The following is a 72,089-nucleotide window of genomic DNA, read 5'->3' on the forward strand; positions in this document are numbered from 1 at the left end:
TTTTAATTCAAAAGAACAAGAAGTACATAAATTTTGAAAATTGTCCTTGAATTTAATTTAATTATATTGATGTGATGACAATACTTTTTGTTTTCTGAATGAATGCTTGAATAGTGCATATTTTTGATCTTGTTGTTTATGAATGTTAAAACTGTTGGCTCTTGAAAGAATGATGAACAAAGGGAAATGTTATTGATGATCTGAAAAATCATGAAATTGATTCTTGAAGCAAGAAAAAGCAGTGAAAAAGCAAAAGCTTGTGAAAAAAAAAATAATTGGCGAAAAAAATAATAGAAAAAGAAAAAGCAAGCAGAAAAAGCCAATAGCCCTTAAAACCAAAAGGCAAGGGTAAAAAGGATCCAAGGCTTTGAGCATCAATGGATAGGAGGGCCCAAGGAAATAAAATCCAGGCCTAAGCGGCTAAATCAAGCTGTCCCTAACCATGTGCTTGTGTCATGAAGGTCCAAGTGAAAAGCTTGAGACTGAATGGTTAAAGTCGTGATCCAAAGAAAAAGAGTGTGCTTAAGAGCTCTGAACACCACTAACTGGGGACTCTAGCAAAGCTGAGTCACAATCTGAAAAGGTTCACCCAGTCATGTGTCTGTGGCATTTATGTATCCGGTGGTAATATTGGAAAACAAAGTGCTTAGGGCCACAGCCAAGACTCATAAGTAGTTGTGTTCAAGAATCAACATGCTTAACTAGGAAAGTCAATAACACTATCCAAAATTCTAAGTTCCTAGAGAAGCCAATCATTCTAAACTTCAAAGGTAAAAGTGAGATGCCAAAACTGTTCAGAAGCAAAAAGCTACAAGTCCAGCTCATCTAATTAGAATTAATATTTCATTGATATTTTAGAATTTACAGTATATTCTCTTCTTTTTATCCTATTTGATTTTCAGTTGCTTGGGGACAAGCAACAATTTAAGTTTGGTGTTGTGATGACCGGATAATTTATACGCTTTTTGGCATTGTTTTTAGGTAGTTTTTAGTAAGTTCAAGCTGCTTTTAGGGATGTTTTCATTAGTTTTTATGTTAAATTCATATTTCTGGACTTTACTATGAGTTTGTGTGTTTTTCTGTGATTTTAGGTAATTTCTGGCTGAAATTGAGGGACTTGAGCAAAACTCTGAAAAAGGCTGACAAAAGGACTGCTGATGCTGTTGGAATCTGACCTCCCTGCACTCGAAATGGATTTTATGGAGCTACAGAACTCCAAATGGCGCGCTCTCAACGGAGTTGGAAAGTAGACATCCAGAGCTTTCCGGCAATATATAATAGTCTATACTTTATTCGGAAATTGACGACGTAACATGGTGTTGAACGCCAAGTACATGCTGCTGTCTGGAGTTAAACGCCAGAAACACGTCATGATCCGGAGTTGAACGCCCAAAACACGTTATAACTTGGCGTTCAACTCCAAGAAAAGCCCCAGCTCGTGGATAGATCAAGCTCAGCCCAAACATACACCAAGTGGGCCCCGGAAGTGGATTTATGCATCAATTACTTACTCATATAAACCCTAGTAGCTAGTTTAGTATAAATAAGACTTTTTACTAGTGTATTAGTCATCTTTCGACCATTCGGTCTTTTGATCACCTTCATGGGGGCTGGCCATTCGGCCATGCTTGAACCTTTCACTTATGTATTTTCAACGGTGGATTTTCTGCACACCATAGATTAAGGGTGTGGAGATATGCTGTACCTCAAGTTTCAATACAATTACTATTACTTTCTATTCAATTCTCTTTTATTCTTATTCCAAGATATACGTTGCACAACACTTTGATGAATGTGATGATCCGTGACACTCATCATCATTCTCACCTATGAACGCGCGTGATTGACAACCACTTCCGTTCTACTCTATGCCGGCGCATATCTCTTAGATTCTCCAACAGAATCTTTGTGGTATAAGCTAGATAGATGGCGGCATTCATGGGGGTCCGGAAAGTCTAACCTTGTCTGTGGTATTCCAAGTAGGATCCTGGGAATCCGGAAAGTCTAACCTTGTCTGTGGTATTCCGAGTAGGATTCCGGTATTGAATGACTGTGACGAGCTTCAAACTCCTGAAGGCTGGGCGTGATGACAAATGCAAAAGAATCAATGGATTCTACTCCAACCTAATTGAGAACCGACAGATGATTAGCCGTGCTGTGACAGAGCATTTGGACCATTTTCACTGAGAGGATGGGATGTAGCTATCAACAAGGGTGATGCCTCCAGACGATTAGCCGTGCAGTGATAGCGCATAGGACCATTTTCCCGAGAGGATTAAAAGTAGCCATTGATGATGGTGATGCCCTACATACAGCTTGCCATGGAAAGGAGTAAGAAGGATTGGATGAGAGCAATAAGAAAGTAGAGATTCGAAATGATTCTAGCATCTCCAAACGCCTATCTGAAATTCCCACTATTGATTTACATAAGTATTTCTATCCCTTTTTATTTTATTTATCTTTTAAATTATCTAATCCAATTACATTTGACCCTATGAATCCACTTAACTGAGATTTACAAGGTGACCATAGCTTGCTTCATACCAACAATCTCTGTGGGATCGACCCTTACTCACGTAAGGTATTACTTGGACGACCCAGTACACTTGCTGGTTAGTTGAACGGAGTTGTGTCCACACATAAGTGCCATAATAATGATTACATACAACAACAAAGAATACTACATTGATGTGATCACAATTTCGTCCACCAATTTTGCATATCAAATCGAACGTTAGATCAAACATTTACAAAAAAAAAATTTACCTCGTAAAATAACAATATTTTAACAATGAAGCAGGCTCATATAATAAATACAAACTAAAATTAAGGAAAGCAAATTGGTAGCGCTTAGCTTCTAGTATGATCATGACATACCGAAAATTGGGTCGTTATAATCTGGTACCGGAGCAGTTCGTTCCCAGTAGAACCTGGTGAGTGGACTGACTATGCTTCATTGCATACTCTATTGTGGGTCTCATGCTTATAGGATATCTATGTGATATATGTTGCATGATCGTTATTGTGTTTTCATTCTGGGAATGTTCACACTTAACTTGAAGTGTTAAGACTGATCACCTTAATAATAATTGTTCGTTGTGAATAGGACCACGATGAGTTTACAAAGATGGAGCGCGAGGGAGGTAACCCCTAGTGATAACCAAGAGAGAGAACAGAAAACGTTTATGGTTATAATGAACGCTATAGCTGAAGCAGTGCGTGAAGCTGCGGTAGCTGCAACTAGGGATGTTGAGCATCTCAGAGTGAGAAACAAAAATAGAAACAGAAACGGAGAGGATAACGGGAATGATGAGAATGACTTGGGGCATCTTAAGAAACCTATGACCCTTGCAACCTTTCTGAAGGTGAATCTGCCTATGTTCAAAGGTTCACTCATTAAGACTGATGCTGACAACTGGTTTCGAGGTATCGAGCAATCACTGCGAGCGTAACATGTTTTAGAAGGTCAACATGTGGAGTTTGCTACTTACATGCTTAAAGGAGAGGTTGAGTACTGGTGGCAAGGAATACAGCAACTGCTACAATAGAATAAAGGTGACATTCCTTGGGACATTTTTAAGGATGAATTCTATAAGAAATACTTTCCGACAGCAGCACGTGATGCTAAGGGGATGGAGGTTATGCAGATGAGGCAAGAGGATACGACTATTACTGAGTATGCCCGTAACTTTGATAACCATTTCTCCAAGATCTATCAAGGGAATCCTGGTGACTTTTGTAACACCCTACCATACAGAGTCTTATGCTTAAGTCATAATTCAGAGATGGCAAGGTATTACGACCTCTAAAATAAAAATTTAGTACGTATAGTAGTATGAATGATTGATTATAACTAGGAGCCTTTGTAGAAAAAGAGGTAAACAAAAAAAATCGCAACTCAAAAGCGCAACACTCCGATCAATAGCGTAACGAACAAGGATAACCAACGCGTGATTATATATATACAAAGGAGTGTCAAAAACAGGAATATCAAGACTCAAAATCCGGCTGCAAAGATAACCGGTCCGAGCATAGCAATATATACATGTGATAAAATAAGGAAAACCCCAAAGGAAACACAAAGGGACACAAATACATAAAACCTATTCTCCAAAATCTCCCATAAGAGGAGTCATCACAGTTTATATTATTTAATGGAGATAAAAGTATCTAAGCAAAACATATAAACCAAAACATAGCCCCGAGAATAAAGGATCTTCGCAATTATAGAAGTCTCCAGCATGTCTTAGCGGGAAACCTCACGTCCTGCATCTGAAAACCACAAAATCCGCATGGGTGAGAACCAAAGGTCCCCAGCGTGGTAACAGCTTCCACATATATAATACATAATAATGGAGGAAAGCCAAAGGCAATCCTAGAACTTCCTCCAGATAATATCAAAGCTTATAAACAAGCTAAACCATAAAGGGCATCTGACTAAGGATACTTCAGTCTAACTAATACTTCCCTTTCCAATTCCTTCAAACCTCCCAACCACCAGCAGGAGTATAATGTAGCAAACACAGTTATATCAAGCAAGAAATATACAATTAGGAACAAGTAAGGTATTTAGACAATTAGCAAGTAATATGCAGTCAAATAGGCAATCTCAAACAATTCATATAGTATGCATATGATGAATGCCTGTCCCTAGTGGCTGATGATATCATCTGTCGGTTATAGAGCCAACCCGACAAGTCCTGGTAGCTAACCATTGTACTGTCCCTCTGTCACGCATCCCCAACTCGAGTTATACTCGTCATAAACTTGATCATAATCATGATCTATATCCATCACCTTCACTGGTGAATATTTACGGGGGCGAGCTCATCCGGGTCTTTCACAGTGCCCGGCCACACTTATGACATAGGGTCAAAAGAGTATCAAGTCTCAACCAGGAGCACGTGGTGGCTAGCCACTGTTACTACCCAGGGAAACTCGTATCTCCGATAGTGGAAGTGCAAATCACAATTATCAATAATTCAGCATAAACATGCATGAATTCTCATCCATGGATCAACATCCATATCAGCCATTCCGGCTCACGGTTCAGTCCAGAACCAGCCAATATTCATATCATACATAGCCATTCCGGCTCACGGTTAAATCCATAACCAGCCAATTCATAAACAATTACGGCCCTTCGGCCAATGGCATAACAAGCACTTCCACCACCATCCTCCACATCTCACATAATCATCAATGATCCTCATTGATTATTCATTTTCCCATGCTTCACTCGCAAGTTACCTCATTCACTAGCCCCTTTTTAATAGCTAGGCATGTCACAATGGTTTAAGACATAAATGGTGAGATCGGAGGCTTAGAAGTATGAAATTTGGCTTTTAAAACTCAAAAATCAACTTTGGGATGAAAACAGGTCCACGCGTACGCGCACTCCACGCGCACGCGTGGATGGCCTTAAAACTTCATCGACGCGCAAGCGTCATGCACGCTAACGCATGGATTAAAAATTTGCCCATCAACGCGTACGCGTCAACCGCGCGTACGCGTGGGTGTTCTCGTGCCCCAAGCACAACACTGGCACAGTTCTGGCATAACTCTCTGGAAAATGGCTGGGCATTGGGTGCAGCACCATTGACAAACCCCATTTCTACGGTTTATCTTGTATTGATTTTAGGGGATTTTATGACCTTTTACCCACATTTATTTAATGAAATAGCATAGTTTTGTGATTGTCTCCTAATTTGTGCTTAGATGTGAAAACATGCTTTCTAGACCTTAAATTAGCTAAATTCAATTCACCTTTGATTCCACTAGATGCCTTGATATGTCTGTTAGTGATTTCAGATTGAAAAGGCTAGGAATGGATCAAAGGAGTGAAGAGGAAAGCATGCAAAGTGGAGAAATCATGAAAAGTCAAAGAAGTTGAACTTGCCCATGGACGCGCGCGCGCACCTGGCGCTCGCGCGCACCTGCGAATCACCCCATGGACGCGTACGCGTGCTGTGCGCGTACGCGTCGGTGCCGTTTTATGATTTTTTAATGAAAACGTGGTCAACGAATTCTGAAGGGTTGTGGGGCCCAATTGCAACCAACTTTGGCGCCAAAGATGCTATTTAAAGCCAAGGATTGAAGAGCAAAGGGGATCCAATCATTACACACTCATTAGGATTAGTTAGAAGTAGTTTCTAGAGAGAGAAGCTCTCACTTCTCTCTAGAATTAGGATTAGGATTAGGTTTAGTTCTTAGATCTAGATTTTAATTCATCTTCTTCTACTTCTATCTTTTCAATTCCTTGTTGTTACATTCATCTTCCTCTATTCTTTTGTTGTAATTTCCTTTATGTTGTTCTTGTGTTTTGGTGTAGTTCTACCCTTTCTCTTTTAATTCAATTCAAGGTAAATCATAATAATTTTGTTCCTTTTGATTTGTGTGTTAATTTCTTTCAATAATTGTTGTTAGATTTTGTTCTTGTTGTTGATTTACTATGTTTTCCTTTTATGCCTTCCAAGTGTTTGAGGAAATGCTTGGTTGGATTTTAGAGTAGAATTTTATACTCTTGGCTTGGAAAGGTAACTTAGGACCTCTTGAGTTACTAATGTCCAAGAGATTGATGATTGGGAGCCATTGACTCTAGTTCTCACTAATTGAATTAGTGGAGAGTTAGGACTTATGGACTAGGATTGATATAGCTCATTTGACTTTCCTTTACTACTAGTTAGAGGATGATTTAGTGAGATTAATCCTTGCCAATTCTCATATTGTGGTTAGTGATTAGGATAGAGATCCTTGACCACCAACCCTTGCCAAGATCTTTTTAGCCATTAGTTTACTTTTTGCCATTTATCTTTCATGTTTCATATCAAAACCCCAAAATAACTCACAACCAATAACAAGACACTTTATTGTAATTCCTAGGGAGAACGACCCGAGGTTTGAATACTTCAGTTTATAAATTTTAGGGGTTTGTACTAGTGACAAACAACTTTTTGTATGAAAGGATTATTGTTGGTTTAGAGACTATACTTGCAACGAGATTTCATTAGTGAAATTCTAAACCGTCAAAAATCCAATCGTCAAAATGGCGCCGTTGCCGGGGAATTGCAACGGTGTTATGTTATTGGTTATTGTATATATGTGAATATTGTGAATAGCTTGATATTTTGGATTGCTTGTTAGTTTTTTTCTAGTCTTCGTATTTTGTTTCATTATTTCTTATTAGTTTTTGTTTCTTATTTGCTCTTGCTATCATGAATTCTCACCTTGGCTATGAGTTTGGTTATAAACATGTTGTAGGAAATGAGGACTATAATGAAGTTGTGTATCAAGGATGGGATAACCAAAGGTGGGAGGAGCCATATGCTTATGATCAATCCTCATGGCAACAACCCCCACCAATGCACTATGAAGAAGAGCCATTCTATGATGCATACCAATCAAATGGCTATGGTGAATCTCCTTGTGACTTTCAAGAACCACCACCATATGCCTATGATCCATACCCTCAACATAACTCTCAACCATACTCACAAGTCCCTTCTTACCAACCACCTTCGATATGACCCTAATCCATATCCATCACACCAACCAACTTTTGAACCATATGAGCAATATGAACCACACATAGAGCAACCACCACAACATCAACATTTTCAAGAGCTACCTCCCCCACATTATTACCAAGATGAACAACCTCCAATATATGAAAATTTTCAACCACAAGATGAATTCTACTTTCCACCACAACCTCCCATGGAAGAATACTCATATCCATTGAACCAAGAGCCACATGATCCTAATCATATTATCCAAGAGGAACAAGAGTTAAGGGATCGTCTCAAGGAAGCATTAGATCAATTTCAAGCCACCATGGAATGTGTTGTGCAACAAGTGGAAAGAATGGAAAACATTGAACCACCACAACTCTACCAAGAAGAACCACCTTCCTATTATAAACCCTTTCCCCAAAATGATGAACCCTTCCACCCACCCCAACCTCTAATGGATGAGACCCTTGGTGTTCTTGTTCAAGGGCAAGAAGAGATGAAAAGGGATGTGCAAAATTTCATGGCCGCCTTGGATGCGGTAACAAATCAATTAGCATCCCAATGCTTGAACACTCAAGAAACTCCCATGGCTACATGTGGAGAATTAAATGAAGAACATAGCATGAAGGAGAGATTGGAAATTCCGATGGGAAATGAAGGAAGTTGCTTTGTATTGGAACAATTGGAGGAAGCTTTAATTGTTGAAGACAAGGAAGAAGTGGTAGAAGACTTAGGAGATGCGGAGCCTCCATGGGAACATAGAGTTGAAGAGAACCCCTCCAAGATGATTGAAATTGATGCTATGGAGGAAAGTGCACACCTTCCAAGGCATATTCCATATGAAGACTTGGATGGGATAGAGAAAGAATTGAGTTCCCTTGGTGATGAAGATCAAGCATCAAGTCTTAGTGGTGAAGAATCCTTTGAGCATGAAGAACCTTCTCCGGTTGGATTTGAAAGCGTTAAGGAGGTAAATTTTTCTCATCCTCCCTATTATGATTTGAGTAAGGGAAACGGTTTAGATAAAATTGTTAAACAAAGGATTGAGATTAAGAGATCTTGTGAAGAGGTGGAAGTCCCTAGAAATGGAAGAACGAGGGTTGGTTATGCTTTGTCAAGACCTTTGGAAGCATCTTTCCCTAGGTTGCCATCTACACCTTCATTTGAGTGGGTGAAGTTCATTTCTCTTAGCTTTATTATCCCACTTGAATATGGTTTTCTTGAAACGGATGGTCAACTTAGGATGCTCTGTGGGATGAAGCGTAAGCGGAAAAGGTTTTGTGGTTGGCGTTGCAAATCAAGGCTCATTATGGTTGATGCATCAAACATGAGATATAAAGGATGGAGTGGTGCTCAAATAGATGGGTCTAGAAGGATTGTTGGGCACTTTATAGAGAATTCACCTTGTTCACCACCCGGATGGACTAATAAGGATGATCAACTTCAAGACGGGTGTGAAAATAAAGTGTGGGACCCCGGATCACAAGAAGAGGATCAACTTTGGGAGCCCCAAGCTTGTGAAGAACTCCATCAACACTTGGCTCAATCCATGAGAAATCTTGGGGCACAATGGAGAACCAAGCATTGGTGGGAGTTCCAAGATGAATACAAGCACAAGCCACCTTGATAAGAAGCTCCCCATAAGTCCAACTTAAGGACAATAAATAAAAGTGCTTGGTGGGAGACACCCCACCATGGTAAACTCTTTCCATACTCTTTTAGTTTGTTAATAAGTGAATTGAGTTGCCATTATAGGTAGATTCTCATTTTCATTTTTATCTTTTGTAAATATTGGTAGAATTAGTTTAATTTCTTGTTTTTATTGTTTTATCAAGTTTAGTTAGTAGTATAGTATGTTGAATAAGGTTCTAGGGTGTTTTGGTAGCTGTTTGGAGGATTGAAAGGCTAGGATTGGTGCAAAAACATAGCAAAAATTTTTGAAAAACAGAACACCATCCACGCGTTCGCGCACATGGCGCGTACGCGCACCTGAGCATTTTCGACCATCCACGCGGACGCGCACTGTACGCGTACGCGTGGATGCAAAAAAAATTTGACTCCAGCCAAAAACCCGAGAGTTAGGCCTGCACTGTGCGAACATTGGGCCTAAGGCACAAGTCTATGCACGCGTGAGCGCACCTGGCGCGTACGCGCACATGATCTTAAATTGGCATGCACGCGCACGCACACTGTGCGCGCGCGCGTCGATTGCACAATCTGCACCCCCGGTACTTTTACCCGAGAGTTGTGCCAGACTTGGGCTGACATTATGCCTCCGGCCTAACTCGATGCACGCGTGCGCGCACCTGGCGCGTACGCGTCCTTCGACCAATATACCCATCGACGCGTAAACGCGCATGACGCGCACGCGTCGGTAAAAAAAAAAAGAGTAAAAAAAAAGAGTTTTTTTTTTCCCCTTCCATTTTCTTTTGCTTATCACACTCGCATACTTCTACTCTTCCCATTTTCATTTAGTTTTTGTAGCATGTTTTCATTTTTTTTAAGTCATTTTAATAATGGTGTTGAACTTTCCTACTCAATTGTTGAGACTTTCATACATTATTTTGGTGCTTCTTGACGTGTTTGATATTGTTGGGTGATGAAACTTTTAAATCAATGCTTCATCTTGTATGACTCTTGTGTCTTTATGCATTGATATGACCTCATATTGTCTTTCATGACCTACTTCTTCTCATTTGAACTTGATGCTCAATACACTCTTCATGCTTTAACTTTACTCTTGCATCGAGCTTAATAATATGCCATTAGCTTATGTTGTTTTTTCACTTACATGTGTAGCTACCACGTAGTAGAGAACCATACCTTTATTGGCATTAGCCCCCGCCTATGCTCTAATTGCCATGATATCTTTGTTATAGGCTTAATTTTCTTTCCTTTTCTTCCCTTTTAGGTTGGCCACCAGGAAGGGAGAAAGGAAAAATTTCTAAACGGGGCAACAAACAAGTCATCCGCACAACCTTTTGAAGGAGCTCATCAATTGTAGTAAACCGTCTACCTTGCTCTTCTTTGCATGCACCGAGGACGGTGCAATCTTCAAGTGTGGGGAGGTCGTTCGACCGATCTCCATGGGTAACAATTTTCTTTTTCAACACCAATGTTAGTTAGTTATTGCATTTGCATGATAGGTTGCATGTTAGATAGAATTTGTGCATATTTTACTTCTTTCTTATTAGGACTACTTGGTTAGGGTGATGATTTCTTTCCCAAGAAACCGTTTTAGGGCAACCTACCAATTTGAAAATTTTTGTTGAACTTGCTTGAAAGAATGTATTTTGGAACATGGTTTTTGAGCTAAGAACACAAGCAAGTGAGTTTTGAGCCTAATGGTGTGGTTACATCTTATAACCACTTATTTTCCTTCTTGTGTGCATTATTCTCCCCCTATGATTGTAATCTTTGATTTGTTTGATTCTTTATTTCCATTATTTTATGTATTCATGCATTTATATGATTGAGGCCATCATTTTATTTAACTCACTTACCCAAAATAGCCTTACCTTTTATAGTCCTTTGTTAGCCAATTTGAGCCTACGATTAACCCACTTTGTTCTTAATTTAGCACATTACAAGCCTTAAAGCAAACAACAATAAAAGTCCTTAATTTGGACCTTTGATTAGCTTAGGCTAGTGTGTGTGAGTATCATTCAAGTGTGGGAACCTTGGGACATTGGGTGAATAAAAGGGTAGTTTTGTATTATTATTGAAAAATATTGGGAATTGGGTACATGCTCATGTATTGATCAAATGTATAGACCTTATGCATTGATGCTCTTGTATATAGAAAGAAAAAAATAAAAAAAAATAAGAAAAAAAAAGAAAAATAATATGAAAAAGAAAAAAGAAAAAAATAGAAAAAGAAAGAAAAAAGAAGAAAAAGAAAGTAATAAAAAGGGGACAAAATGCCCCAAAGCAAGGTCCAATAAAGATCAATGCATAAGTGTTGTGAAATGAAAAGGAAATGCATGAGTATGTGAAAAAGTGAGAAATGGGTAGTTAGGTTAGAACTTAATTGTATAGGATGTCATAGGTTAGGTGGGAAGTTTAACCTTATCAAAGATTCAAATTTCAAGCTCACTTAACCATATATGCATCATACCTTGACCCTAGCCCCATTACAACCAAAGAAAAGACCTCATGATACTTGTATGCATGCATGAAATATATGTTGATTGGTAGAAGATGACAAATCTTGGAAAGCATGATTAGGGGAGAATTGAGAGAATCAACCCTAAACACTTGAGTGAATAGAGTGCAAACACTACCGGTGAGGGTTTGATGCTCAATTACATGTTTTCATCTATGATCATAATTTTCATGCAAGTTTGTAAAAATATTTAATAACTCAATTCAATTGCGGATTAGACTTGCTAGTCCTTAGCCCTTGTGCATATATGCTTCTTGGGAATTGATTTATTTTGACCAAGCAATTGCATTCATGTAGATAGTTGCATATAGGTAGATTGCATTTAGCTAGTTTCCATTGAATAAATGACATGCCCTTTACTTCATTCTTGGTTTAAGCAAGAGGACATGCTAAGGTTTAAGTGTGGGGAGGTTGACAAACCCCATTTGTACGGTTTATCTTGTATTGATTTTAGGGGATTTTATGACCTTTTACCCACATTTATTTAATGAAATAGCATAGTTTTGTGATTGTCTCCTAATTTGTGCTTAGATGTGAAAACATGCTTTCTAGACCTTAAATTAGCTAAATTCAATTCACCTTTGATTCCACTAGATGCCTTGATATGTTTGTTAGTGATTTCAGATTGAAAAGGCTAGGAATGGATCAAAGGAGTGAAGAGGAAAGCATGCAAAGTGGAGAAATCATGAAAAGTCAAAGAAGTTGAACTTGCCCATGGACGCGTGCGCGCACCTGCGAATCACCCCATGGACGCGTACGCGTGCTGTGCGCGTACGCGTCGGTGCCGTTTTATGATTTTTTAATGAAAACGTGGCCAACGAATTCTGAAGGGTTGAGGGGCCCAATTGCAACCAACTTTGGCGCCAAAGATGCTATTTAAAGCCAAGGATTGAAGAGCAAAGGGGATCCAATCATTACACACTCATTAGGATTAGTTAGAAGTAGTTTCTAGAGAGAGAAGCTCTCACTTCTCTCTAGAATTAGGATTAGGATTAGGTTTAGTTCTTAGATCTAGATTTTAATTCATCTTCTTCTACTTCTATCTTTTCAATTCCTTGTTGTTACATTCATCTTCCTCTATTCTTTTGTTGTAATTTCCTTTATGTTGTTCTTGTGTTTTGGTGTAGTTCTACTTTTGTTCCTTCCTTTCTCTTTTAATTCAATTCAAGGTAAATCATAATAATTTTGTTCCTTTTGATTTGTGTGTTAATTTCTTTCAATAATTGTTGTTAGATTTTGTTCTTGTTGTTGATTTACTATGTTTTCCTTTTATGCCTTCCAAGTGTTTGATGAAATGCTTGGTTGGATTTTAGAGTAGAATTTTATACTCTTGGCTTGGAAAGGTAACTTAGGACCTCTTGAGTTACTAATGTCCAAGAGATTGATGATTGGGAGCCATTGACTCTAGTTCTCACTAATTGAATTAGTGGAGAGTTAGGACTTATGGACTAGGATTGATATAGCTCATTTGACTTTCCTTTACTACTAGTTAGAGGATGATTTAGTGAGATTAATCCTTGCCAATTCTCATATTGTGGTTAGTGATTAGGATAGAGATCCTTGACCACCAACCCTTGCCAAGATCTTTTTAGCCATTAGTTTACTTTTTGCCATTTATCTTTCATGTTTCATATCAAAACCCCAAAATAACTCACAACCAATAACAAGACACTTTATTGTAATTCCTAGGGAGAACGACCCGAGGTTTGAATACTTCGGTTTATAAATTTTAGGGGTTTGTACTAGTGACAAACAACTTTTTATATGAAAGAATTATTGTTGGTTTAGAGACTATACTTGCAACGAGATTTCATTAGTGAAATTCTAAACCGTCAAAAATCCAATCGTCAACCATCGGCGTGCCCGCGCACATCACGTGCACGCGTGGATGGCATTTTCGGGAAGAACGGCGCGCACGCGCCAAGTGCGCCCACGCGCAAGGGGTCATTCTGCTAAAAATTTTCTAAGTTTAAAGCTGCAGAATTCACCAATTTAAACCCCAATCTTCCAACGGACATAACTTCCTCATTTTAAATCATTTTTCACCCGTTCTTCGAACGGCATGGATATCCCGGATCCAATTTCATTTCTAAACAGATTTGGCACAAAACAGAGATCCGTAGTCCAAGTTATGTCCCGTCAAAGTATGCCCAAAAACCATGTTTTTCATAAAAACCACAAAGTGCCATTTTCAAACATGTCATTTTCAACTCTTTTCAAAACCAATCAAAACATGCCATTTTCATCCCTTTTCTTTGAAATCAATCAAAATATATCAATTTTAACATCAAGCCTCCTCAACTCACACATTGAGATTTTACCATAATATACAAAATCACTATCTCATCATTCTAACCCACTTCACCCAAGTGGCTCAAACTCAAATATATTGACATATCATATACTCTTACTCATGCCAATTCTCAACAACACCAATTCCAATAAATCATCATTGTACACAATCAATATCACACTCACCATCAACATGGTTCAACCCACAATTCAACCATAACCAATCATCAAGCATATATCACAACATGCATATTTCTCATACATCATACCATCAAGGCATCATTAATCATCATCATATATATGACCACATCATATATCTCAATCATTCAACAACATCAACCATTCAATGCCTATCTTAGGGCCTCTAGCCTAAGTATTTCCTACCACATTACATATTAGATACGGGAAACCGAAACCATACCTTAGCCGATTTCCCAAGCTCAACTGGAGCACTTCCAAATCACTTATCCACAAGCTCTCAAGGCCTCAAAACCTCCAAGAACAGATTTTTCACCACCAAACCCTTTCCAAGCTTTTCAAAATTACCAATCAAGCTCCAATATTCATATATACACAACCTAAGCCACAATCATCATACCCATACACAACATCTCAATACCCAAACATCATAGAACAACAAATTACACTAGGGTTGAGAATCTTACCGCACCCAAGGTCCAAGGAGACAAGATTAACCTTCTCCTTCAAGAGAGTTGGGTCCTATAACATCAAAGAACCCAAAATCTCAACATTTCACCCATGAAACTCGAAAATAAGGGCTGGAATTTCGAACAGCAACACGTGGCTTACTGGTGGACGAAATTGTGATTTATACTTTCACACAAATCGAATAATTACACTCCTTGTGCTCATATGGAATTTAGAAATTGGCACGAGTGGTCACAACTCCGTTCAACTAACCAGCAAGTGTACTGGGTCGTCCAAGTAATAAACCTTACGTGAGTAAGGGTCGATCCCACAGAGATTGTTGGTATGAAGCAAGCTATGGTCACCTTGCAAATCTCAGTTAGGCAGATCAAAATGGTTTATGGGTTTTCGAAAATAAAAATAAGAAAATAGATTATAAAAAGGATAGAGGACTTATGTAGATTCATTGGTGGGAATTTCAGATAAGCGAATGGATGTGCTGCATGGCTCAAGGACGCCTGCTCTCCTACTGCTTCTACTCAATCCTTCTTACTCCTTTCCATGGCAAGCTTTGTATAGGGGTTCACCATCAGCGGTGGCTACTTTCAATCCTCTCGGGAAAATGATCCTATGCGGCTGTCACTCGCACGGCTAATCGTCTGGAGGCATCACCCATGGTTGATGGCTACATCCCATCCTCGCAGTGAAAACTAATGCTCACGCACTCTGTCACAGTACGGCTAATCACTGGTTGGTTCCCGCTCCTACTAGAATAGAATCCCTTGATTCTTTTGCGTCTGTCACTAACGCCCAGCACTTGCAAGTTTGAAGCACGTCACAGTCATTCATTACCGGAATCCTACTCGGAATACCACAGACAAGGTTAGACTTTCCGGATTCCCAGGATCCTACTCGAAATACCACAGACAAGGTGAGACTTTCCGAATCCTCATAAATGCCACCATCTATCTAGCTTATACCACGAAGATTCTGTTGGGGAATCTAAGAGATACACATTCAAGTTCGGTTGCATGTAGAACGGAAGTGGTTGTCAATCACGCGCGTTCATAAGTGAGAATGATAATGAGGGTTACTTATCATCACATTCATCATGTTCTTGGGTACGAATGAATATCTTGGAATAAGAATAAGAGAGATTTGAATAAAAGAAAATAGAATTGCATTAATACTTGAGGTACAGCAGAGCTCCACACCCTTAATCTATAGTGTGCAGAAACTCCACCGTTGAAAGTACATAAGTGCAAGGTTCAGGCATGGCCGAATGGCCAGCCCCCCTAACGTGGTCAATGATCTCCTAAGATGAAGAATAAAACAAAACTGAGACCAAAGATCTCTAATACAATAGATAAATGTCCTATATATACTAGACTAGCTACTAGGGTTTACATGAGTAAGTATTTGATGCATAAATCCACTTCCGGGGCCCACTTGGTGTATGTTTGGGCTGAGCTTGATCAATCCACGAGCTAAGGCTTCTCTTGGAGTTGAACTTCGAGTTATGACGTGTTTTGGGCGTTTAACTCCAGATCATGACGTTTTTCTGGCGTTTAACTCCAGACAGCAGCATGTACTTGGAGTTCAACGCCAAGTTACGTCGTCATTCTTCGAATAAAGTATGGACTATTATATATTGTTGGAAAGCCCTGGATGTCTACTTTCCAACGCCGTTAAGAGTGCGCCAATTGGAGTTCTGTAGCTCCAGAAAATCCATTTCGAGTGTAGGGAGGTCAGATTCCAACAGCATCAGCAGTCCTTTTGTCAGCCTTCTTCAGAGTTTTGCTCAAATCCCTCAATTTCAGCCAGAATTTACCTGAAATCACAGAAAAACACACAATCTCATAGTAAAGTCCAGAAATGTGAATTTAACATAAAAACTAGTGAAAACATCCCTAAAAGTAGCTTAAACTTACTAAAAACTATATAAAAACAATGCCAAAAAGCGTATAAATTATCCGCTCATCACAACACCAAACTTAAATTGTTGCTTGTCCCTAAGCAACTGAAAATCAAATAGGATAAAAGAAGAGAATATACTATAAATTCCAGAATATCAATGAATATTAATTTAATTAGATGAGCGGGACTTGTAGCTTTTTGCTTCTGAATAGTTTTGGCATCTCACTTTTTCCTTTGAAGTTCAGAGTGATTGGCGTCTCTGGGAACTCCGAATTTCGGATAGTGTTATTGACTTTCCTAGTTAAGCATGTTGATTCTTGAACACAGCTACTTATGAGTCTTGGCCGTGGCCCTAAGCACTTTGTTTTCCAGTATTACCACCGGATACATAAATGCCACAGACACATGACTGGGTGAACCTTTTCAGATTGTGACTCAGCTTTGCTAGAGTCCCCAGTTAGTGGTGTCCAGAGCTCTTAAGCACACTCTTTTGCCTTGGATCACGACTTTAACCACTTAGTCTCAAGCTTTTCACTTGGACCTTCATGACACAAGCACATGGTTAGGGACAGCTTGATTTAGCCGCTTAGGCCTGGATTTTATTTCCTTGGGCCCTCCTATCCATTGATGCTCAAAGCCTTGGATCCTTTTTACCCTTGCCTTTTAGTTTTAAGGGCTATTGGCTTTTTCTACTGCTCCTTCTTTTTCTTTCTATTTTTTTTTTTCGCCACCCTTTTTTTTTTCGCAAGCTTCCTTTTTCACTGCTTTTTCTTGCTTCAAGAATCAATTTCATGATTTTTCAGATCATCAATAACATTTCTCTTTGTTCATCATTCTTTCAAGAGCCAACAATTTTAACACTCACAAACAACAAGATCAAAAATATGCACTGTTCAAGCATTCATTCAGAAAACAAAAAGTATTGCCACCACATCAATATAATTAAATTAAATTCAAGGATAAATTTGAAATTCATGTACTTCTTGTTCTTTTGAATTAAAACATTTTTCATTTAAGAGAGGTGAAGGATTAATGGATTTTATTCATAGCTTTAAGGCATGGTTACATACTAATGATCATGAAGTAGAGACACAAAACATAGATAAACACAACATTAAAAATCGAAAACAGAAAGAAATAAAGAACAAGGAATGAATCCACCTGAGTGAGGGTGGCGCCTTCTTGAAGGTTCAATGGTGCTTTTTGAGCTCCTCTATGTCTCTTCCTTGCTTCTGTTGAATGATTCCTAGTAATTTTGGTGTTTCTACCCTTAGTTGCTTCCAATATTTGTGTGGAGGATAACTTATTCCCTGAGGTATCTTAGGGATCTCTTGATTTGCAGCCACATGTTCTACCACTGAGCTATGATGGCTTATAGTCTTTCCATCTCCCAAGACTCAGAGGTGGAAGCTTTTGTCTTCCCTTTGAGGTTTCTCTGGCCTTAGGTGCCATTAATGGTAATGGAAAAGCAAAAAAGCTATGCTTTTACCACACCAAACTTAAAATATTGCTCGCCCTCGAGCAAGAGAAGAAAGAAGAGAAGAAGAAGAAGATGGAGGTGAGTGAGGGGAGATGGATTCGGCTATATGGGTGGGATTGGGTGGGAAAGAGAAGTTGAATTGTAAAGGTAGGTGGGGTGTATGGGGAAGAGTGGATAGATGTAGGTGGTGAATGAAAAATAGAAGGAATGACCATGAATGGAAAGAGAGAGGGCGAGGTAGGTGGGGATCCTGTGGGGTCCACAGATCCTGAGGTGAAAAGAAATACCATTCCTTCACCATACAGGCATGTAAATTGCCTCCATGCATCATTCTGGCGTTCAAACGCCCATTGGTGCATGTTCTGGGCGTTCAACACCCATGTAATGCATGTTTCTGGCGTTGAACGCCAGTTTCATGCTTGTTTCTGGCGTTCAGCGCCAGTTTGTCCTCTGTGTGCACATTCCTGGCGTTAAACGCCAGGATGTTGCTTGTTTCTGGCGTTCAGCGCCAGAATGGTGCTCTGTTCTGGCGTTGAACGCCAGCCAGATGCATCTTACTGGCGTTGAACGCCAGTCTGCGCTACCTCCAGGGTGAAAATTTTTTCTTCTATTTTTGACTCTGTTTTTAATTTTTTTGATTTTTTCGTGACTTCTCATGATCATGTACCTAATTAAACACAAAAATAACAAAGAAACAAAATAAAATAAAATTAGATAAATAAAATTGGGTTGCCTCCCAACAAGTGCTTCTTTAATGTCAATAGCTTGACAGTGGCTCTCATGGAGCCTCAAGGTGATCAGGTCAATGTTGTATAGTTGTCCACACCAAACTTAGAGTTTGGATATGGGATCTTAACACCAAACTTAGAGTTTGGTTGTGGCCTCACAACACCAAACTTAGAGTTTGACTGTGTGGGATCTTCTTGACTCTGAACTGAGAGAAGCTCTTCATGCTTACTCTCTTTTGTCACAGAGGGATGGCCATGTGCCTTAAACACAAGGTAGTCCCCATTCAATTGAAGGGCTAATTCTCCTCTGTTGACATCTATCACAGCTCCTGCTGTGGCTAGGAAAGGTCTTCCTAGGATGATGCATTCGTCATCTTCCTTCCTAGTGTCTAGGATTATGAAATCAGCAGGGATGTAAAGGCCTTCAACCTTTACTAACACGTCCTCTACTGTCCCATAAGCTTGTCTCATTGACTTGTCTGCTAATTGTAATGAGAACAAGGCAGGTTGTACCTCAATGATCCCTAGCTTCTCCATTACAGAGAGTGGCATAAGATCTATCCCTGACCCTAGATCATATAGAGCTTTTTCAAAGCTCATGGTGCCAATGGTACAAGGTATTAAGAACTTGCCAGGATCTTGTTTCTTTTGAGGTAGAGTTTTCTGAATCCAAGTATCTAGTTCACTAATAAGCAAGGGAGGTTCATTTTCCCAAGTCTCATTACCAAACAACTTGGCATTCAGCTTCATGATAGCTCCTAAATATTGAGCAACTTGCTCTCCAGTCACATCTTCATCCTCTTCAGAGGATGAATAGTCTTCAGAGCTCATGAATGGCAGAAGAAGATTTAATGGAATCTCTATGGTCTCTAGATGAGCCTCAGATTCCTTTGGATCCTTAATAGGAAACTCCTTCTTGCTTGAAGGACATCCCAGGAGGTCTTCCTCACTGGGATTTTCGTCCTCCTCCTCCCTAGTGCATTCGGCCACTTTGACTAAATCAATGGCCTTGCACTCTCCTTTTGGATTCTCTTCTGTATTACTTGGAAGAATACTAGGAGGAGTTTCAATGACTTTCTTACTCAGCTGGCCCACTTGTGCCTCCAAATTTCTAATGGAGGATCTTGTTTCATTCATGAAACTGAAAGTGACTTTTGACAGATCAGAGACAATATTGGCTAAATTAGAAGTGTTTTGTTCTGAATTCTCTGTCTGTTGCTGAGAAGGTGATGGATATGGCTTGCTATTGCCCAGCCTATTGCGTCCACCATTGTTAAAGCCTTTTTGAGGCTTTTGTTGATCTTTCCAGGAGAAATTTGGGTGATTTCTCCATGATGGGTTATAGGTGTTTCCATAAGGTTCACCCATGTAATTAACCTCTGCTATGGCAGGGTTTTCAGAATCATAAGCTTCTTCAGAAGCTACCTCTCTAGTACTGTTGGATGCATGTTGCAATCCATTCAGATTTTGAGAGATCATGTTGACCTGTTGAGTCAACACTTTGTTCTGAGCCAATATGGCATTCAGGGCATCAATTTCAAGAACTCCTTTCTTCTGAGGTATTCCATTATTTACAGAATTCCTCTCAAAGGTATACATGAATTGGTTGTTTGCAACCATGTCAATGAGTTCTTGAGCCTCTTCAGGCGTTTTCTTCAGGTAAATAGATCCACCTACAGAATGGTCCAATGACATTTTTGAAAATTCAGAGAGACCATAATAGAATATATCTAATAAGGTCCATTCTGAAAACATGTCAGATGGACATCTTTTGGTCAACTGCTTATATCTTTCCCAAGCTTCATAGAGGGATTCACCATCTTTTTGTTTGAAGGTTTGAACATTCACTCTCAGCTTGCTCAGCTTTTGAGGAGGAAAGAATTTATCCAAGAAGGCAGTGACCAGCTTATCCCATGAGTCCAGGCTATCCTTAGGTTGTGAATCCAACCATATTCTAGCTCTGTCTCTTACAGCAAAAGGGAAAAGCATGAGTCTGTAGACTTCAGGATCAACTCCATTCGTCTTTACAGTCTCACAGATCTGCAAGAACTCAGTTAAGAACTGATAAGGATCTTCAGATGGAAGTCCATAAAACTTGCAGTTTTGTTGCATTAATGCAACTAATTGAGGCTTAAGCTCAAAGTTATTGGCTCCAATGGCAAGAATGGAGATGCTTCTTCCATCAAACTTGGATATTGGCTTTGTGAAGTCACCAAGCATTCTCCTTGCATTATTATTATTATTATTTTCGGCTGCCATGTCCTTCTCTTGTTCGAAAATTTCTGAAAGGTTGTTTCTGGATTGTTGTAATTTAGCTTCTCTTAATTTTCTCTTCAGAGTCCTTTCAGGTTCTGGATCAACTTCAACAAGAGTGCCTTTTTCCCTGTTCCTGCTCATATGAAAGAGAAGAAAACAAGAAAAGGAAGAGGAATCCTCTATGTCACAGTATAGAGATTCCTTTATGTTAGTAGAAAAAGAAAGGGGTAGAAGAATCCAAATACAAGGGATATAAGAAGTTCGGATTCTTAGATGAAGAGAGGTGAAGAGAAGTGTTAGTAATTAATTAATTAAATAGAATAAGAGAAGAGAAGAGAATTTTCGAAAATAATTTTTTTGAAAAAGAGGTTAGTGATTTTCGAAAATCAAAGACAAAATATAATTAAAATTAAAATTTAAAACAAAAAGAATTTTTGAAAAAGAGAGGGAGGTATTTTCGAAAATTAGAGAGGGAAAAGTAGTTAGGTAGTTTTGAAAAAGATAAGAAACAAACAAAAAGTTAGTTAGTTGATTGAAAAAGATTTGAAATCAAATTTTGAAAAAGATAAGAAGATAAGAAGTTAGATAAGATATTTTGAAATCAAATTTTTGAAAAAGATAAAATTTTTGAAAAAGATAAGATAAAAGATAAAAAGATAAGATAAAAATTTTAATGAAAAGATATTTTGAAAAAGATTTAATTTTTAAAAAGACTTAACCAACAAGAAACTACAAGATAAGATTCTAGAATTTAAAGATTGAACCTTTCTTAACAAGAAAGTAACAAACTTCAAATTTTTGAACCAATCACATTAATTGTTAGCATATTTTCGAAAATTTGATATAAAGATAAAAAAAAGATTTTTGAAAGTATTTTGAAAAATAATTTTGAAATTTTCGAAAATGATAAGAAAATGAAAAAGATATGATTTTTTGAAAAAGATTTTGAAAAGATAAGATTTTTAAAATTGAAATTTTGTCTTGACTTGTAAGAAACAGCTAATTTTTGAAAATTTTTGACCAAGGCAATCCCAAAATTTCGAAATTTTGGAGGGAAATAAGGAAAAGATATTTTTTGATTTTTAAATTTTTTAAAGAAAAACACAAAAATGACCCAAAACATGAAAATTTTGGATCAAGACACAAGATGCATGCAAGAATGCTATGAATGTCAAGATGAACACCAAGAACACTTTGAAGATCATGATGAACATCAAGAACATAATTTTGAAAAATTTTTGATGCAAATAAAACATGCAAGACACCAAACTTAGAAATCTTTAATGCATGGAAAATATGAATGCAAAAGTGCACATGAAAAACAACAAACAACACAAAACAAGAAATCATCAAGATCAAACAAGAAGATTTGTTAAGAACAACTTGAAGATCATGAAGAACACTATGAATGCATGAGATTTTCGAAAAATGCAAGAAAAATTTTAAAAGCATGCAATTGACACCAAACTTAAAAATTAACACAAGACTCAAACAAGAACACAAAATATTTTTGATTTTTATGATTTTCTAATTTTTTTGTATTTTTATTATTTTTTTTCGAAAATATTTTTGGAAAAAAACGAAAAATAAAAGAAAAATTTTGAAAAAGATTTTTGAAAAGAAAATTACCTAATCTGAGCAACAAGATGAACCGTCAGTTGTCCATACTCGAACAATCCCCGGCAACGGCGCCAAAAACTTGGTGGACAAAATTGTGATTTATACTTTCACACAAATCGAATAATTACACTCCTTGTGCTCATATGGAATTTAGAAATTGGCACGAGTTGTCACAACTCCGTTCAACTAACCAGCAAGTGTACTGGGTCGTCCAAGTAATAAACCTTACGTGAGTAAGGGTCGATCCCACAGAGATTGTTGGTATGAAGCAAGCTATGGTCACCTTGCAAATCTCAGTTAGGCAGATCAAAATGGTTTATGGGTTTTCGAAAATAAAAATAAGAAAATAGATTATAAAAAGGATAGAGGACTTATGTAGATTCATTGGTGGGAATTTCAGATAAGCGAATGGATGTGCTGCATGGCTCAAGGACGCCTGCTCTCCTACTGCTTCTACTCAATCCTTCTTACTCCTTTCCATGGCAAGCTTTGTATAGGGGTTCACCATCAGCGGTGGCTACTTTCAATCCTCTCGGGAAAATGATCCTATGCGGCTGTCACTCGCACGGCTAATCGTCTGGAGGCATCACCCATGGTTGATGGCTACATCCCATCCTCGCAGTGAAAACTAATGCTCACGCACTCTGTCACAGTACGGCTAATCACTGGTTGGTTCCCGCTCCTACTGGAATAGAATCCCTTGATTCTTTTGCGTCTGTCACTAACGCCCAGCACTTGCAAGTTTGAAGCACGTCACAGTCATTCATTACCGGAATCCTACTCGGAATACCACAAACAAGGTTAGACTTTCCGGATTCCCAGGATCCTACTCGGAATACCACAGACAAGGTGAGACTTTCCGGATCCTCATAAATGCCGCCATCTATCTAGCTTATACCACGAAGATTCTGTTGAGGAATCTAAGAGATACGCATTCAAGCTCTGTTGCATGTAGAACGGAAGTGGTTGTCAATCACGTACATTCATAAGTGAGAATGATAATGAGGGTAATCTGACTCATCACATTCATCATGTTCTTGGGTACGAATGAATATCTTGGAATAAGAATAAGAGAGATTTGAATAAAAGAAAATAGAATTTCATTAATACTTGAGGTACAGCAGAGCTCCACACCCTTAATCTATGGTGTGCAGAAACTCCACCGTTGAAAATACATAAGCAAGGAGTTCAGGCATGGCCGAATGGCCAGCCCTCTCTAACGTGATCACAGGATTCAAAATACAATCCAGGATGTCTAATACAATAGATAAATGTCCTATATATACTAGACTAGCTACTAGGGTTTACATGAGTAAGTAATTGATGCATAAATCCACTTCCGGGGCCCACTTGGTGTATGCTTGGGCTGAGCTTGATTAATTCACGAGCTGAGGCATCTCTTGGAGTTGAACTCTGAGTTATGACGTGTTTTGGGCGTTCAACTCCGGATAATGACGTTTTTCTGGCGTTTAACTCCAGACAGCAGCGTGAACTTGGCGTTTAACACCAAGTTACGTCGTCTATCCTCGCGCAAAGTATGGACTATTATATATTGCTGGAAAGCCCTGGATGTCTACTTTCCAACGCCGTTGAGAGCGCGCCAAATGGAGTTCTGCAGCTCCAGAAAATCCATTTCGAGTGCAGGGAGGTCAGATTCCAACAGCATCAGCAGTCCTTTTGTCAGCCTTCTTCAGAGTTTTGCTCAAATCCCTCAATTTCAGTCAGAATTTACCTGAAATCACAGAAAAACACACAAACTCATAGTAAAGTCCAGAAATGTGAATTTTATCATAAAAACTAGTGAAAACATCCCTAAAAGTAGCTCAAACTTACTAAAAACTATATAAAAACAATGCCAAAAAGTGTATAAATTATCCGCTCATCAAAACTCAACCTCTCGGTTAGGTGGAAACTCATCAATATCATCGGGAAACACTTCCGGAAACTCACACACAATCGGAATCTGTTCCAACCTTTGATCATCACCCGAAACGCCCGCGGTTAACAACATGATACCCTGACATTCGGTTCCAGAACAGTCTACCATCATCGAATTCAAGTAATAATTATTCACCACGACCGGCCCTTCCGTATCTCCCGGCATAAAGTACACCGACTTTGTAGAACAATCTAGCAGAACATGGTTCTTAGATAACCAGTCCAATCCCAAGATAAGATCAAGACCAATCATCGGTAAGCAGATTAAATTATGAACAAAATCATGCTGCTTGAATCTAAAGGAAACTTCTGGGCATCCTAGCCTAGTTACCATGGCTTCATGGGTAGCATTATACACTCTTAGATCATAACCTAAAGTTACAACCTTCAGTCCTAACTCATGGGCTTTCTCAAATGCAATGAATGAATGTGATGCTCCCGAATCAAATAAAGCATTTAAAGTTTGACCAGCCATTTCACAGTTACCTCTAATGAGTGTCTCAGATCCCTCAGCTCCTACAGCTGAAGTGGTGAACACCAGACCAGTCTGTTGTGCTTTCCCAGCACCTTGTTTCTGCCTCTCAGGACAATTTGCGGCTTTATGCCCCGCCTTTCCACAAGTGTAGCATAAACCCCATCCGGCCTTGCATGGTGCTCCCGGATGGTGACTCGCACATCTAGTACAAGCTTGATCATTCTGAGGCTGCTTCCCAAACTTCTTCCCTTGGGAGTTGTTGTTGTTGTTGGGCCTCCTAAAAGAGCTTCCCCTCTTGAAAGACGGACCTCTAGGTGCAAAGCTCTTCCCTCGATTCTGTGGGAATGATCCCTTTTGACTCCCTTTCTCAGCGGTTGCCCTCTTCACACACTCTTCAGCAACCCTACACTTGTTTACCAACTCGGAGAAAGTCCTAATCTCCATTGGTCCCACTGAACTAAAAATATCACTCCGGAGTCCTCCTTCATACTTAACACACTTCCATTCCTCATATTCCACCGGAGTACCTTGGCACATACGAGAGAACCTGAACAGCTCCTCAAACTTGTCAGTATACTCTGATATGGACATAGTACCCCTGTTTCAGCTGTAACAATTCAAGTTCCTTAGCCGTCCTAGCAGAAGTCGGAAAGTACTTCTTATAGAACTCCTCTTGGAAGACATTCCAAGTGATATAGTCATCACCCTGCTGCAGAAGACGTCGGATACCTTGCCACCAATGTGACGCTTCACCGACAAGTATATAGGTAGCAAATTCGACACGCCGTCCTTCAGGCACCACTTGCGCTTGCAGCGCTCGCTCTATAGCTTGAAACCATGTATCAGCCTCAGTCGGGCTAGCAGTTCCCTTGAACTTAGGTGGATTAACCTTCAAAAAGTTTGCCAGTGTCATCGGGCCCTGAACTCCACCTCCATCATTACCATGGTTGTTCATCTGTTGACCAAGAGCCTCAGCAGTGGCTTGCATAGCAGCAGCCATGTTCTCCAACGCAGTCATAAAGTTCACCGGGTCATTAGGGTTATTCTCCGACGCGCGAGCATTCGTACGACCTCTCGCACTACCTCGACCGCGTCCACGAGGCGCCATCTGGTTCCTATACACACCAAACAATCGATATTAAGTTGATCAGTCTCAATATCGGAAGTCTAGTGCTTCAAAGTCCCAAATGCATGCTCATGAACGTTTATGCCAATTATATCAAGCAGATATACTAATAGCACATAACACACACACAGAGAATGCACAGAAGCATAATCAGTCCATCCCTCAGGCTCTACAGGAACGAACTGCTCTGATACCATAATGTAACACCCTACCATACAGAGTCTTATGCTTAAGTCATAATTCAGAGATGGCAAGGTATTACGACCTCTAAAATAAAAATTTAGTACGTATAATAGTATGAATGATTGATTATAACTAGGATCCTTTGTAGAAAAAGGGGTAAACAAAAAAAATCGCAACTCAAAAGCGCAACACTCCGATCGATAGCGTAACGAACAAGGATAACCAACGCGTGATTATATATATACAAAGGAGTGTCAAAAACAGGAATATCAAGACTCAAAATCCGGCTGCGAAGATAACCGGTCCGAGCATAGCAATAAATACATGTGATAAAATAAGGAAAACCCCAAAGGAAACCCAAAGGGACACAAATACATAAAACCTATTCTCCAAAATCTCCCATAAGAGGAGTCATCACAGTTTATATTATTTAATGGAGATAAAAGTATCTAAGCAAAACATATAAACCAAAACATAGCCCCGAGAATAAAGGATCTTCGCAATTATAGAAGTCTCCAGCATGTCTCAGCGGGAAACCTCACGTCCTGCATCTGAAAACCACAAAATCCGCATGGGTGAGAACCAAAGGTCCCCAGCATGGTAACAGCTTCCACATATATAATACATAATAATGGAGGAAAGCCAAAGGCAATCCTAGAACTTCCTCCAGATAATATCAAAGCTTATAAACAAGCTAAACCATAAAGGGCATCTGACTAAGGATACTTCAGTCTAACTAATACTTCCCTTTCCAATTCCTTCAAACCTCCCAACCACCAGCAGAAGTATAATGTAGCAAACAATAGTTATATCAAGCAAGAAATATACAATTAGGAACAAGTAAGGCATTTAGACAATTAGCAAGTAATATGCAGTCAAATAGGCAATCTCAAACAATTCATATAGTATGCATATGATGAATGCCTGTCCCTAGTGGCTGATGATATCATCTGTTGGTTATAGAGCCAACCCGACAAGTCCTGGTAGCTAACCATTAGACTATCCCTCTGTCACGCATCCCCAACTCGAGTTATACTCGTCATAAACTTGATCATAATCATGATCTATATCCATCACCTTCACTGGTGAATATTTACGGGGGCGAGCTCATCCGGGTCTTTCACAGTGCCCGGCCACACTTATGACATAGGGTCAAAAGAGTATCAAGTCTCAACTTGGAGCACGTGGTGGCTAGCCACTGCTACTACCCAGGGAAACTCGTATCTCCGATAGTGGAAGTGCAAATCACAATTATCAATAATTCAGCATAAACATGCATGAATTCTCATCCATGGATCAACATCCATATCAGCCATCCGGCTCACGGTTCCGTCCAGAACCAGCCAATATTCATATCATACACAGCCATTCCGGCTCACGGTTAAATCCAAAACCAGCCAATTCATAAACAATTACGGCCCTTCGGCCAATGGCATAACAAGCACTTCCACCACCATCCTCCACATCTCACATAATCATCAATGATCCTCATTGATTATTCATTTTCCCTTGCTTCACTCGCAAGTTACCTCATTCACTAGCCCCTTTTTAATAGCTAGGCATGTCACAATGTTTTAAGACATAAATGGTGAGATCGGAGGCTTAGAAGTATGAAATTTGGCTTTTAAAACTCAAAAATCAACTTTGGGATGAAAACAGGTCCACGCGTACGCGCACTCCACGCGCACGCGTGGATGGCCTTAAAACTTCATCGACGCGCAAGCGTCATTGCACGCTAACGCGTGGATTAAAAATTTGCCCATCGACGCGTACGCATCAACCGCGCGTACGCGTGGGTGTTCTCGTGCCCCAAGCACAACACTGGCACAGTTTTGGCATAACTCTCTGGAAAATGGCTGGGCATTGGGTGCAGCACCATCGGCGCGCCCGCGCACATCACGCACACGCGTGGATGGCATTTTCGGGAAGAACGGCGTGCACGCGCCAAGTGCGCCCACGCGCAAGGGGTCATTCTGCTAAAAATTTTCTAAGTTTAAAGCTGCAGAATTCACCAATTTAAACCCGAATCTTCCAACGGACATAACTTCCTCATTTTAAATCATTTTTCACCCGTTCTTCGAACGGCATGGACATCCCGGATCCAATTTCATTTCTAAACAGATTTGGCACAAAACAGAGATTCGTAGTCCAAGTTATGTCCCGTCAAAGTATGCCCAAAAACCATGTTTTTCATAAAAACCACAAAGTGCCATTTTCAAACATGTCATTTTCAACTCTTTTCAAAACCAATCAAAACATGCCATTTTCATCCCTTTTCTTTGAAATCAATCAAAATATATCAATTTCAACATCAAGCCTCCTCAACTCACACATTGAGATTTTACCACAATATACAAAATCACTATCTCATCATTCTAACCCACTTCACCCAAGTGGCTCAAACTCAAATATATTGACATATCATATACTCTTACTCATGCCAATTCTCAACAACACCAATTCCAATAAATCATCATTGTACACAATCAATATCACACTCACCATCAACATGGTTCAACCCACAATTCAACCATAACCAATCATCAAACATATATCACAACATGCATATTTCTCATACATCATACCATCAAGGCATCATTAATCATCATCATATATATGACCACATCATATATCTCAATCATTCAACAACATCAACCATTCAATGCCTATCTTAGGGCCTCTAGCCTAAGTATTTCCTACCACATTACATATTAGATACGGGAAACCGAAACCATACCTTAGCCGATTTCCCAAGCTCAACTGGAGCACTTCCAAATCACTTATCCACAAGCTCTCAAGGCCTCAAAACCTCCAAGAACAGATTTTTCACCACCAAACCCTTTCCAAGCTTTTCAAAATTACCAATCAAGCTCCAATATTCACATATACACAACCTAAGCCACAATCATCATACCCATACACAACATCTCAATACCCAAACATCATAGAACAACAAATTACACTAGGGTTGAGAATCTTACCTCACCCAAGGTCCAAGGAGACAAGATTAACCTTCTCCTTCAAGAGAGTTGGGTCCTATAACATCAAAGAACCCAAAATCTCAACATTTCACCCATGAAACTCGAAAATAAGGGCTGGAATTTCAAACAGCAACACGTGGCTTACCTCAAGATTGATTGTATGGGTTTTGTAGAGCTCTCCGCGGTGAACACGTGGCCGCAAACGGAGCGGCAATCGGAGCTCTAGATCAAAAGTTATGGTGGTTTGAAGATCAAGTGAGAGATAGAAGGTTGAGAGAGTGTTCTTCCCCCATTTCCTCTCTTTTTCAGTGTGTGTGTGTGGCTAATGAGGAGAGAGAGTGCTGAAAACTAGGGTTTTGGTTTAGTTATTTTGGGTCAAGGGCCCACTTTGGGTCCGGTTGGCCCGGTTTGGCCCGTTCGGTCCAATCTTGGTCCGAATTCTATAAAATTGGTACCAAAATTCTCGTCTCAATCTCCTCTACCATATTTAGCCACAAAAATCACATTTTGGGCTTTCTAGAATAAATTCTCATTTATGGGTTAATTAGCCGTTAATTAACCGGGTTTTACAACTTTGAAGAATAGAAGTGCTTAAAGTTTGAATGAGGCCTTTGTGATGATCTGATGAGTTTGATAGTTCCACAGAAAATACGTAACTTTACAGAGTTGGTTAACAAGAGCAAATTAGTGGAAGACTGTGCTAAGAAGGTAGCAACAGTAAGAATAAGTTGCCGAGAATTTCCACCAAAGGAATTTAATCAGTATATGGCTCCACAAGAAAGGAATTTTAAGACGATTGGAGTACCTCTGCATAGGAATCTACAAGTTGGGAATTTTCCTACTCTTCCTAATGGTGAAAATAGTAGACTAATTTAGGACATGGGCAAGCGACCAGAGCCAGCACAGATAAGCCTTATTTGTAATCAATGTGGAAAGAATCATGGTAACCGGCCCTGCCGGATTGTAATAAACATCTGCTATTTTTGCGGTACACCTACGAATATTGCTAAGAACTGTTCAAGGAGGATTGCTCCAGACTCGTCTAGACTACAACAACAAGAACAAGCCGTTGCCATGACTACTGCTAATGTTACGCTTTTCGACTCCTTGACCCAAGGTTAGTACTATGTTAGGATTTAACTTCCAACCGTATTGTATGATTGGGATGCACTGCCTTCTTTTATTTTGTTAACTGTTGCGTGTAAGTTAGGATTAGATCTTTCTAAGTTAGACTAACTAATTCTCCTGTTGTATATGTGGGTTATATCACCTGTATTTTCCATCCATGTCTAAACCAGTTCGTGGTAGTTTTATAGATAGTAAATATTCAACTCTAAGGCACAGATTTTTGGGAGCTACAAGATGGGATGAGAGTGGCTTATCCATAGACAACTAAAATTTTGAGGACAAAACTTTTTTTAGAAGGGTAGAATCTAACAACCTAGTTTTCGGAGATACGAGACTTTTCTAAAGAAACGGAGTTTCTCAAAAATTCAGTAAAGGAAGCACCTCTGCTATATCATCAAGCACCTCAATCTATATCATCATTATGTCATCACTAAGCTAGCACCTCCACTGAGATAAGCTAGACGACACAGTCGCGAAGAACTTAGTTTTTTAGCCGCTTTGGTTAGAAATTTTAGATTCTGGTTTCCGTAGTTTGTCTCAATTTGACGAGCTGGACTTGATTCGTGAGAGAAGAAAAATAATAATAATAATATTATTATTATATTAATATTAGAGATGCTTGAGAAATATTATAATATTATTTGATCTGTTTTACTTAAAAATAGGAGATAAGTTTAACCAAGCTTACAGTCTACTAGTGTAGGTTAACACTAGCACTCTCTGATGACTTTAGCAATACTAATGCCTCATCATATATCTTCTATTCTCATGTTAATTATGCTACTAGTGTCATCTATACTAGTAGCTCAGATATTAACATCTAGATATGTTGTTAAGTGTATCCTCTAATACATCTAGTTTTAGTAATTATACACCTGAGATGTTTTTCAACCACTTCCCTAACTAGCCAATCATAATCAAGCACGTTTTTCGGTCACCCCCAAGACACTCCAAGATACTCATTTTCACCTTGAATTCCCAAAAATAAGAGAGAAAGAAAAGAGGAAAAACTTTGAACACAAAGAACTTCAAATCTTGATTTCTTCCAAACCAAAACTTAAATTAAAATTCCAAACCGATTAAAGTAATCCTCTCTTCTTCCTCTTCAAATTCATGTCACTTATCATGAATCAAAATCAGGGTAGGTGGCTACTCATCCCTCCTCTTTGGTTCGGTTACAAGGAAACCTTCTTAAACTTGTGTTTTTTTATGTTTCTCCATAGATCTCTTGCTTAACTTGACTTGTGAGCCAATAATCTTCCATTTTAACAAGTTTAAGGTGAAGAATCCCTTCCTAACATGTTGATTAAGCTTCGATCAATTGAGGTTTTAAGGATTTAAAGTTGTTGTTGATGTGATTTAGGAGAAAAAAGTGCTCTAGGAACACTATGAAGGATAGCCGAATTAGGAGCAGCAAATCAAGGTAGGATTTGGTGAAATTAATCTTGATTAATTGTGTTTGAGTTATGTGATTGTTGTATGGTTTTGTTATGCTTGAAATTGATTGCTTATATGAGTTATTCTTGGTGAAAGTTTGTTGATATTTTGATGAAATTTGATGATATTCAAGCTATGAAACATGTTCTTGAGTGCAGTTGGAAAAATGAATTCTAGGCCTCAAATTGGTGATGAATTAGTTTTGGAATCAACTGAAAATTACGGGATTTTAGTGGCTGCTAATTTAATTTGAATTATGGTAAAAATTGGTTACCGAAAATATTGGAAAACGGGTCAGATTTGAAGAAAGAATTTGAAGAATTTACGAAGAACACGAAGAGCACTTTGAATATACTCAAGAACACTCAAGAACAGCTCTTTGATTTTATTAGGGGTCAGAGTACAAATATTTTTATGTTTTGGGGAGGAAAGTATAAATGCTAAAGTTTAAGAGGTTAAAGTATAAATATCAAAAGTTAAGGGGTCAAAATATAGTTTAATGAAATTTTGGGTTAAAAATATAATTTTTAAAAATTCATAATAAAATATTACTAAAAATAATTTAATAATAAAATATTAATTATTATTATTATTTTATTAATAATATTATTTTATTTAAAATAATAAAATAATAAAAAAATGCAATTTTTCCTAAAAGGTTTAGGAAGACAACTTTAAACTCAAAATCTCATAATTACCTTCATAAAACACTTAAGGAGTGATAAGAATATGTTACTGAGGAGAAGATAAAAGAAAAAATGCTGAAGAAAAGATAGAAATCGAAGAAATTGTAGGTAAAGCTTTAACGGTAAACATAAATGTCGATTAGAAAAGCGATCTAGGAGCAATATAGTTAGCATTTGATTTGTGTTTAGGGTTAGGTATTATATAAAAAGTTAAACTGGTTCAGCATAGACTTAGTGAACGTATGCTTGGAACAGGTTGATTATTCATGCTGAAACTGAAACCGTTTGCAAAGTAAAAGTCAAAGAGACAAACAAAAAAAGAATAAAGAAGTAGTGAAGTTGAAAATCAGTTAAGAAAGTAAAGAAGAGAAATAGAAAGTGAATGAACATGATTTAGTTAAGAAGTAAAAAGAGACTGTGGGTTCAAATAACATAGTTTGATGGCTCTGCTCTATCCACTGAATTGTGGGTATGTCTCTCAAGTGTGCATGTTCAATCTTTCCAACCATACTGTCACCATCTTGTCTAAAGTGTGCAATTTGTCTATCTTCCTTTTTATCTATATTAATGCCTCCATAATTGACCAATAAATCTAGAAAGCCTGGAAAAGTTGATATAAAAACATTAGGAATTTCATGGTTAGGTGTATGAGAAACTAAGGATTCCGTGGAATTTAATGATACTAATGCACTCTTGTCTAAGCTAGAACTTTCTAGATCTCTCTCATAAGTGTGTTTATTGCTCTCAGTTTCTTTTTCGCTCATTGACTCCTCTCGCTCACTATTCTCCTCTTTTTTCTCAAAACTCTCGCTTTCAATCAAACATGGATTCTTTTCACTCAAACACTCACTCTCTTTCTCAGTTCGTTTCTCTTATATTTTTCAAATTGCTCACATCCCAAGGACCCAGTTGAGAAATTCTGTATTTTTGAATCTTCCAAAGACACATCACCCTCTACAGCATACTCACCAAATTCCTCCATCTCTGGCTTTGAAGAAGAATGAAAGATAGGCGTAGAAAAAATCCTTTTCTTATGGCGATCTATCATTTGTTCCACCTGTTCCATGTCAATGGCCAATTTGACCAAATCGTCCATGGTCACGTAATCCAAACAAAAATTGGTCCATAAGAATTAGCCATGTCCATCAAATATAAAAACTCCTTGTGATACTCCATCACTGATTGTGAACCTTGTTGTAACTTACAAAATTTTCCAAAAAATTCATTGTGGTATGATGATCGCACAACTCGATTCCTCATGTGGTATGATGATGGCACAAACTGGCTCCTCTAGATTTTCTTCATCTTCTCCTAACTGCAAATTGGGCTCTTTCCGTACCGTCTTCTAGATCTTCCTAATTTAGTCCACCATATACGGGGAGCATCAAAAAATTGGCTTGTACTAGTTGAACCTTCTTTTCTCTGAAAGGATGCAATTTACAAAAATCGATTCTACCTTTCTTTCCCATCTGAAATATGCTTCAGGATCATTCCTTCATTTGAATGTAGAGATTTGCAATCGAGAACCCTTTTTCACATATGAGATTCCTTCATCATCACTATCGTAATATGCAATCATTGTTTGCGACTCTTTTTTTTTGGGACTCTAAGGTGAATTTGCAGAAATTAAAGAGAAAAAAAACAAAGAGACTAAACAAGACCCATGGAACAGATGAATAAGAATTTACCTATGACCTGTAACTGATAAGAAAAGAATGGCACCAAGAAGAGGAATTTATTGGTATATAGAGATACAGCAGAAACATAAAAGGATAGATAAATGGAATTTTTCTACTAGACCTCTAAGAAACCTGTTATTAGCAAGATAGGTCACTGGAAGAATTTTTCTACTAGACCTCTAAGAAACTTGTTCTTAGTAACTTAGGTCACCAGAAGGGTTTTCCCTACTAGTCCTTCAACGAACCTATCTTTGACAACCTAGATCAGAGGATGAAAATTGAATCACTTAATCTTCTTCATGCAACAAGCGAAGCAAATCACTCACCTCACTTAATCACACTAAACACGTGCAGAAAGCACTAAGGAAATTTTTATTCATCAAAGTTGTGTAAATTGTCTCACCAAAAGTGTTTAAATAGACCCATAACAAACTAGCTAAAAGATAAGATAAGATAACTAATTTAAATCAGATTTGATTTTATTGGATTAGATCAAATTTGATTTAAATTTTAAAATCCTAAAGATATGATAACTAATTTAAATCAGATTTGAGCTTATTAGATTAGATCAGATTTGATTTAAATTTAAAATCCCTAAAAATACTACTAAGCAAATCAGAAGTAAATCAAATCTTCCAACAAACTCTAACAGCAAATAAATTAAAAATAAATGACTAAAAATTCGAAAATTAATAAAAATTATGCCTCCCATTGAATTTGAAAAGCTTTATTGGGTTTCTTGTTGTTCTGCCTTAACCCAATGGGCCTTATGAATTGTTGTCCTTTCAGCACCACTGTTTTTGAGACGGACTCTTAGTCTTCTTGATGTCCAAGACTAGTATGACACAATTCCTCTAGTATTCAGATCCTTGAAGATGACAAGATTATAATTCCTTCCCTTAGCTCTAAGATGATGAAAATGCCTGATCACGTATCATAATGATTCTTAATAAGTTGTCCGAATCCAAACCTATTTTCTTAAACCACTTTTTGATCATATGGTTGGAATCATTTAAACTTAAAAATTTTAAATCCTAAAGTTCGCAAGGTAAAAACAAATACAATAAAATAAATTAAAAATTCTAAGGAAGTAAAATAGTTTAAAAAATAGTAGATGTATAAGAAAATTAATATTGCATGGCCCATTAAATAGAAAAATAAAAAAAATAATCCTGAAGGTTGAAATAATATTGGGTAATTATATTATTTAAAAATCAATTAATAAAAGTTGTTATTTTGTCACATTTTTTTATGTTAGATGTCAATTTAATAATTAATAAAAAATAATATTATTCAATGTAAAACAGACTAAAAAAATTAACAAAATATTCATAAAGCTTTTTCATTCTACCTTTAATAAGTGTTGCATTTTTTATATGACATATGTTAAATAAATAATATTAAATTAATCAATCTTTTAAATTTATTTATTTTAATTTAGTTATAAACAAATTTGTATGTATTTAAATATCAAATTTGGCACTTTACATAATCAATCATTTAAAAAATTAACATGTTAATATTTTACAAACTATTAATAGATACAGACTTATATCTCAATCGTATCTCAATCGTATAATCAACGCGATATGCTAAACAAATGATATTATAAAAGACAAAATAAATAATTTTTTTTGTAATATAATTTATTTATTTTAGTTTAATTTAAAAATAAATATTCATGTACTTAAAATTTAAATACAATATTTTATATAATTAATAATATAAAAATAAAAAATAATATTATTCCTTATAAAGTAATTTAAAAAAATAAATTAATAAAATATTTATAAAACTTCTTCAATTCATTATTAATAAGTACAAATATGTTTTAAAAAAATGGAGAATACATATAAGTAAAAAAGAAACCAGCTTTTTCTTTAAACTAAATTGATAAGAGAAAAAGATAGCACTATTTTTGTACATAAAAGATTGAGAAAAATTAAGATTTAAAAAAATGATGAAAATATTAAGGGATAAGTATTGCTTTGGTCCTTAACGTCGAGGGTTAGAATCGTAATCGTCCCCAACGTAATTTTTGATTTAGAATCATCTTTAACATTTTTTTTTCGTATTAAAATCGTTCTTTTAACCTTTTCCGAACAAAAATGCCCTCCACCACCACCAGCACCTTTATCTCCACCACCAAAAATAACATCAATGAAATCAACACAAATTCAACAAATCAAGGAATCAGAAATTCAACAAATTCAACACAAATTCAATAAATTTAACAACCAAATCAACACACAACAACAATAAAATCAGAAAACAACAAATCAAAATCAAAATTAAAAGTAGAAGCTGAAGCAGTCACAGAAGTAGAAAAAGCAGAAACTCAAGCAGAAGCAGAAAGTAGAGGCCAAAGCAAGGAACAGAAGTAGAAGCAAAAAGAAGAAGCAGATACAGAAGAAGAATCAGATGTAGAAGCCGAAGCAGAAGAAGAAGTAGAAGAAGAAGCAGATTCAGAAGAAGAAGCAGATGCAAAAGCCGAAGCAGAACCATCGGCGCTTCCCCGACGGCAGCTCGTGGGCGAATCGGTGGCGACGACTCAGCGGCGTGGTCTCCCGATGATCATGCGACGGCAGCGGCGAGCCCTAGCAGCGCCAGCACATCTCCTTTCCCTCTTCTCCTCTCCCCCTTTGCAACCCCTCTCTCCTTTATTCTTTCTTTCGGCGACGGCGGCGGCAGTTCTAAGCTTCGCCGGCTCCCTCCCCCTTCCCCCTTCCCTTTCTCCTTCCCCTTCCCCTTCCCCCTCTTCCTTTCCCCTTTCCCTCCCCTCCCCCCTTCGTGTACCCTTTTCCTTTCCCCCTCCCCCCACGCGTTCTTTCTTTTATTTTTTTTTAAATTTTATAATTTTTTATTAAAGTAGGGGTAGTTTAAGAATAAAATTAAAAATTTTATTAAAAAGAATGATTTTAATACGAAATAAAATATTTGGGACGATTCTAAATAAAAAATTACATGAGCGACGATTTGGATTCTGACCCTAAACGTTAGGGATCAAAACAATACTTATCCCAAATATTAATTGGATAAGTACTGTAACAAAACTAAAATTTGCAACGATAGAGGCGATGCAATCGAACGTGTTAAAGGTAAAAAAAATGACAGTAAGAGAAATATAGCAAAATACATCGAGCCGTCAAAAGAGAAACAACAAATATAGATGAAATTATAAAAAAAGATATATTTTTATGATTATAAAAAAAATTCTAATAAAATAATTAGAATGAATATCTCCTAACATACTCATAGATATAGTCAGAACCATAATATAAATAAAGATTAACATAAAACTAAACAAAATATAATTTAAGTAAATACATTATAATATAATAAGATCTATAAAAAATTATTTATCATTATTAATTAAATATTTATTGATTTTTAATTATTGTTTTCTTCATTTTATATATGGTCCGAAAATTAACTTTTTGACATAGTCAATTATTTAATTTAAGACGTCATAAAAATTTATTTAAATAATTATTATATAGAGAAATGTTTAGAAGATAAGTAAAGAAAATTGAAAAAATGGTAAAAAAAATTAAAAAGGAAGATCGTGAGAATAAAAAATTGAATAGAGATAATGCATGAAATTTTTGTAATTCGACAAAATAATTTTAAATTATGTTAATAAAATTAAAATAAAAAATAAAAAAGTAAATACCAAATTCCATATATTGATATTATATATTATTATAGATGATATATTGTTAATTTGTTATAGATATATATTAAATAATATATGTACAATTTTTCTCTCCTGCGTCAGCACTAGTAATTATTTTTTACTACTTTTGGAATACACTACTCTAAAATATGCTATGCTACGGGCCAATTTAGAGGGTGAATGTGAATCTGAGGATCAGATTAATGGATAAGTAAAACAGTGAACTGTTGTGAAGTGTGAACACTTTTGGTAATGAGTGTTTGCTGTGGTTGTTGAAAACGACACATGAGTCCGTAATTTCCTTCCTTTCACAGAGACAACATTTGAGAAGAAAGAATGATTTTTAGGATTTGCATTTTGTTTTACTGTTTTACTCTTTTGTAAGGAGGAGACTTGAAGAAAAAATGGGGTTCTTCTTCTTCACATGAATGCTGTGTTGTCTGTCTTTATTATTTCTTTTTTTTTCTTTTTCTTTTCTCAGTTCAGAAAAGATGTTGAAAATCTCAAGTTACTGAAACCTTAAATTAATCCATCACCACCGCCATTTTCAGTTGTTCACACACAAAAGCAGTGTTCTTGCCTTCGATTTGAGTTGGTCCCGTTTCTGAGAGAAAAAGGAAAGAAAATAGGGTTTTTTTTTTTTTGTTTATGTAATAAATGCCAATGGAGATGGAGAAAAGACGATTCAAGGGTAGAAGCTTCCTCAGCTTCTTTGATTGGAATAGCAAATCTCAAAAGAAGCTTCTTTTTGACAAACCTAACAACTTACCCGGTAATAATTTTGCATTCTCTCATATGTTTATATATTTTGTTTATTAAATCGTGTTATTTGCTTATAGCTATTTGGGGTTAAACACTGTTAAAGATCTAAAATGGGGAATTAGGGCGTAGCCGTGTAGCCAACATTTTCTAGAAGGAGAAGGCCTTGTAATTGTTCATGCTGTGATCTTGCTTGCATTTTTCCTGCATTGTAATTTCTTCAAAGTGCCCTAATCTAAGCATTTCTACTGCATTATTAACCGTAGAAGTTTCAAATCAAGGAAAGGAAAATGTGGGCAACATGCCACAGGCACAGATGAATAAGGTGTGAATTTGTTCAACTTTTCTCAGTATTCTAGGTTTTTTATTCCTTTTAATTTTGTCTTATAAATTTTCTATATTTTAGAGTTTTTCTTTTCTCTTTTTGGGTTGATTATTGCAATTGTTTCAGATAAAGGTTGGGGATAATGGAGCAAGTCCTGGTAATGTTGCTGCAAGCTGTGATTTTAATTGTGCCCTATCAATTAGTAGCGATGAAGGATGTGAGACTAAAGCCCCAGGGTTAGTAGCTAGACTTATGGGTTTGGATTCATTACCAGCTTCAACAGTCCCTGAGCTCTCCTCGACTTCATTGTACGGATCCAACTCTCTTGGATCTTCTCATTGTCAAGATGGTTCTCTACGTTGCATGGCTGACTCTTGTCCTGTGGACTGCACTATGCCACTTAAGCTGGAGAAGTCTTCTTCAGGGGATATGAAACCAAAGTCTCAGAAAGTTGGAAATCTGCCGGCACTAAGGAGATTTCAGAATGAAACATTGCCTCCAAAGTCAGCTAAACCAATTCCAGTTACTCACAACAAACTTTTGTCTCCTATCAAGAACCCTGGCTATGTTCAACCTAGGAATGTGGCTCAGATAATGGACGCGGCTACTAAGATAATTGAGGCAAGTCCCCTGCAATATGCAAGGAATGGAATGTCTTCAGTTGGGCCTTCTTCTGTTCCCTTAAGAATTCTTGATCTGAAAGAGCAATTGGAAGGTGCACAGTATGAATCCAAGCTTGTCAATCGGCACATTGCTAACCATGTGAATGGTAAGCCTAATGAGAGGAGTAATTTGTATAAAGGCACTCTAACATTCAAACGTTTAGGGGATTCAGAAAAGAACAGTTCTAGTTATTTAGGAAATAAAGGAAAATCTGCTTCAGTTGTGATACCAACCAAAGCCGACGTTCAGAACAGAGATACATCAGCTTTGAAAGGTAAGAAGGGACATATGAACTCGAAAGAAGATAGTAACATAAAACCAAACCAATCATCCCGGAGCCAGAAGAAGCAATTTACAGACCCGACCCGAGCCATTCCGCAGAGAGCTTTCACAGGCCAAAATAGCAATGTGCTTGGGCAGAATAACATAAACCATAAAGGCAAATTGACTTCAAAAAGGGAGTCCAATAAGCCAACAACACGAACTTGGTCTTCAGAAAGCTCTACTGCAGCACGGAAGGCAGCAAATAAGGGTGCTGCTGTAAATGGCAATACTGAGCCCAATAGGTCAAGTACAAGGGTAATTGATTCTCGAAAGGAGTCTACAGTGTCAAAAAGACAGAGTATTTCTGAAAAGAAAAAGTATATTAGTAGGGCTGTTCACAATGATACAAGAGGTACTGAGAATGTAGTTGATAATTTTGAGAACAAGTCCATAAAATGCAATATTACAACTGATAGAAGTACCAACCAGAATGCAGTTAGCATGAGTGAAAGCAAAGATGTGATATCGTTTACATTTACGTCTCCCTTGGGGAGAACCATGCCTGAGTCACAGCCCTCGACTGCACAGGTGACAGAAACAAGCAACAGAGTTCATGCCAATACTCATGCTTGTCATCCTAAGAAGCTATCATCATCTACTCTTGTGATGGACAGTGACACAATAGATGGCGATACTTTAAGTGTCCTTTTGGAGAAAATGCTTCAAGAATTGCCATCTAGGATTAACTCACCGCAATGTACCCTGATCTCAGATGAGTCTTCTTCTGGAAGTTGTAATATTCAGGACAATGGTTGTGCTTCAAGTGATAATCCGGTGCTTACCATGAATCAGCAACTGCAGGTATCTCTTTTATACTAATTAGAACATATATGCAATTTTCAATCATTTTAATCTCTGATCTCTGACGAAATCATATACTTATTTCATTACTTAATCACGATTCACTTTTGCAGACAACAGATCCAATGGAAGAGCCTAGCTGTGGCAGCAGTGAAAGTGGGAATGATATAGGTTGTCAGCATTCAGGAGCTGTTATGCTTTTTGAAAATCCTGCTGCTGTCGAAAGTTACTTGGATTGTGAATATAGTATATTTGGTAAGTTTTTTATTTTTACACCACTGATAAAAATATTTCTTCTAGAATTAAAACCAAGTTTGGCAGAGTGTAGCTTTTATTTTGTATACATTTATATTATATTTTGTAGTAAATTGCAATGTGGCATAAGTTTACAATGAACCTTGATGCTCTTTTTTTTTTTTAAATATAATTTTGTTGGTGGGGGAGCTAATCAGGCTACAATTGGTAATGAAATCTTGCAGATGCTGATGAACTATATTTTACTAGCTGGCCAATAATGCATAATTAGGAGTTTACTATGATTAAAATTTAACTAATGATTTCAAATATCCTTCACCTCTTGCATGTGTGATAATTGTTGTATTGCATTCTGTCATTTGTTCATTTGTATGTCATTCAAATAGCTGTTAAATTTATTTTATTTGTGATTCCTCAGCACATGCTATGAAATGCTAATTCCTGTCTGTATTTGGTCTATCTATATAGGAAGCACGCTTTATCCTTCCATACAAGATGAAGAAGTATCGAATTTTTCTCCGTGGTCTGAGCAAAGCTCCGAGGTCACAGAAGGAAGCACATCCATCAAACAATTTAGTGGAATATCAAACGTGATAGGTTTTAGGAGATCAACAAGGGAGATGGAACTCGAATACATAAAGGACATTCTTAGTGCAGAGCTTATGGCAGAAGAATTTGTAATTGGTGAAACAAATAAGATCATAATGCCAAACCTGTTTGATATATTGGAGATTCAGAATGCTGAGAACTACATAGAGTACTCTAAGCTTGAGAGAAAGGTTTTATTTGACACCGTGAGTGACTGCTTAGAACTAAGATACAGAAAAGCTTTTGTTGGAAGCTGCAAAGCATGGCCTGAATGGGTGGCATCAGTTCAGAGAAAGAACTTGTTGGCAGAAGAATTATTAAAAGAGATAATCAGTCTTAGAAGCATGGAAGAGGTAGTAATGGTGGATGAACTTGTGCATAAGGACATGAGCATTGGATTGGGTAGATGGATTGACTTCGACATTGAAGCCTTTGAAGAGGGTTTAGATGTTGAATTTGGCATAGTGACCAATTTGATTAACGAATTGGTTTATGAGTTGATGATTGTTTAACACCTTGGTGGTGAGTTACATTTGTTTGTCTAACACATTGGTAAACCAGTAACCAAATTGTATCTGCCATAACATTTACAATGAAGTAAAGAATGGATGTCATTCAAATTCATGCCTTTCCACTGGATAGTGATATAGAATTTATGCTGAAACTTTTGGATTTAACTTTGATGTATTGATGTGTATTATGTTCGAAATATGTTCGACAAGCAAATATGACAATTCAGTAAATTGTCCGAGCTATATATTGTAGTGTAAAATATTTTTACACTAATATTACATGCACACATTTACCACTTGCTTTGACGTCAGGCCATCGGCTGTTTTGTCTTGTTTTGGTTTTTTATTTTTTTTCAAACGTCACTGAATTTTGGGCTTTTGTGGTTTCAAATTGGGCCTGATCATATAATTTAATAAAATCTAAAATACTAAATTGGTCATAAAAAAATTATAATTGTTTTGAGAGTTACCTGAAATTAGGTTATATTTGGACTTGAACATGAGGTCTAAACTCCTTTTAAGGCAGTGTCTGACTTGTGCTGGAGTTGAGGTGCCGCTGTCCGAGTTCTTTGTGAAGAGGTGGGGGGTTATACCTGCAAGAGATTCCGATGCTTAAGTTAACTAAGGTTTTAAGTAGATTGGGTTCTAAATATACCTGAGTGTGTTAGTGTATTTATAGTAAAATAGGTAACCACCTTTTAGTGTAGTTCCACCTTTGATGGTGGATAACCGTTTTCTTTTTCTACGAAAGTTGTTGAAATCTCCCTTCTAGACAAGTAGGAGATATTTTAGGAGTTAGTTACTTATTTAACATATTAAGGTTGAACTATTGTTGTCATGCCCGACTTCTATGAGGTCGGATAGAAGTAGATGAGGTCACCCTTATTGGGCTTTTAACCTTTTTTGGCCTGACTTTATTTTGGGTTAGGGTATGAACAGTGCTCTTGTTTGAGCCCGAGCTTTTACGAGGCTGGACTCGAGCATTTGTAGGTTCAGTTTCCCACGTAAGGTATATCGCCTTTGGTAGGTCAGATACTTGACGTAGTTTCAAAAACTTTGAAACGTTGCGTCCCTGTGGGACACAACTTACGTTGTCTTTGTAATTTCCTTGAAAATTGCGCACGTTATTAATGAGGGGAGTGAATTTACCATTTTGCCCATTGTGTCTTATAAATACCCAAATTCTTCTTCTGTCTCCTTTTTCGCTTCTTCTTTCAAAACAATTGGCCATTTCTTCAACTTTTTTTCCATATCCATTCAACTTCCTTTCTTGTATTTTCTCTTGTATTCAATATTTCTTTATCTTGAGGCTTGAAGATTTTACTCGCATGTTGGAGAGGAACGTTCGTGTTTTGCTGTTGTCGTGCACCGCCTCTACCTCGCGCTCTCTTTGATGTTGGTTTTCTTATCCTTTTGGAGCTTCTGTTCTCTGTTTCTTGTGTTCTGGATGATACTTTTTTTTGTTTTTATCGGTATTGACAAACACTTTTGAAAATGGGATTTAGTATTGAAAACTTTTCTTTGACTCTGGTCTTTGTTTGTTACTGTTGCTAATGAATCTGAATGTGGGATCTTTATACTTGTGTTGCCCTCAAATGGTGTCATTTTAGTTATTGAAGATGATGCCATTTTTGTATTGATAACATGATAGTGATTATGGTGTCTACGAGATTCTAAAAACTGTTGTTGTTGTTGACAACTCTACTTTCTTATGATTGTAGTAGCTTCTTTGGTATACCCGACTTGTTGTGACGATTTTTCTGTATTTGTTGTATTTGTAGGTATAGTTTTTTATGTCTCATTCAGTAATTCACAACATGTCCTCTAAAGTACCTTTCGACCTGATTCGGGTAGATATATCTGTGCTTACTCCCGTTCTTGTCATTGATAATGAGTATCATGAGACTCTTTGTAGACATCATAGGTTATGTGAAAATCGGGAGGATGAAAGGAAGTACAAAATTATAGTTTCTGATCCTGAGGAGAGATGATTTGTTTTTCCCGACTTGACAAGTCGGAATGTCACTTTATATACATTTGTGAGTATTTTTTTTTTCACAAAGTTTGGGGTTAGCTGGTGCACAAAAATTACTTCACACTATGTAATTTCGCACAACTAACCAGCAAGTGCACTGGGTCGTCCAAGTAATACCTTACGTGAGTAAGGGTCGAATCCCACGGAGATTATTGGTTTGAAGCAAGCTATGGTTATCTTATTATTCTTAGTCAGGATACCAATTGTGATTATCAGTTGACTTGCAAATGAACAAGGGGACATGTATTACGTAATACGAAATTGGAATCAAAATTGTAATTAATGTTGAAAAATTTGAAATACTTATTATGCAATAATGGAGAATATGTTGGAGTTTTGGAGATGCATTGTCTTCTGAATTCCTGTAACATAGTGCTTCCTCACTTTCAAAAGTGCAAAGTCCCTTCCATGGCAAGCTGTATGTAGGGTGTCGCCGTTGTCAATGGCTACTTCCCATCCTCTCAGTAAAAATGGTCCAAATGCTCTGTCACAGCACGACTAATCATCTGTTGGTTCTCGATCATGTCGGAATAAGATCCATTGATCCTTTTGCGTCTGTCACTACGCCCAACACTCGCGAGTTTGAAGCTCGTCGTAGCCATTCAATCCTTGAATCCTACTCGGAATACCACATACAAGGTTTAGACTTTTCGGATTCTCATGAATGCCGCCATCACTTCTAGCTTATACCACGAAGATTCTGATTAAGGAATCTAAGAGATATTCATTCAATCTAATGTAGAACGGAGGTGGTTGTCAGACACACGTTCATGGATTGAGGAAGGTGATGAGTGTCACGGATCATCACCTTCTTCATAGTGAGGCGCGAATGAACATCTTAGATAGGAACAAGCATGTTTGAATGGAAAACATAAATAATTGCATTAATTCATCGAGGCGCTGCAGAGCTCCTCACCCCCAACAATGGAGTTTAGAGACTCATGCCGTTAAAGAGTATAAAATTCAGATCTAAAAATGTCATGAGATACCAAATAAATCTCTAAAAGCTAAATACTAAACTAGTAACCTAGGTTTACAGAAAATGAGTAAACTAAGATGGATAGTGCAGAAATCCACTTCTGGGGCCCACTTGGTGTGTGCTGGGACTGAGACTTAAGCTTCTCACGTGCCTAGGCCGTTTCTGGAGTTGAACGCCAGGTTGTAACCTGTTTCTGGCGCTGAACTCCAACTTGTAACCTGTTTCTGGCGTTGAACGCCGGACTGCAACATGGAACTGGCGTTGAACTCCAGTTTATGTCGTCTATTTTCGCACAAAGTATTGACTATTATATATTGCCGGAAAGCCCTGGATGTCTACTTTCCAACCCAATTGAGAGCGCGCCAATTGGACTTCTATAGCTCCAAAAATTCTATTCCGAGTGCAGAGAGGTCAGAATCTAACAACATCGGCAGTCCTTTTTCAGCCTAAATTAGATTTTTACTCAGCTCCTTCAATTTCAGCTAGAAAATGCCTGAAACCACAGAAAAACACACACACTCATAGTAAAGTCCAGAAATATGATTTTTGCCTAAAAACTAATAAAAATCTATTAAAAACTAACTAAAACATTCTAAAATCTACATGAAATTACCCCCAAAAAGCGTATAAAATATTCGCTCATCACAACACCAAACTTAAACTGTTGCTTGTCCTCAAAAAACTAGATAAATAAAATAGGATAAAAAGAAATCAAGAAGCAATAATATCTCAGAGTTTTAAGTGAAGCTCAGATTCTAATTAGATGAGCGGGACTAGTAGCTTTTTGCTTCCAAGCAATTTTGGCATCTCACTTTATCATTTGAAATTCAGAATGATTGGCATCCATAGGAACTCAGAATTCAGATAGTATTATTGATTTTCCTAGTTTAGTATGTTGATTCTTGAACACAGCTACTTCATGCGTCTTGGCTGTGGCCCTAAGCACTTTGTTTCCAGTATTACCACCGGATACATAAATGCCACAGACACATAACTGGGTGAACCTTTTCAGATTGTGACTTAGCTTTGCTAAAGTCCCTAATTAGAGGTGTCCAGAGTTCTTAAGCACACTCTTTTGCCTTGGATCACGACTTTAACCACTCAGTCTCAAGCTTTTCACTTGGACCTGCATGCCACAAGCACATGGTTAGGGACAGCTTGATTTAGCCGCTTAAGCCTGGATTTATTTCCATGGGCCCTCCTATCCATTGATGCTCAAAGCCTTGGATCCTTTTTACCCTTGCCTTTTGGTTTTAAGGGCTATTGGCTTTTTCTGCTTCTTTATCCAATGATTCCTTGTAATTTTTTTTTTCACTGCTTTTTCTGGCTTAAAGAATCAATTTCATGATTTTTCAGATTAGCAATAATATTTCTCTTGTTCATCATTCTTTCAGGAGCCAACAATTTTAACATTCATAAAATTCAAGATCAAAAAAATATGCACTGTTCAAGCATTCATTCAGAAGACAAAAAGTATTGCCACCACATATAATTAATTAGAATTTTTCCTTATTAAGAACTCGAAAAATATAAATTGCCTCTTTATTCTAAAAATCTACTATTTTATTCATGTTTGATGATGATGAGAAAAATAAATTATAACTTGATTGAAAATAAAATCAAAATAGATATACTAATTTACCACTACTTATATATAACTTCTAAGGTAAATTCCTATAATAACAACTATCACAGAGTTAAAGCAAAAATTAGAACTCAACAACCTTTATTTTAGGACGTGGATGTTCCTCTAGTCTGTGGGGTGCTTGGTCCTTCAAGAGATAATTTTTGACGCTTCAGTTCCTTTAAGTCATGCCCTTGCTCTTCTTGTTTCCTAAGCAATTTGCAAAGCATGCTATTTTGATTATTTTGTTCTTCCTTTATTTGGTCCATAGCTTCTTGCAACTTGGTAACAGATGCTTCAAGATGCTCCCAGTATTCAAATTGAGGGATTTCTGGGAGGAATTTCTGTGCTCTCCTTTTGATGGGGTCATCCTGCACTTGTTGTTTTTCCATTGATATTTTGGTGATTGGCCGCTCAATTGAGATATATTCAGTTATTCCCATCTTTACTCCAGCATCTTTACGTAGCATAGAGATTAGGCTTGAATAAGCCAATTTGGCGTCTTTAGATTTCTTGTTTGCTATTATGTAAAGTTCGCACGAAATTAACTGATGAACTTCTACTTCTTTTCCCAACATAATGCAGTGAATCATCACTGCTCTTTTACCGTGACTTCAGAACGGTTGCTAGTGGGCAATATAGAACGCCCAATGAAGTCCAGCCAGCCTCTAGCTACTGGTTTGAGATCTTCTCTCTTGAGTTGATTTGGGACACCCGTGGTGCTGGTGGTCCACCTGGCTCCAGGGATGCATATATCCTCTAGAATCTTGTCCAGGCCCTTGTTTGTTCTCATCATTCTCCTATTAAAGGAGTCTGGGTCATCTTTCAGCTGAGGCAGCTTAAAAATCTCCCTGATTTTGTCAGGGTGGATGTGAACAATCTTTTCTCTGACCAAGGTCCGATAGTCATAGAGGGCAGTTCCAGATATTCTCTGCCTGTCTGTTTGCCACAGATTAGCGTAGAACTCCTGAACCATATTCCTTCTCACTTTTGTTTCAGGATTAGCTAGGATTTCCCAGTTCCTGTTTCGAATTTGCTCTTGGATCTCCGGATATTCATCTTCTTTCAGATCGAATTTGACTTCCGGGATCACTGATCTTAGACCCATTATTTTGTAGTAATGGTCTGAATGTTTTTTGGTTAAGAACTTTTCTTGATTCCAAAGTGGTTTTGGAATACTCTCTTTCTTGCCTCTTGGAGTGGGTTGTTTTCCTTTAGGAGCCATGATCTTAGTGGGTATGGTTTAGTGATCACGGATAAACACACCAAACTTAGAGCTTTGCTTGTCCTCAAGCAAAGAAAAGAAAGGAGAGGGATAGAAGGAGAGCTAGTGTCGAATGGTGGATGAGAGGAGGGAGGCCGAATGTGGATTTAAAGGGAGGTGGTGGGTTTTTGAAAATATTGAAGAAAGATAAGATAGAAGATATGATTTATAAAAGATAAATATGATAAGAAAAAGATATAATTTAAAATTAAAAAGTTGTGAATGATATTTGAAAAAGATAAATCTGAATTTTTATTTTGAAAAAGATTTTACAAGATAATTGAGTTTTAAAAAATTTGAAAAAGAGTTGGATTGGATTGGAAAACGATTTGTGTTTATGGATTAAGATACATTTGATATTTTCGAAAAAGGATTTTTAGAAATTAGGATTAAAATTTTTGGAATTAAAGGATGAGAATTTGTAACATGTTTATGCAAGAAATCATGAATTGAAATGTAGAAAATAAAATAAAAGAAAATAAAATAAAAAATGTGAAGTAAAAATGAATTTACCTCCTCTCCACCATCCTGGCGTTAAACGCCCAAACGCTGCATGTTTTGGGCATTTAACGCCCATGTGTAGCTTCTCCTGGGCGTTCAACGCCCAGCTATTGCTTCTTTCTGGCGTTGAACGCCAGGAACTCCTTTGTCACTGGACATTTTTCTGAACGCCCAGGATGCTGTAAATCTGGCATTGAACGCCTAGAAGGTGCTTCTTTCTGGCGTTCAACGCCCAAAACAGCTCTTACTGGTGTTTTCGCACCAGTGAGCTTCCTTTTGCTGTTTTTATCCTTTGAATCCTTCTATAACTTTGTGAACTCAAGCAATTGCTATTTTACCTTGAAGATAATTGACATATACCTGTAAAAATCAATTAATTAACAAATAAACTTTGTAAATGGCTGTGTTGCCTCCCAGCAAGCGCTTCTTTATTGTTTTTAGCTGGACTATTACTGAGCTTTAATCAAGTCTCAGTTTTGAGCAAGAAAAATTGCTTTCAAGATAATGTTTGACTCTCTGTCCATTAACAATAAACCTTTTGTTAGAATCATTATCCTGAAGCTCTACGTATCCATATAGTGACACACTTGTAATCATATATGTTCCTCTCCACCGGGATTTCAATTTTCTGGGGAATAATCTGAGCCTAGAATTAAATAGCAGAACTTTTTGCCCTGGCTCAAAGACTCTGGATGACAGTTTCTTATCATGCCATCCTTTTACTTTCTCCTTGTAAATTTTTGTATTTTCGAAAGCATTGAGTCTGAATTCCTCTAGCTCATTTAACTGGAGCAAACATTTTTCTCCAGCTAACATGGTATCAAGGTTTAGGAACCTGGTTGCCCAGTAGGCCTTATGTTCCAGTTCCACTGGCAAGTGACAGGCTTTTCCATACACAAGCTGGTATGGAGAAGTCCCTATAGGGGTCTTGAATGCTGTTCTGTATGCCCATAGAGCATCATCCAAGCTTCTTGCCCAATCCCTTCTACGGTTAATTACAGTCCGTTCCAGGATTCTTTTAAGTTCTCTATTAGAGACTTTAGCTTGCCCATTTGTCTGTGGATGATATGGAGTGGCTACCCTGTGGCTAACTCCATAACGAACCAAAGCAGAGTAAAGTTGTTTATTGCAGAAATGAGTGCCCCCATCACTGATTAATACTCTAGGGGTACCAAATCTACTGAAGATGTGTTTTTGGAGGAATTTTAGCACTGTCTTAGTGTCATTAGTGGGTGTTGCAATAGCTTTCACCCATTTGGATACATAATCCAATGCCACCAGAATATAAGTGTTTGAGTATGATGGTGGGAAAGGCCCCATGAAGTCAATATCCCATACATCAAACAACTCAATCTCCAAGATCCCTTGTTGAGGCATGGCATAACTGTGAGGCAGATTGCTAGATCTTTGGCAACTGTCACAGTTAAGTACAAACACTCGGGAGTCTTTATAGAGAGTAGGCCAGTAGAAGCCGCATTGGAGGACTCTTGTGGCTGTTCGCTCACTTCCAAAATGTCCTCCATACTGTGATCCATGGCGGTGCCAGAGGATCTTCTGTGCTTCTTCTTTAGGCACACATCTATGGATTACTCCGTCTACACATCTCTTGAAGAGATATGGTTCATCCCAAAGATAGTACTTTGCATCTGTGATCAATTTCTTTGATTGCTGCCTACTGTACTCTTTAGGTATGAACCTCACTGCCTTGTAGTTTGCAATGTCTGCGAACCATGGAACTTCCTGGATGGCAAAGAGTTGCTCATCCGGAAAGTTTTCAGAGATCTCAGTAAGGGGGAGGGACGCCCCTTCTACTGGTTTTATTCGGGACAGGTGATCTGCTACTTGGTTCTCTGTCCCTTTTCTGTCTCTTATTTCTATATCAAACTCTTGTAGAAGCAACACCCATCTGATGAATCTGGGTTTTGAATCCTGCTTTGTGAGTAGATATTTAAGAGCAGCATGGTCAGTGTACACAATTACTTTTGATCCTACTAAATAGGATCTAAACTTGTCAATGACATAAACCACTGCAAGTAGCTCTTTTTCTGTGGTTGTGTAGTTCTTCTGTGTGTCATTTAAAACACGACTGGCATAGTAAATGACGTGCAGAAGCTTGTCATGTCTTTGTCCCAACACTGCACTAATGGCATGGTCACTGGCATCACACATCAGTTCAAAAGGTAATGTCCAGTCTGGTTGGTGCACGAAATTGCAATCACACTTTTTGCAATCCGCACAACTAACCAGCAAGTGCACTGGGTCGTCCAAGTAATACCTTACGTGAGTAAGGGTCGAATCCCACGGAGATTGTTGGATTGAAGCAAGCTATGTTTATTTTATTAATCTTAGTCAGGATACCAATAGGATTCTTTAGCCTCGTATAAAGTAAAAAGGGCATAAAATAAATAGTTGTTACTTTAATAATGGAGAATATGTTGGAGTTTTGGAGATGCTTTGCCCTCTGAATTTCAACTTTTCCTTGAAATCCTTTTCCCACACGCAAGGTTCCTTCCATGGAAAGCTCTATGTAGGGTGTCACCATTGTCAATGGCTACTTCCCATCCTCTCAGTGAAAATGGTCCAAATGCTCTGTTACAGCACGGCTAATCATCTGTCGGTTCTCAATCAGGTTGGAATAGAATCCATTGATTCTTTTGCGTCTGTCACTAACGCCCAGCCTTCTGGAGTTTGAAGCTCGTCACAGTCATTCAATCCCAGAATCCTACTCGGAATACCACAGACAAGGTTTAGACTTTCCGGATTCTCATGAATGCCGCCATCAATCCGGCTTATACCACGAAGATTCTGATTAAGGAATCTAAGAGATACTCATTCAATCTGATGTAGAATGGAGGTGGTTGTCAGGCACACGTTCATGGATTGAGGAAGGTGATGAGTGTCACGGATCATCACCTTCTCCATAATTAAGCGCGAATGAACATCTTAGATAAGAACAAGCGTGTTTGAATGGAAAACAAAAGTAATTGCATTAATTCATCGAGACGCTGCAGAGCTCCTCACCCCCAACAATGGAGTTTAGAGACTCATGCTGCCAAAGAGTGTATAATTCAGATCTGAAAATGTCATGAGGTACAAAGTAATCCTCTAAAAGTTGTTTAAATAGTAAACTAGTAGCCTAGGTTTACAGAAAATAAGTAAACTAAGACAATTGGTGCAGAAATCTACTTCTGGGGCCCACTTGGTGTGTACTGGGGCTGAGACTAAAGCTTCTCACGTGCTTGGGCTGCTTCTGGAGTTGAACGCCAGGTTGTGACATGTTTTGGGCGTTGAACTCCAACTTGTAACCTGTTTCTGGCGCTGGACGCCAGACAGCAGCATGATACTGGCGTTGACCGCCAGTTTACGTCATCTATCTTCGCGCAAAGTATGAACTATTATATATTTCTGGAAAGCACTGGATGTCTACTTTCCAACGCCAGTAAGAGCGCGCCAATCGGACTCCTGTAGCTCCAGAAAATCCATTTCGAGTGCAGGGAGGTCAGGATCCAACAGCATCAGCAGTCCTTTTTCAGCCTAACTCAAATTTTTGCTCAGCTCCCTCAATTTCAGCCAGAAAATACCTGAAATCACAGAAAAACACACAAACTCATAGTAAAGTCCAGAAATATGATTTTTGCCTAAAAACTAATAATATTCTGCTAAAAACTAATTAAAACATACTACAATCTACATGAAATTACCCCCAAAAAGCGTATAAAATATCCGCTCATCACAACACCAAACTTAAACTGTTGCTTGTCCTCAAGCAACTAGATAAATAAAATAGGATGAAAAGAAATTAAGAAGTAATAATATTTCAGAGTTTTTGAGTGGAGCTCAGATTCTTATTAGATGAGCGGGGCTTGTAGCTTTTTGTTTCTGAACAGTTTTTGCATCTCCCTTTATCTTTGAAATTCAGAATGATTGGCATCCATAGAAACTCAGAATTCAGATAGTACTATTGATTCTCCTAGTTTAGTATGTTGATTCTTGAACACAGCTACTTATTGAGTCTTGGCCGTGGCCCTAAGCATTTTGTTTTCCAGTATTACCACCGGATACATAAATGCCACAGACACATAACTAGGTGAACCTTTTTCAGATTGTGACTCAGCTTTGCTAAAGTCCCCAGTTAGAGGTATCCAAAGCTCTTAAGCACACTCTTTTTGCTTTGGATCACGACTTTAACCACTCAGTCTCAAGTTATTCACTTGGACCTGCATGCCACAAGCATATGGTTAGGGACAACTTGATTTAGCCGCTTAGGCCTGGAACTATTTCCTAGGGCCCTCCTATCCACTGATGCTCAAAGCCTTGGATCCTTTTCACCCTTGCCTTTTGATTTTAAGGGCTGTTGGCTCTTATTCTTTTTCTTGATCCAATGATTCCTTGTAAAAAATTTTTTTTCACTGCTTTTTCTTGCTTCAAGAATCAAATTCATGATTTTTCAGATCATCAATAATATTTTTCGTGTTCCTCATTCTTTCAGGAGCCAATATTCATAAAATTCAAGATAAAAATTATGCACTGTTCAAGCATTCATTCAGAGGAAAAAAAGTATTGCCACCACATATAGTTAATTATAATTTTTATTATTAAGAACTCGAAAAAAATAAATTACTTCTTTATTCTAATTATCTACTATTTTATTCATGTTTGATGATGATGAGAAAAATAAATTATAACTTAATTGGAAATAAAACCAGAATAGATATACTAATTACTACTACTACTATATATATTTCCTTAGGTAAATTTCTATAATAACACTATCACAGAGTTAAAGCTAAAATTAGAACTCAACAACCTGTGTTTTGAGCAGTAGATGTTCCTCTGATCTGTGGGGTGCTTGGTCCTTCAAGGATTAATTTCTGGCACTTCAGCTCCCTTAAATAACGCCCTTGCTCTTCCTGTTCCTTAAGCAGTTTGCAAAGCATGCTACTTTGATTGTTCTGTTCTTCCTTTATTTGGTTCATAGCTTCTTGCAATTTGGAAATAGATGCCTCAAGATGTTCCCAATATTCGAATTGAGGAAGTTCTGGGAAGACTTCCTGTGCTCTCCTCTTGATTGGATCATCCTGCAGCTGTTGTCTGTCCATTGATATTCTAGTGATTGGCCTCTCAACTGAGATATACTCTGTTATTCCCATCTTCACTCCGGCATCTCTGCAGAGCATAGAAATTAAGCTTGGATAGGCCAATCTGGCATCCTTGGAATTCCTGTTTGCTATTTTGTATAGTTCACACGAGATCAGTTGATGGACTTCTACTTCTTTTCCCAACATGATGCAGTGAATCATCACTGTTCTTTTAATAGTAACTTCAGAACAGTTGCTGGTGGGCAATATAGAACCCCCAATGAAATCCAGCCAGCCTCTGGCTACTGGTTTGAGATCTTCTCTTTTGAGTTGATTTGGGATGCCAGTCGTGCTGGTGGTCCACCTGGCTTCAGGGATGCATATATCCTCTAGAATCTTGTCCAAGCCTTTATTTACCCTCATCATTCTCCTATTAAAGGAGTCTGGGTCATCTTTCAGTTGACGAAGCTTAAAGATCTCCCTGATTTTGTCAGGATGGGTATGAACAATCTTTCCTCTGACTAAGGTTCGATGGTCATAGAGGGTAGCCCCAATTATTCTTTGCCTGTCTGTCTGCCATAGATTAGCATAGAACTCCTGAACCATGTTCCTTCCCACTCTCATTTCAGGATTAGCTAGGATTTCCCAGTTCCTGTTTCGAATTTGTTCTTGAATCTCCGGATATTCATCTTCTTTCAGATCGAACTTGACTTCCGGGATCACTGATCTTAGACTCATTATTTTGTAGTAATGTTCTGAATGTTCTTTAGTTAAGAACTTCCCTTGATTCCAAAGTGGCTTTGGAATATTCTCTTTCTTGCCTCTTGGGTTGGGTTGTTTTCCTTTAGGTGCCATGATCAAAGTGAGTATGTTTTTGTGATCACGGATAAGCACACCAAACTTAGAGGTTTGCTTGTCCTCAAGCAAAAGAAAAGAGAGAAGAGGAATAGGAGGAGAGCAAGTGTGGAATGGTGGATGATGAAGGGGGCGCCAAAAGTGGATATAAAGGGAGGGGGTGGGTTTTTCGAAAATAAGAAAGAGATATAAGATAAAAGATATGATTTATAAAAGATAAATATGATAAGAAAAGGATATAATTTAAAAAGATATGAATGATATTTAAAAATAAATTTGAAATTTATAGTTTGAAAAAGATTTTAAAAGATAATTAAGTTTGAAAAGAAATTGGAAAAAGAGTTGGATTGGATTGAAAAAAGGTTTATGTTTATGTATGAAGCCATATTATTTAAAAAAGAGGGATTTAGAAATTAGGGTTTTTAGAAAACTAATTTGATTTGAAGGATGACATTTTGAAACATGTTTATGCAAGAAATCATGAATTGAAACATAAAAAATTAGAAAATTTGTAAAGAAAAATGAATTTTACCCCCTCCCCACCATCCTGGCGTTAAACGCCCAATTGCTGCATGTTTTGGGCGTTTAACGCCCAATTGTTGCTTCTCCTGGGCGTTCAACGCCCAGCTGTTGCTTCTTTCTGGCGTTGAACTCCAGGAAGTCCTTTGTCACTGGGCGTTTTTCTGAACGCCCAGGACGCTATCAATCTAGCGTTAAACGCCCAGAAGGTGCTTCTTTCTGGCGTTCAACGCCCAGAAGATGCTCCTTTATGGCGTTTAATGCCCAGATGGCTACCTTTACTGGCGTTGAACACCCAGTGGGTGCTTCTTTTGGGCGTTCAACGCCCAAAACGTTTCTTACTGGCTTTTTCACGCCAGTGAGCTTCCAAATTTCCCTGTAACTCTGTGAATTCAATCAATTGCTATTTTACCTTTTGGAGATACTTTGACATATACCTGTAAAGATCAATTAATTAGCAAAAACAAATAAAATTAAATTTTGTGAATGGCTGGGTTGCCTCCCAGCAAGCGCTTCTTTAATGTCATTAGCTAGACTATTACTGAGCTTTTAATCAAGTCTCAATTTTGAGCATTCTTGCTCAAAATTGCTTTCAAGATAATGTTTAACTCTCTGTCCATTAACAATGAACTTTTTGTTAGATTCATTATCCTGAAGCTCTACGTATCTATATGGTGATACACTTGTAATCACATATGGACCTCTCCACCGGGATTTTAATTTTCCGGGGAATAATTTGAGCTTAGAATTAAATAGCAGAACTTTCTGCCCCGGCTCAAAGACTCTGGATGACAATTTCTTATCATGCCATCTTTGTCGCTTTCTCTTTGTAAATTTTTGCATTTTCGAAAGCATTGAGTCTAAATTCCTCTAGCTCATTTAACTGGAGCAATCGTTTTTCTCCAGCTAACTTGGCATCAAGGTTTAGGAATCTGGTTGCCCAGTAGGCCTTGTGTTCCAGTTCCACTGGCAAGTGACATGCATTTCCATACACAAGCTGGTATGGAGAGGTCCCTATAGGGGTCTTGAATGCTGTTCTGTATGCCCACAGAGCATCATCCAAGCTTCTTGCCCAATCCCTTCTACGGTTAATTACAGTCCGTTCCAGGATTCTTTTAAGTTATCTATTTGAGACTTCAGCTTGCCCATTAGTCTGTGGGTGATATGGAGTAACTACCCTGTGGCTAACTCCATAACGAACCAAAGTAGAGTAAAGCTGTTTATTGCAGAAATGAGTGCCCTCATCACTGATTAATACTCTAGGGGTACCAAATCTGCTGAAGATGTGTTTCTGGAGGAATTTTAACATTGTCTTAGTGTCATTAGTGGGTGTTGCAATAGCCTCCACCCATTTGGATACATAATCCACTGCCACCAGAGTATAAGTGTTTGAGTATGATGGTGGGAAAGGTCCCATGAAGTCAATACCCCATACATCAAACAACTCAATCTCCAAGATCCCTTGTTGAGGCATGGCATAACTGTGAGGCAGATTGCCAGATCTTTGACAACTGTCACAATTAAGTACAAACACTCGGGAATCTTTATAGAGAGTAGGTCAGTAGAAGCCACATTGGAGGACTCTTGTGGCTGTTCGCTCACTTCCAAAATGTCCTCCATACTGTGATCCATGGCAGTGCCATAGGATCTTCTGCGCTTCTTCTTTAGGCACACATCTACGGATTACTCCGTCTGCACATCTCTTGAAGAGATATGGTTCATCCCAAAGATAGTACTTTGCATCTGTGGTCAATTTCTTTGATTGCTGTCTACTGTACTCTTTGGGTATGAACCTCACTGCCTTGTAGTTTGCAATGTCTGCAAACCATGGCACTTCCTGGATGGCAAAGAGTTGCTCATCAGGAAAGGTTTCAGAGATCTCAGTGAGAGGGAGGGACGCCCCTTCTACTGGTTCTATTCGGGACAAGTGATCTGCTACTTGGTTTTCTGTCCCTTTTTCTGTCTCTTATTTCTATATCAAACTCTTACAGAAGCAACACCCATCTGATAAGTCTGGGTTTTGAATCCTGCTTTGTGAGTAGATATTTAAGAGCAGCATGATCAGTGTACACAATCACTTTTGATCCTACTAAATAGGATCTGAATTTGTCAATGGCGTAAACCACTGCAAGTAGCTCTTTTTCTGTAGTTGTGTAATTCTTCTGTGCGTCATTTAGAACACGGCTGGCATAGTAAATGACGTGCAGAAGCTTGTCATGCCTTTGTCCCAACACTGCACCAATGGCATGGTCACTGGCATCAAACATTAGTTCAAATGGCAATGTCCAGTTTGGTGCAGAGATGATTGGTGCTGTAACCAACTTAGCTTTCAGAGTCTCAAATGCCTGCAGACACTCCTTATCAAAGACAAATGGCGTGTCAGCAGCTAGCAGGTTGCTCAGAGGTTTGGCGATTTTTGAAAAATCCTTTATAAACCTCCTATAGAATCCTGCATGCCCCAGAAAGCTTCTGATTACCTTAACATTGGCAGGTGGTGGTAATTTTTCAATTACCTCTACCTTAGCTTGATCCACCTCTATTCCTTTGTTTGAGATTTTGTGCCCAAGGACAATTCCTTCAGTCACTATAAAGTGACATTTTTCCCAGTTTAAAACCAGGTTAGTCTCTTGGCATCTCTTTAGAACAAGTGCTAGATGGTCAAGACAGGAGCTGAATGAGTCTCCAAATACTGAAAAGTCATCCATGAAGACTTCCAAGAATTTTTCCACCATATTAGAGAAAATTGAGAGCATACACCTCTGAAAGGTTGCAGGTGCATTGCACAGGCCAAATGGCATCCTTCTGTATGCAAATACTCCAGATGGACATGTGAATGCTGTTTTCTCTTGATCTTTTGGATCTACTGTAATTTGATTATAACCTGAATATCCATCCAAGAAGCAGTAGTATTCATGACCTGCCAGTCTTTCTAGCATCTGGTCTATGAATGGTAAAGGAAAATGATCCTTTCTGGTAGCTGTATTGAGCCTTCTATAATCAATGCACATACGCCACCCAGTAACTGTTCTTGTAGGAACCAGTTCATTTTTTTCATTGTGAACCACTGTCATGCCACCTTTCTTAGGGACAACTTGGACAGGGCTCACCCAGGGGCTATCAGAAATAGGATAAATAATCCCAGCCTCTAGTAATTTAGTGACCTCCTTCTGCACCACTTCCTTCATGGCTGGATTCAGCCGCCTTTGTGGTTGAACCACTGGCTTGGCGTCACCCTCCAATAGGATCTTGTGCATGCATCTGGCTGAGCTAATGCCCTTAAGATCACTGATGGACCACCCAAGAGCTGTCTTGTGTGTCCTTAGCACTTGGATTAGTGCTTCCTCTTCTTGTGGCTCTAAGGTAGAGCTTATGATTACAGAAAAGGTATCACCTTCTCCCAGAAATGCATATTTCAGGGATGGTGGTAATGGTTTGAGCTCGGGTTTAGGAGGTTTCTCCTCTTCCTGAGGAATTTTCAGAGGTTCTATTATTCTCTCTGATTCCTCCAGATCAGGCTAAACATCTTTAAAGATATCCTCCAGCTCTAATTCGAGACTCTCAGTCATATTGATCTCTTCATTGCTCATGCAGTCATTTGGGGTGTCTGGATGCTGCATAGCTTTGACAACATTCAACTTGAACTCATCTTCATTGACTCTTAGGGTTACTTCCCCTTTTTGGACGTCAATGAGGGTTCGGCCAGTTGCTAGGAAAGGTCTTCCTAGAATGAGAGTTGCACTCTTGTACTCCTCCATTTCCAGCACCACAAAGTCAGTAGGAAAGGCAAATGGCCCAACCTTGACAATCATATCTTCAATCACGCCTGATGGGTATTTAATGGAGCCATCAGCAAGTTGGAGACATATCCGGGTTGGTTTGACCTCTTCAGTCAAACCAAGCTTTTTGATAGTAGATGCAAGTATCAGGTTGATACTTGCCCCAAGATCACATAGAGCTTGCTTGGTACAAGTACCCTCTAATGTGCATGGTATCATAAAGCTTTCGGGATCTTTAGGCTTCTCAGGTAAGCTTTTCAAAATGACTGCACTGCATTCTTCAGTGAGGTAAACTTTTTCAGTTTCCCTCCAATCCTTCTTATGATTTAAGATCTCTTTCATGAACTTAGCATAAGAGGGTATTTGCTCAAGTGCCTCTGCAAACGGAATCTTTATTTCAAGAGTCCTGAGATAGTCTGCAAAGCAGGCAAATTGCTTATCCTGTTTTGCTTGGCAAAGTTTCTGAGGATAAGGTATTTTGGCTTTGTATTCCTCAACCTTAGTTGCTGCAGATTTATTGCCTACAGATGTGGGTTGAAAAGCCTTTTTAGATGGGTTATTATCAGTACTTGTATGTGTCTGATCCCCCACTGGCATTTGAATGCCAGGGGTGGAAGCTGGAGTGGCGTTAGACGCCGACTCCTTACTTGTTTCTGGCGTCTGAATACCAGAACTGTGCTCCCTTTGGGCGTTCAACGCCAAATCCTTGCTTGTTTCTGGCGTTGAACGCCAGGACTGAGCATGGTTTGGGCGTTCAGCGCCAACTTTCCACCCATTTTCTGGTGTTTGAGCGCCAGAATTATACCTCTCTGGGCTCTTACTGTCCTCAGATGGATTTTGGGTAGTTTGCTCATTTCTTGGCTTCTTGCTACCTTGAAGTGAGGTATTTAATGTTTTCCCACTTCTTAATTGAACAGCTTGGCAACCTTCTGTTATTTGTTTTGATAACTGCTATTCCGTTTGCTTCAACTGTACTTCCATATTCATATTAGCCATTCTTGTTTCTTTAATATCTCCTTGAATTCGGCTAACTGTTTTGTTAGAAAGTCTAATTGCTGATTGAATTCAGTAGCTTGATTTGCAGGACTGAGTTCAGCAGTTACTGTTTTAGCCTTTTCGTTGATGGAGGATTCACTGTTTAGGTACAGATGCTGATTTTTGGCAACTGTATCAATAAGCTCTTGAGCTTCTTCTATTGTCTTTCTCATGTGTATAGATCCACCAGATGAGTGATCTAGAGAAATCTAAGCTCTTTCTGTAAGCCCATAGTAGAAGACGTCTAACTGCACCCACTCTGAAAGCATTTCAGAGGGGCATTTTCTTAGCATCTCTCTGTATCTCTCCCAAGCATAATAAAGAGATTCATTATCTCCTTGTTTGAAGCCTTGGATGCTCAGCCTTAGCTGTGTCATCCATTTTGGAGAAAAATAGTGATTCAGGAATTTTTCTGACAGTTGTTTCCATGTCTTTATGCTGTCCTTAGGTTGGTTATTTAACCACTTCTTAGCATGGTCTTTTACAGCAAATGGAAACAGTAACAATCTGTAGACATCCTGATCTACTTCCTTATCATGTACTGTGTCAGCAATTTGTAAAAACTTTGCCAGAAACTCTGTAGGTTCTTCTTGTGGAAGACCGGAATACTGGCAACTTTGCTGCACCATGATAATAAGCTGAGGATTCAACTCAAAACTACTATCTCCAATAGAGGGTATACATACACTACTCCCATATGAACCAGTAGTGGGGTTAGCATATGACCCCAGAGTCCTTCTGGACTGTTCATTTCCACTTAATTCCATGATGGAGAAAGGGAGATGATGTGAATTTATTTTATTTATTTTATTATATATAAAAATTTCGAAATAATAAAATAAAATAAAATAAAATAAAGACGACAATAAAAATAAAAATAAGTAAAAATAAAAATAAAAATAAAATAAAAATAAAAAAGAGAATTTAAAAATATTTTATGAAGATTTTCAAAAAAGTGAGGAGAGAGAAAGTTGTTAGGATATTTCTGAAATTGAAATCTGAAATTTTTATATAAAAAAAATCGAAAATATGCCTTAAAAATAGTTAGAAAATATTTTTTTGAATTTTGAATTTTATGATGAAAGAGAAAAACACACAAAAGACACACGACTTAAAATTTTTAGATCTGATGCTCCTTGTTTTCAAAAATTTTGGAGGGAAAACACCAAGGAACACCAAACTTGAAAATTTTAAGATCAAAACACAAGAAAAACTCAAGAACACCTTGAAGATTCACAAGAACACCAAGAACAAAAGAAAGAACACCAAACTTAAAATTTTTAGAAAACCACAATAAAATTTTCGAAAATTAAAGAAAGATTAACAAGAAAACACCAAACTTAAAGTTTGGCACAAGATTCAATCAAAGAGAAATTATTTTCAAAAAAAAAAGATTTTAAAAAGAAGATACCCAATTACCAAGAACATAAACCAACACTCTAGCTAATTGAGCTGTAAAGGTAACACTTGTTTTAAAGAAGTATTTTTAATAACTAAAAATAATTTTTTTTCGAAAACTAATGTTTTGAAAAAGCACAAGAAAATCAAGAAAAGACACATAACAAGAAAAACTAAAGATCAAACAAGAAAAATAAACAAGAACAACTTGAAGATCTAGGAAAAACAAAGAACACATTCGAAAATTTAAAGGAAAATATAAAATATGCAATTGACACCAAACTTAAAACATGACACTAAACTCACAGAAAAATTAAAAATTTATTAAGGAAAAATAATATTTTTGAAAAAAAAAATTGAAAAGAAAATAAAGGACTCAGATTTGATGACTCTATAGCAACAAAAATAAATTATTCCTAATCTAAGCAACAAAATAAACCTTTAGTTATTCAAACTCGAACAATCCCCGACAACGGCGCCAAAAACTTGATGCACGAAAATTACTTCACACTATGTAATTCCGCACAACTAACCAGCAAGTGCACTGGGTCGTCCAAGTAATACCTTACGTGAGTAAGGGTCGAATCCCACAGAGATTGTTTGTTTGAAGCAAGCTACAGTTATCTTATTATTCTTAGTCAGGATACCAATTGTGATTATCAGTTGACTTGCAAATGAACAAAGGGACATGTATTACGTAATACGAAATTGGAATAAAAATTGTAATTAATGTTGAAAAATTCGAAATACTTATTATGCAATAATGGAGAATATGTTGGAGTTTTGGAGATGCTTTGTCTTCTGAATTCCTGTAACATAGTGCTTCCTCACTTTCAAAAGTGCAAAGTCCCTTCCATGGCAAGCTGTATGTAGGGTGTCACCGTTGTCATTGGCTACTTCCCATCCTCTCAGTGAAAATGGTCCAAATGCTGTCACAGCACGACTAATCATCTGTTGGTTCTCGATCATGTCAGAATAAGATCCATTGATCCTTTTGCGTCTGTCACTACGCCCAACACTCACGAGTTTGAAGCTCGTCACAGCCATTCAATCCTTGAATCCTACTCGGAATACCACAGACAAGGTTTAGACTTTCCGGATTCTCATGAATGCCGCCATAACTTCTAGCTTATACCACGAAGATTTTGATTAATGAATTTAAGAGATATTCATTCAATCTAATGTAGAACGGAGGTGGTTGTCAGACACACGTTCATGGATTGAGGAAGGTGATGAGTGTCACGGATCATCACCTTCTTCATAGTGAGGCGCGAATGAACATCTTAGATAGGAACAAGTATGTTTGAATGGGAAACAGAAATAATTGCATTAATTCATCGAGACGCTGCAGAGCTCCTCACCCCCAACAATGGAGTTTAGAGACTCATGCCATCAAAGAGTATAAAATTCAGATCTAAAAATGTCATGAGATACCAAATAAGTCTCTAAAAGTTGTTTAAATACTAAACTAGTAACCTAGGTTTACAGAAAATGAGTAAACTAAGATGGATAGTGCAGAAATCCACTTCTGGGGCCCACTTGGTGTGTGCTGGAGCTGAGACTTAAGCTTCTCACGTGCCTAGGCTATTTCTAGAGTTGAAAGCCAGGTTGTAACCTGTTTCTGGTGCTGAACTCCAACTTGTAACCTATTTCTGGCGCTGAACGCCAGACTACAACATGGAACTGGAATTGAATGCCAGTTTACGTCGTCTATTTTCGCGCAAAGTATGAACTATTATATATTGCTGGAAAGCCCTGGATGTCTACTTTCCAACCCAATTGAGAGCGCACCAATTGGACTCTTGTAGCTCCAAAAATTCCATTCCGAGTGCAGAGAGGTCAGAATCCAACAGCATCAGCAGTCCTTTTTCAGCCTAAATCAGATTTTTGCTCAGCTCCTTCAATTTCAGCTAGAAAATGCCTGAAACCACAGAAAAATACACAAAATCATAGTAAAGTCCAGAAATATGATTTTTGCCTAAAAACTAATAAAAATCTATTAAAAACTAACTAAAACATACTAAAATCTACATGAAATTACCCCCAAAAAGCGTATAAAATATCCGCTCATCATTAGCCTTCTTTCTTCCGACTTTGAGATAGAAGTTCTTAAGCTCTATAATGTCGCTCCTTCCTAACTTCACCCTAACTCTTGGGGTTTCTTAAAGATTTCCCAGCTTTTGTGTTGGGATTTTGACGTCCTCCGTTCTTTGAAGGTCTTCTTTTACTTTTTTGTTCTTACCAAGCCTTTTAGCTCCAAGAAATAAGGATGGATTTCCTTCCGATCTGCTCAGAGAAGGAAGGTCTTCGTCATTTTTAATGATTTTTTTCATGACTTTAAAAATTAATTTTTCAAAATCCAAGCAATTGAGGGTTTCCGACCTTTCTTTTTAGGTGAAAAGGATGAGGCACTCTTTCCTTATCTGAACACTAAGAGGTTCTTAAGAAACCCAAGCCAACTTCAGCCCGGGCAAGGTAACCTTTCAATTTTTGTAGTCACCTTTTGCTTGTTTTACTTTTGCAAGTGAATAATTTATTCTGACTTTGACGTCATGCAGATAAGATGGCTCCCAAGTTGGCTGCCATGAAACCTCTTCGGACTGCCAAGAAAAATATCGTTGCTCAAAATCTGCAACTGAGAGAGGCCGGTGAAGTGGGCAACCTCTCCTCCCCTTCTAAGTCAGACTCGGGCGCTTCAGCTTTGGTGAAAATCTTTCCCGATCCAACTCCCCAACCAACTCCTCCACCTTCAATCTTGGTAAAGCAGGCAGTTCTTCCTCCAGCTTCTTATTCCGAGCCCAACCCTAAGAGGCGTAAGGCTTTGGAATTGGTGGGTACTTATGAGCAGGGTTTTGATGCTATTGCTTGGAGTGAAAAACACATCCTTCCCCACAACTTTATTAGCAAGGATGATGTTGCAATAAAGAGCCACGTTCAGCTTTTTCCCCGAGGTAGAGTTTGGACTGTCAATATTTGCGCAGCTTTATTAAGAAAGTTGGAGAAGACTCTCCTTGGTGCTACTCAATGCACTGTGACTGATTTGTAGGCCAAAGTGGCATCCTTGAGGGAGTCAAAGAAGGAGTGAGATGGTGAAAAGGAATCCTTTATTTCCGACCTCGGCATAGAGGAGGGGTTAAAGAAGAAGGCCGAGGAGAGTTATACCAGAGTCTTTGAGAAGAAGCTCGACTTGGTGGATGAGGTCACTAAATCTCGAGACAAATATGCAGTGCTTTGAGAAAACCATAGTCGAAGGCATGGATGATATGGTGGCAAATTTGATGGCTCAATTCTAAGTTGTTACTCCCAAGGTCGACCTCAACCTTATCAGCCTCGACAACATTGTAAATTTACGGGAAGATTGTTCTTGCCCTGATAAGGAGAAGGACACTCCTATGCCCGATCCGAAGATCTTGGGGTCACAAGTCGGACAGGCTTGCCAAGTTCCCACTTCTCAATTGGTTGGTGAGCCTCTTCCTTCCATAACTCTCCCGACTTCTGGTGTGCCAATGTCTAAATCTATCCCGACCTCCTCTGCTCAGCCCGAAGATGCTGCTACTGGTGAACAGCTCCTTCCTCTGTAATTTCAAGCTTTGAATGGCCCAACTTGTGGGTCAACAATTTAACTTTTTTATAAAGTTGTAGTTTGAACAACTTTTAGTTTTTGTTTAAAAAAACTTTCTCAACTATTCTGAGAGTGGTTTTTAGCAGGAATGATTGTGTTTAAACATCTTTTCTTAGTTGGTACAACCGTTAGTTCAATAGAAATTTCCATTCGATAACTTTTGATGTTATTTTTTGCTATGTTGGAAAAGACATCGGTGAAATAAGTCGGTCATTTCTAGAACATTCATGCATAAATATTATTTTCCCTTTGAGTTCTGACTTCAAGTAGTTCAACTTTATCAAGTTACTTTTACATTTCGTTTTTGGTCTGAGTCGTTTAAGGTCGGACTACGAACTGCTTATATAACATCTTACACTAATTTGTACCTCGTTACCTCATCTTTTCGACCATTCAGGTCAGGCAATAATTTTTACGGTTTTTCGAACTTAAATTAATACATTTGAATGGGAAAGTTGGAAGAAAATGAATTATTATTAATAAAAGAAAAAAATATTTACATAAGTCGGTTTGCTACTAACAATTTTCTTTTTACCCTTAGCCCTTGCTATGGTGCCTCGTTAAAACCCCTATTAGAAAAACTCTTTTCGGGAAAAAATCATAAAATCAAGAGAAAAGAGTACACTAGATAGCAAGGTGTGCTTTTTAAATGTAATACCTTTTTAAGTTACATGCGTGCCATGACCTTCGGAGCTCGTTCCCTTTAAGTCGGACACTTTATAGTAACCTTTCCCTAAGACTTTGACAATCTTGTAAGGTCCCTTCTAGTTTGCAGCCATCTTTCCTTCCCCCGACTTCTGAACTCTGATGTCATTTCAGTTCAGTATGAGGTTGTTTGTGGTAAAGCTTCTCGTGATGACTTTCTGGTTGTACCTTAAGGCCATCCTTTATTTCAACGCTTCCTCTTTTATCCGAGCTTGTTCTCAGACTTCTGAGAGGAGGTTAAGTTCTTCCTTTTTGATTTTTCTCAATGATTTCTATTGGAACCATGGTCTCTATGCCATAGGCAAGTCAGAAAGGTGATTCTCCAGTTGTTGAGTTGGGAGTTTTCCGATATATCCATAAGACTTGAGAAAGCTTGTTTGCCCATGCTCCCTTTGCATCTTATAGTCGGCATTTTAACCCACCAATACGACTTTGTTTGCGGCTTCGGCTTCTCCATTGGTTTGAGGGTGTTCTACTGATATGAATTGGTGCTTAATCTTGAGGTTGGCCATTAGGTTTCTAAAGTTGAGTCAATGAACTGAGTTCCATTATCCGTGGTGATGGAGTGTGGGACTCCAAACCGAGTGAGAATGTTCTTGTAGAGAAACTTCCGACATCTTTGAGTTGTGATGGTTGCCAAAAGTTCTGCCTCGATCCACTTAGTAAAATAATCAATACCCATTATGACCTACTTTGCATGTCCAGGGGCTTGTGGGAACGGCTTGAGAAGATCTATGTCCCATTTTGCGAATGACCAAGGTGAGGTAACACTAATGAGTTCTTCTGGACGTGCTACATGGAAGTTGGCATGCTTTTGGCAAGGTGGACACTTTTTAATGAAGTTGGCCGCTTCCCTTTACAAGGTTGGCCAGAAGAAGTCGGATCGGATCGCTTTCTTAGCTAGTGATCCTGCTCCTAAGTGATTTCCATATATGCCATTATGAACTTCTTTTAAGACCTCCTTAGTCTTAGAGGTTGGGACACACTTTAATAGAGGTGTGGATACTCCTCTTTTGTAGATAACATTGTGGACCAAGGTATAGTTTTGTACGTCCATTATGAGCCTCCTTACTTCATTTTCATCTCCAGGAAAGATGTTGAATTCGACTATGGGAGTCATCCATTCTAGACTTCGGTTGGATATGATCATTGTGTCCGATTTGTTATCTTCCTTCAACACTGATAGTGCATGGAAAGTTTCCTGGACCAGACTTCTATTATTGACCCCAGGCTTAGTGCTGGCTAATATAGAAAGAGCATCAGCTCATACATTAGAATCCCAAGCTATATGTCGGATCTTTCATTTCGAGAACTAAGCTAATTGTTCTCGTGCTTCTTCTAGATACTTCTTCATATTAATATTTTTAGCTAAATAAGTCCCATTAACTTCAGAGGTTATCACTTGAGAGTCACTAAACATTATCAATCTTTTGGCCCTGACTTCTTTAGCCAACTTCAAGCCAGCAAGCAAGACTTCATATTCTGCTTAATTGTTAGAAGCAAGGAACTCAAACTTTAATGATTGTTCAATCTGAGTTCCTTCTTCATTTTCCAGAATAACTCCTGCTCCACTTCTAGCTTTGTTGGACGATTGATAAACCCCATTTTTAGGATTTATCTTGTATTGAATTTAGAGTGTTTTGATAACCTTTTCTCGCATTTAACCTATGAATTGGCATGGTTTTGTAATCTCTCCCGTATTTGTGCTTAAGCGTAAAAACATGCTTTTTAAGCCTTATTTTGATGAATTCTAGTTCCTCCTTGATTCCATAAGATGCCTTGATATGTTTGCTAGTAATCTCAGGTTGAAATAGGCTAGTCATGGATCAAGGGAGCAAGGAAGAAAGCATGCAAGTGGAGAGAAGCACAAAAGCCAAAGAAATTGATCTCAGCCATGCACGCGCACGCGCACAAGGCGCTCGCGCGCACATTGTAGAATCGGCCAGGGACACACACGCGTACCGTGCGCGCACGCGTCGATGACAGCACATGATTTCATTAATGCAACATGTGCCTGGCGATTTGAGAGGGTTTCTGAACCCATTTTGACGCTAATTGCTAGGAGAAAGGAATAAAAGGATGAAGGGTTAAGGGGAAGGCATGAAGGAATCTAGCAGATAGCATAATTAGGATTAGTTTTAGAGAGAGAAGCTCTCACTTCTCTCTAGAATTAGGATTAGGTTTAGGTTAATCTCTCTTCTTAGATCTAGGTTTAATTCATGCTTTGATTCACTTTTCCTTTACCAATTCTTAATCTTCTCCTCCTCCTCTTTCTAGTTATGTGCTTTAATAATTGTAATTCTTCATTTTATTTTGGATAGATTGTTGTTCCTTTGTTTTCTTTCAATAATGCAATTTGAGGTAATTCATGATAATTGTGATTTCCTTGATTGTTGTTGTTAATTCTTTGCAATAATTGTTGTTAGATTCTATTCTTGTTATCAAATTACTATGCTTTTCTTTTGTGCCTTCCAAGTGTTTGATGAAATGCTTGGTTGGATTTTAGTGTAGGTTTTGTTCCTCTTGGCCTAGGTAGAGTAGTTAGTGACACTTGAGTTATCTAATTCCTTTGTTGATTGATAATTAGAAGTTGCTAATTGATTTGAATGCCTCTAAAGCTAGTCTTCCCCTTAGGAGTTGATTAGGACTTGAGGAATCAAATTGATTCATCCACTTGACTTTCCTCCATGGTTAGAGGTTAACTAAGTGGGAACAATGGACAATTTGTCATCACAATTGAGGAGGATAACTAGGATAGGACTTCTAGTACTCATATCTTGCCAAGAGCTTTGCTAGTTGTTAGTTTATTTTCTTTGCCATTTATATTTCTTGTCTAAAATCTTAAAAACCCCAAATATAACTCACAACCAATAACAAGACACTTCATTACAATTCCTAGGGAGAACGACCCGAGGTCCAATACTTCGGTTTATAAATTTTAGCGGTTTGTACTAGTGACAAACAACTTTTTGTATAAAAGGATTATTGTTTAGTTTAGAAACTATACTTTACAACGAGATTTCATTAGTGAAATTCTAAACCGTCAAAAATCCAATCATCAAAATGGCGCCGTTGCCGGGGATTTGTAATGGTGTTATGTTATTGGTTGTTGTATATATGTGAATAGTGTGAATATCTTGCTTTTGCTTTATTTTCTAGTTTCTGTTAGTTTTATTTTGCTTTTCCATTATGAATTCTCACTTTGGCTATGAGTTTGGTTCTAATTATGTTGTAGGAAATGAGAGCTTCAATGAGGATGTGTATCAAGGATGGGACAATCAAAGGTGGGAGGAGCCATATGCATATGATCAATCCTCATGGCAACAACCTCCACCAATGCACTATGAAGAAGAGCCATTCTATGATGCATATTACTCCAATGGCTATGGTGAATCACCTTGTGACTTTCAAGAACCACCACCATATGCCTATGAACCATATCCTCAACATAAACCTCAACCATACTCACAAGCCTCTCCACATCAAGCACCTTCCTATAATCCATATCCATCATATAACCAATCACCCATACCACATCCTTATGATCATTATGAGCAAGAACCTTTAGAACTACCACAATCCTATCGAGATTACTCCCAAGAACAACCTCAATACACACCATCTCCACAATTTTATCAAGAGGAACCACCTTCCTACCATGAATCCTCTCTCCAAAATAATGAACCTTCCTACTCACCCCAAGCCCCAATGGATGATTCTCTCACTTTGCTACTTCAAGGGCAAGAAGCCATGAAGCGGGATACATTTGAGTTTGTGACCAATTTGACCAAGGTGGTGCATGCTCTAGCCCACCAATGTTTGAATACTCAATTTTCCCCCGTAGCCACATGTGGAAAACCTAACGAAGAGCAAAGCATGAAGGAGAGATCGGAAACTCCGGTGGGGGATGAGGGATGCCATTTTGTATTGGAGCAACTAGAGGAAGCCATGATTATTGAAGAAAAGGAAGAAGTGGTTGAAGATTTAGGAGATGTTGAAAGTCCATGGGAATGTAGCATCATGAAGCACTCTTCCGAGAAGCCTGATATTGATGTTAAGGAGGGTGCGCAACCTCCAAAGCATATCATCGTTGGAGACTTGGAAGAAGCTTATCAAGAAATGGATTCAATCATGGATGAATTTCTCTCTACAATGGAATCCTCTCCCATTGGACATGAAGTTGAAACTATAAAAGAGTGTGCACAACCTCCCAAGGAAAACGAAAATGGCATGGTGTATATTGAAATTGAAGAATATGAAGAGGTTGATCAAGAGATGAATTCATTCATCAATGAATTCCTATCGAAAATTAAATCACCTCCCATTAGGCAAGATGAAGTTCTTGAAGACAACGCCAAGCCATGTGATAAAAAGGAAAAGGTTAAAATCGAAGAAGCTTGTGAAGCGGTGGAAACAACCAAAGAAGAGCCTAAAGAAGTAGACCTTGCATTGTCTAAGTGTGGGGAGGTCTCCCTTCCCAAGTCACCATCCAACACAACATTCAAGTGGGTAAAACTCTCATCCCTAAGCTTCACTTTCTCACTTGAATATGGTTTAATTGAATATGATGGTCAACTTAGAGCTCTTTGTGGAGTTAGGAATATGAGAGAGTTATGTAGTGGTTGGAAATTCGGTATAAAAATCATTAAGGTCAAAGCTTCAAGGTATATGAACGATAATTGGAAGAATGCCACTTTACAAGGGTCTCGACGGAAGGCTTGGTATGTTAAAGAGAATTCTATATGTCAACCACCCGGAAAGAGAGAGTATGAAGACCAAATCGAAGACGGGTGCGAAAATAAGATATGGGATCCTGGTTTGCTATGTGAAGACCAACTATGGGGACTCATATCTTGGGTAGAACTTTGCCCAAGCTTGATGAAAAGGGTTGGAAATTCTGTCAACCAATTGAGAGGCAAGGATCCTTGGAGATTCAAGGATGAGTACAAACATAAGCCACCATGACAATAAGCACTTCAACATGTCCAACTTAAGGACTTAAACTAAAAGTGCTAGGTGGGAGACACCCCACCATGGTAAACTCTTTCCACTCTCTTTTAAATTTGCTTAATAAGTGATTTGAGTTACCATTGTAGGTAGATGTTTCACATAAATTTGTTTGTACAACTTAATTGTTAGCTTAGTCACATGTATGTTGTGTTTAGTAGTAGATGAATAATATCATATTGCATTTTTGTGAATTGCACTTTTGTGTTTTGTAGTAGATGCATAAGGAGTTGTGAACATTATGGGGAGTACTTGAGCATAATTTTTTCTGAAAAAAAAAGGGTGGACGCGCGCGCACAACCCACGCTGACGCGCACTACGTGCGTGCGCGCAGGTTATGAGAACATGAAAGTTCACGCGGACGCGCACCTGCAATATTTAGAATCATAATCATGATGGAGAAAATCCCAATTCAAATGGAATGTATTTAATTTTATGTTGCTGCATGGATCGCGCCCGCGTCGATCTGCTGCTGCAACTTTTGAGCCAAGCCCCAGAGAGTTGAGCCGGATCTGGGCCAACTTTAAACCTCTGGCCCAACTTGATATGCGTGGATGCATACTTGCCGCGTGCGCGCCCATACGCCAAGGAGGAACAGACGCGAGCGCACGCCTCGCGCTAGCGCGCTTAATAGCAAATTCCCAACATACGCGGACGCGCACTTGCCGCACGCGCGCCCCTTACGTGATGCCACCACTCTAGGCCTTTGCCCCGAGAGTTGGGCGTGCGTCAAGCCCACTCTAAGCCTCAGGCCCAACCCCATGCACGCGTGCGCGCACTGTACGCGCACGCGCCCTTGCATAATCTGCCAATCCACGCTGGAGCGCACTACACGCTCACGCGTGGATCTCTATTTTCCTCAAAGTACGCAGACGCGCAAGGTGCGCGCCCGCATTGATTCAAAAAAAGGGGATAACCCTAATGCGCGAAGGTGCTGCGCAGTCACGCACACCTCTTCTCCCCTCTACCGTCTTCTTCCTCTTCCCTGCTCCAACCCCCGCCACTAACAGCGACCGCCGTCGCCACCACCTTCATCCGTCTCATACCACTCTGTTTCTCCCTCTCATCTCCAACCTCTCATTCTCTCGCTCTGCACGCCACCCATCCCTGCCCACCCCACCTCCGCCGTCACTCGGCCATCACCGCCGGCGACGAGTACTCGGCAGCACCTCCTCCCTTTCTTTCTCTATTCACACTCTCCTCTCACTCCCTCCTCTCACCGCCGCGAGCTTCCCTTCCCTCTGCCTCCACGCCACCGCGCACTGTCACTGACCCACCGTGCTTGCCACCCTCTGCGGCGGCGCTCTGCCCAGTTCACTTCCTTACTCCCCTGCCTTACTTCCATTTCCACTCTGCTCCAGGTCTCTACTCCAACTCCTGTAAATTATGATTTTTGTTAGCTACTGTTAGTTTTCTATTAGTTCGTTAGAATTGAAATTTTGCATGTTAGGTTAGTTAGAAATAATTGCGGTTAGGTAGCTAGGATTGGATAGAGGATTTTAGGCCTGATAAGTGCTCCGTATGTGCATATTTGCTGT

General features: G+C 38.3%; 1 protein-coding gene and 1 non-coding gene across 2 annotated transcripts; both read left to right on the top strand.

Moving 5' to 3' along the window:
- The first annotated feature begins 20,494 nt into the window (after nucleotides 1–20,494).
- On the top strand, nucleotides 20,495–20,598 carry LOC112713648 (small nucleolar RNA R71). The gene has a single exon (XR_003158618.1). It is a non-coding gene; the product is annotated as a small nucleolar RNA R71 (small nucleolar RNA).
- A 17,525-nt stretch (nucleotides 20,599–38,123) lies between these two features.
- On the top strand, nucleotides 38,124–42,263 carry LOC112710760 (uncharacterized). The gene is made up of 5 exons (XM_025763162.3): nucleotides 38,124–38,698; nucleotides 38,952–39,010; nucleotides 39,137–40,798; nucleotides 40,912–41,053; nucleotides 41,522–42,263. The coding sequence occupies exons 1-5, from the start codon at nucleotides 38,584–38,586 to the stop codon at nucleotides 42,151–42,153; spliced, it is 2,610 nt and encodes an 869-aa protein (XP_025618947.1). The 5' UTR covers nucleotides 38,124–38,583; the 3' UTR covers nucleotides 42,154–42,263.
- The last annotated feature ends 29,826 nt before the right edge of the window (nucleotides 42,264–72,089 follow it).

The sequence above is a fragment of the Arachis hypogaea genome, chromosome 9, assembly GCF_003086295.3.
Source record: "Arachis hypogaea cultivar Tifrunner chromosome 9, arahy.Tifrunner.gnm2.J5K5, whole genome shotgun sequence".
Taxonomy (NCBI): domain Eukaryota; kingdom Viridiplantae; phylum Streptophyta; class Magnoliopsida; order Fabales; family Fabaceae; genus Arachis; species Arachis hypogaea.

Bases quoted from the DNA above. Each gene is read 5' to 3' on its own strand.
- LOC112710760 (XM_025763162.3), top strand. From the start codon at position 38,584: ATGCCAATGGAGATGGAGAAAAGACGATTCAAGGGTAGAAGCTTCCTC. The intron at 38,699-38,951 runs GTAATAATTTTG...TATTAACCGTAG, and splicing joins CAAACCTAACAACTTACCCG to AAGTTTCAAATCAAGGAAAG. The intron at 39,011-39,136 runs GTGTGAATTTGT...CAATTGTTTCAG, and splicing joins CACAGGCACAGATGAATAAG to ATAAAGGTTGGGGATAATGG.